We start from the raw sequence: 63,194 nt of genomic DNA on the forward strand, positions 1-63,194 counted from the left end.
TCCCTTCTCTGAGGAGCAAGAGGGAAGGGCCCACTCCTGCAAAACACCTCAGCACATTTAAAACTGCATTTGTGGGATTTGCTCCACTTGAGATCACCCCTAATCACGAAAATGTTGATGCTGAAGGGTTAATGGCCCAGTGGCCACCAAAGTGAGATGGGCACATGAGAACCAGGACAGAGAGCCAAGAAAGGTCATTTAACCACTTCTAAATGTCTTTGCTCTTTGTGGAAGTGCATTATCTTGATTCACTTCAGTTATTCTTTGTAAATTGATCAGACAACATGCACAGATCACTTGCAATCTTATGGGCTTGGATGGAGAGGGTGCAATCAGGAGGAGCTCAGGAATATTGCAAGGGAGCTTTAAAACCAATCAACAACTCTCAATGTAACATTGAAGCTGTGACTATGTCTGGGGTGGTGTTTTGTTTTGCCCTTTTTTTTCTCCCCATGTATAAAGTTTGAAGCTTTCCAGGTCATCTGGGAAGGTCTCATGGAAACAAACATTTATTTGTAAGGGGGAGAGGGAAACCAACCAACTGAACAAGCTGTAATTATTTAAAGATGTAAAAAAATATCTATTATGAAGTAGTATGGCTACCAATCCACGTAACTTCTACACCTTTAGAACTAATGGAAATAAAACAATGATAATAAAACCAGAAGGTTTCTGCTTGATTCTGTCTACCCTCATAGGCTTCTTGGAGAGGGCAGGGGGTAAATGATGAAATACTGAAAACATGAAATGCACCTGGAGAAGAAATGGTGAAGTGGGTCCTGTCCTAGAGAGCTCACAATGAAAAAATTACAGGGAATTTAAAATCAGAAAAGATGAGATCAGATTTCTCAGAGCTCTGTTCAGTCAAGTTTTGAACATACCCCAAGATGGAAACCTCACCACCTCTCTGGGTTCCTGTTCAGTGTCTGACCACCCTCATGGTGAAAATGTTTACTGAAATCATAAAATGTGAAGATGTTGGAAGGAACCTTAAAGCTCACCTAGTCCCTCCCCCTGCCATGAGCAGGGACAACTTCCACTAGACCAGTCTGTTCAAGGCCTTATTGAACCTGGCCTTTGACACTTCCAGGGATGGGGCAGCTCAACCACCTTTGGCAGCCTGTTCCAGTGTCTCAAAGTTAATAATTTCTGACCACTCTCCAAGTTAATAATTTCTTCCTAATATCTAATCTAAATTTCCCCTTCCTTCAACTTGCACCCATTACTCCTTGTCCTATATAAAAATTCCTATTTAATAAATATTAGGTTATTAACGAGAACAAAAATCTTTGGTAAATTAATTGCCTGGAAATTCCCAAGCAATGAGTCATTGCAGGAAAATCAATGTTGAGCCACACAAAGGCTATACAATTCTACAATCCTATACATAGCATTTGGGACAGCCAGCACAGGATGAAAAACTCAGGGGTGACAGACCCAGCCTGGAGTAAGTTGAAGCCAGGCTGGGCAGGGCTTGGAGCAACCTGGTCCAGTAGAAGGTGTCCCTGCCCATGGCAGAGAGGTGGAACTGCATGATCCCTAAGGTCCCTTCCAACCCAAACCAGTCTGTGACTATGATTTTAATATAAATGAGGAAAAGCCCCTGAACACAGCAGAGAGGGAAAAAACCCTTGAGGACACTTAAAAAACATCATGATTCCGATGTTTGGTCTTCTCACTGAATTTTACTCGGCAGGCCTTGTTCAGCCTGAGTGCTTCCAGCTGAACTCAGAGACAACAGCCGGGAGCGGAAATCAGGCTGTCAAGCAGGGCTGTGCTGTGAAAAACGCCAATCACTTGCTTTTAAAATGTGCTGAGCCACCTCCCACTGTGCAGGGACACAGCCCTGCTCTGAGCACCCAATCACCCTGCCAGGTACTGCCCAGCTTCCTCCCCAGTCCAACCAGTTTCCAAACCGGTACAGCTGGTGGGGTGAGTGAGATCAGCACCTGGAACCCGCCCATCGCTCCTCCAGCAGCCAACTGGGGAGCTCCCCTGCTTTTTGGGGAGTGGAGGGAAGATCTTCCTCCCTTATAAAGAAGTGGGTGGAAGGGCTTTGGCTGTGCCCAGTCGTGTTGAGGGTGGGTAGAGATAGAGGAAGGGCTGTGAGGAGTAAAGGAGAGGTAATGAAGTAGTGGGGGGAAGGCTGCCCAGCCTGCTCCCCAAATGGATGCACGCGGTGGGCATGGGGAGAGCAGTGGATGAGAGCTGGATGCAGGAATGTGGGGCTTGGGGGAAAAGCAGGGGGCGCCTGCACTGCCCTGGGGTGGTGTGGGTGAGAATGGGATGGGAAATCAATGCCTGTTTTCTGATGGTGTCGGCAAAATGATGCTTGGTTGAATGTGAGAAGATAGAGAGCTCTGTACCCCCCTGACTGCATGTGGAGGGTCAGAGCTGTGCCTTGAAGTCCCTGCAGGAGCCTTGCCCAGGGCTGTAAGGTCACAGGGAGCCTTCCTGCAATCCCTGGCTGCAGGCAGAGCTGGGTCCTTGCTCTGTTCTGCTGTGGGTGCTGGGCCTTTGTCTGGGCACAAGGACTGGGAATGAGCCCACACAGGGGGAGGGTTTGTCCTGGAGGCCTGGCTGCCTGCCCCAGAGCTGCAGAGGCACCAGCTCAGGTACCATGCTCATGGTGAGATGGGTGTCGTGCCCTGCAGAGGGCTGGGGATGGTTTTCCTCCTCTTCCTCCTTGGAGGGGGGAGTGCTGTGCATGAGACTGAAATGGATCTAGAGTAAAAATGTGAAATAAGGAGGTACATGGAGATAAGGGAATCCAGTACAAGGGATAAGGATGGTAGATGCTGGTGTTTCTGATGTGGTGGGGAGCAGGGCAGTTTTTCCTTTTGAGGAGGAGTATTCCTTTGCTGTCAGACAGGCTACAGCTGGGGCAGTGTGAGCATTAACACCTTAGAGAGGTCCCAGCACTTCCAAGGAGCTGTGGAGAGCTGACTTAGCAGCAGGCAGAGCTCTGCAGGTGATGAACTTCCCTGGGATGTGAGCTCGGGGCTCACAGGGCTGTACTGGCACTCAATCTGTGAAGCCAGTGCCTGGACAGCCAGGGCAGACTCCTTGTGCCCAGCTGTTTCCAGGGATCCACACTGCTGCTGGTGCCTTTGGCAGCAGCAGCAGCATCTCTTTAGCTGTCTCTTGATCAACGTAATATGCAGATTTTTTCAATAAAGCTGGAGCAGGCCTGTGAATAATCATCACATGCCCTTGAAGGCAGAGGACTAAAGCTCTGTCTTTTACCCTTGCTAAATCTAGTTTTGATGTAATATCTGTACCTGGATCTAAGACGTTAAATTAATGTTCCCTAACATGTTTTCCTCTTGAGGCCTTCCAAAAGGGATTTGGTTTGTGCTGCAGCACAGGAATGGCTGGCATGAGGTGGGAATGGCTCTTCTGGTGGGGGGCCCCAGGATTGCTGTTAATTTTCTCATCAAGTGGTCTCAGAGCTGTGCCAGGTGCCTCAGAGCCCTGCACTGAGTGCTGTGGAGCTTGAAGCTGAGCCTCTGATCAGTGCTGGTCTCTGGGATTAGTCTGCAGGGAAAACTGGCACTGTGGGATGAAAGCCAAGCCAAGCTGAGCTTTCCTTGTACACCCACAGCCAGCAGGAGTCCTCAGAACTGCAAGGAACTGGGGCTTCATGCCAGAAATAACTCCTCATGTATTGGTGTGACTTCCTGGAAGGAGCTGCGGGATGGTGCTGCCTCATCTCCCCCTCATCCAGAGCCTTCTGCTCCCAGAGCCTCTTAGCAGAGTGCAGGAATGCTCCCCAACTGGTTCCATGCCATTGCAGTCAGTGGGGCAAGCAGTGGGTAAAGCCAGGGGTGGGGATGTTCTAATTCCAGGGCTGATCTTTCCATGGGAGCAGCACTTCCTGTGGTGTATTGGGAAAAAGATGGGTCACTGGCCTGTGCTGGTTCCGGGTCACTAATCACAAAATTACAGAATGGAATGGGTTGAAGGGAACTTAAAGATCATCTACTTCCATTCCCAGTGATGTGGACAGGGAAACCTCCCACTGCCCCAGGAAAAAAAGGACTTTGAAAGATTCCCCAGGCCAAATTCCTACTTGCAGCGTGAAATCTGCCATTGGAGTATGTTATTCAGGGCTGTGTTAGATTAAATTATATATATCCACTAGGATGAGAACTCTTCCTCCTCCTTGGTCCCATTTATCTTCATAGATTTTACCACAGGAACTCAAGGAGGAAAATGAGGAGAATGTTTTGTGTATTTCTGAGTTGCAGCTTCCCTTCAAGTCTAGGGCAGAGTGTGACAAGGACCTGCTAATCCCCCTGCAGCTGCTGGAGATGCCAGAGGGCCCTTCAGTGAGGAAGTTCCAGCTGCTGACCTCCCCTTTTGTGGGACAAGTGGTGGCCAAGGTGGGGGGAAGCAGCAGGAAGCTCAGTGTCAATGACCTGAATGCCCTGAGGCTCCAGGATTCCCAGGTGAGTTGAATTTACAGATCCATGACAAGTCTGAGGGCAGAAATCACCATTGCCCCACACCTGGGTGACAGAAGGTGCAGAACCTGTGAATGTTTCCCTGAGGATTTCAGCTGGCTAAGTTGAGATGTCTGTGCTGTGGGTACTTGTCAGAAGTCACACTGGGTCAGTCCTGCTGGGGCTTCACTGGCCTCACACCTCCAGATGATGATTTGGACCCGACTGGCCAAACCCTGGTGCAGCCTCACCTCTGATTAAAGGTGTGGAGCAAAATTAAAACACAAAATGTGCCCAGCACAAAGTGGGAAGAGGAATCAGAAGTGATGATGACCAATTTCAAACCCCTGATGGGAATCCCTGTGAGGGATTCAGAATTGAGTGGCATCTAAACACCTTGTGCTTCAGGCAGGCAAAGAAAGGAATCTGCAAGGATGACCCAGCTCTGATGGGAATGGCTTGGATGCTGATGCATCCCATGTTCTGAGTGGGCTGATGTGCCCTCTAATAGAGGTTGTAGAAAATAAGTCACTTGTATGGAAACAGCCAGAGGTTTTATCCCTGGAAGTGTTCAAAATCAGGTTGGATGAGGGCTGAGCAACCTGGTCTAGTGGAGGTTGTCCTTGCCCATGGGTGGGGGCTTAGAATGAGATGAGCTTTAAGGTCCATTTGAACCCAGTCTTTCTAGAATGTTATGATCCTTTATGGATCATCAGCACATCCCAGCTCTTTTCTCAGGTTCATGGGAAGAACTTGTACCTGGCATTTGTGGCAGCTGAAGGTCCCGTTGGGCCAACTGCAGAAGAGACGGCGCTGCAAAGAGAGGCTGCTTGTGGGGCACACTGTCCTGCTCAGGGCCAGCAGGGACAGGCTGCTGTTCCACATCCCCATTCCCAGGATGATGAGCTGCAGGAAGCCCAGAACTCAAGATCTGAAGCCCCAGAGGCAGCAGAGGGTCGGGGCAATTGGCTGCGCATCCACTTTGGCATGTTCGGCAGCGTCCGCGCAAACGAGTTCTCGAGGGCAAGCAGAGCCAACAAAAGGGGGGACTGGAAGGATCCTGTGCCCAGGTATTTCCTCTAGTCTCCCAAAGCAAATCTGTGGGGGAATGCTCTTAGCCTTGATTTTCTCTGATAATTTTTAAGGCATGAGTGAATGTGGGGTGTGTTCAACCAGAGAATCCACAGTGGAATTGTGGGATGCAGTTGTCTGGGGATTTTAGTACCAGCTCTGCTAAGATTTTTATCTTGAAGAGAGAATTTTTAGGATGCCAGGCTGAATCATGCCCTAAAAATGCCGGTTTCTCCCAGTTAGGTGTTTTTTAAAAAGTCTTAGATAAATAACAAACATCTCATACACCTGCAATCACAGGCTGGAGTGATGCTGTAAAGGGCAGCAGTGAATTGAAACCATGGCTGTGGTTTGTGTCCTGTATCCCACTGGAATTGTACAGAGCAAGGGGGAACAGCTTCCCAGAGAAGCTGTGGCTGCTCTGGAAGTTTCCAAGGCCAGGCTTGGAGCAACCTGGGGTGGGGGAAGGTGTCCCTGCCCATGGCAGAGGGTGGCCCAAGATGATCTTTGAGTTCTCTTCCAACCCGAAACATTCTATGATTCTGTGATTTTTTTTGAAGGATGACTTTATTTCTATACAAGTATTTTTAGACACATTTTTTGTGCTACTTTTAACATCCATTTCTCTGATTTGTGGACTGTACTGCTGAAGGCTTTGTCAACCAGGGTCACAGGGCAGCAGCAGGAAAAACTTCCCACCAGCTGTGTGGGTTCACCACCAAGCTTCGTGGCTGCAGTTGTTAAAGATGCCGCCTTGCCTTGAGACAGTGGCCAGCTGCAGAGTATAACAAGTAGTTCAGAGATGTTTCTGATGAGAAAATCCAACTTCTCTGCTTCTCCCAGGCTGGTTCTGCACTTTGAGAGCGGAGGCTTCCTTGTTTTCTACAACTGCCGGATGCTCTGGTGCTCCTCTCCCAGGGCTGATCCTGCTTCTGACATCTTGTCTGTGGAATTCCACCGAGGCCGGGCGCTGCGTGCCCTCCGTGCACCCAATCCCGTCTGCTACACACTCCTAGACCAAAGATATTTTTCAGGGCTGGGTGAGTTCCAGGGAATAGGGGCAGGAGGAGAAATGGAGGAAGGTGGGTGGGATGTCCACAGATGCAGAAGTGCATGTCTAGGTGGTTTTCTCTTTAGTTTAAGAGTTTCTGGTTGATCCAGCTGAGGGCATGTGGTCATCTTCAAGGTCTGTAACAACAGTAGAGGGAAGAGAACCTCTTCCAGTTGAATCTCAGCTCTAAGTCTACTTTTTGGATGCCACTGCTGGTACAGGGAGTGGTGTTGCTGGCTGTGCTCCTTGAGGCAGAAATCACAAGTTAGAGCCAGCAGCCTGCATTACCTTGATTAGAAATATCCTTACTGTCTCCTTGTTTCTGACCCCTTCCAGGGAACATCATCAAGAACGAGATCCTGTACCTGGCCAGGATCCACCCTTTAACACCAGGCTCCCTCTTGGCTCTCTCAGATCTGGAGCATCTCCTGGACTGCGCCCTTCAGTTCAGCTCTGAGTGGCTGCACAACAAACTGCGTGGCCAAGGGCTGCACCCCCAGGTGTACCAGAAGGAGCAGTGTCCCCTGGGACATCCCCTGATGAAGGGCACTTTTGGACCCTCGGATGGCTTCAAGAGACTGACGTGGTGGTGCCCTCAGTGCCAGCCTGAGCTGCTGCCAGGGGATGGGGACCCTTCCCCAGTCACTGGGTGATCTGTCCTGCAGGGTGCTGGGTGGTCTCTGATCCATGCTCCTCGTTGTCCTAGAAGGTCTCTGTGGTTTCTTTTAGGCTGTTGAGTTTGGTCCTTAGGGAGTTGGCAGAGTTAAGTGCTCAGTGGAGGTCCCAGGTCCTCTGAGTGGCTGCAGAAAGGAAAAAGTGGCTGTCCATGGTTTTTTTTTTGTTATAGTGTAAAGAGTTTGACCAGGTCTGAGGTGCATTGGTCACCCCATTCAGGTGGGAGTGGATGGGAAGTGTAAAGGGTAGAGCAGGGGATTGCTGTGGTCTGGTGACCCTGTCCCTTGACCCTGGAGGAGTCAGCAAAACAGAGGATATCCCTCTGCCTAAGCAGCTTGATTAATTAGGAATTAAATAATCCTGTCTCTGTTTGGAGCTGAATACCTGTGTGCTGGGCTGTGAATGGGTGTGGTTAAACATGAGGAGCTGCTCCCACGTAATCTGGCAGGAACAGCTCCCTCCTCCTTCCACATCAGCTTGTACAAAATATACATCAGCAGTGCTTGGTGGAGCTCATCTCTGCACCTGCAGGTTTCAGCTTTGTGGCAAACTGCCAATTCCAGATCTTGCTGTAAAAATAAAAAAAAAAAAAATTACAGCGTGTGGCAGTGTTGCATAAAACTCAGGATCTCCAAGGAAACCTGAAAGCAGAAAGGTTTGGAAATAGAGCTGTCTCTGTACACCAGGTGGGAACTGCTGCTGTCCTCTCTCCCTGGATTTGAGTTTATTTTAATAATAAGTTGCTGACTTGAGCAAAACAATAAAAGCTGGAATTAGAATCAGTGATGTTCATCTCAAGTGTGTCCTTTCTGGCCGTTTCTTGGTTAAAAACTGGGGTGTACATGGAAATTCCAGCTGCCTGAAATTGGTTAACAGCAGCCTGTTGAGGATGGTACCAGTGATTTTCCTTAGCTGTGTAAGTGGTCTCATTAATGGGAACTGGATTTAAAGATAGATTGCAAATCAGCTGGGAATGCTGGAGGTAAACACCTCTGCCCAGCTTGGAGAAGGCTCCAGGGAGCTCTCAGAGCCCCTTTCAGTGCCTAAAGGGGCTCAGGAGGGCTGGAAAAGGACTTTGGACAAGGGGGAATGACTTCCTACTGCCAGAGCACGGGGTTAGATGGGATACGGGGAAGGAATTCCTCCCTGTGAGCAGGAGGTGGGAGCTGGGATGGAACTCCTGGAGAAGCTGTGGCTTCTCCACCCCTGGAAGTGTCCAAGGCCAGGCTGGACGGGGCTTAGAGCAACCTGGGATAGTGGAAGGTGTCCCTGCCATGACAGGGGGTTGGAACTGGAAGGTTTTTCACGCCCCCTTCCCACGCCAACCCTCCCGCACCTCCATAGCGGCTCCGCTCCCCTCACGCTCATACGAGGGGGTTCGGGGCCGCCGACTCCTTCCCGCTCCGCCTGTGCCGACACGCGCCTCAGCCAATCAGCGCCCGCCGCCGGCCGTCACACCAGTCCCGACGCTTCCCTATTGGCTGGCGCTGCCCTGGTGCGAGCGCGCCTTCGCCAATCGGCGCCGTGCCCGCCCCACCGAGCGATGTGCCGAGCGCTGTGATTGGCTGCGGGGCGGGGCTGGAGCGGCCCCGCCCGTGCCCGGTTAAGCGGCGGGTGGGGGGGGCGGCGGGAGCGCGCGGTGGCGGCGGCGGGGTCTGAGCGCGGCCCCCATGGAGCTGCTACGGAAATGGCTGGGCCACCCCGAGGACATCTACAACCTGCTCCGCTTCAAGATGGGCGGCTACCGCGCCGTCATGCCGCGGATGGACACGGTGAGCGACCAGGGATGCGCGGGCGGCGGGAAGCGCTTCGCTGTCGCCGGTGCGCGGTGCTCCCGGTGGGGAGCGGGGCGCGGGAGGAGGAGGAGGAGGTGGGAGGCACTGTCATGTCCGGGCGCGGATACGGTGTTGCCATGGGTGACCATCCCATATCCAGCTCGTATAGGACTTGGCCCGGCTTTGTGCGCCTTGTGTGCGCCTCGGTGCTTCCCGGTTGTACCGGCTCCGGGCATCCTATTGCATTGCTCCTACCGTGTGTGCATCCTACCGGTTCCGGGCATCCTGTGCATTGGTGCATCCCACCGGCTCCGAGCATCCCTGCTTTGCCCGGTGCCGGTACCCTGTGAGCTTCCTACCGGCTCCGAGCATCCCTTGCATTGCTCGGTGCCGGACATCGCAGAGCCCCGGTGCTACCGGAGCATCTCGCAGCTCCAGCAATCCCTTGCATTGCTCAGTGCCGGTATCCTGCCAGCATCCCACTGACTCCGAGCATCTCAGTCTTCCCATGCATTTCTCATTGCCCATAGCCGCATTCATCCCCCTATCTCCGATCATCCCTTGCACTGCTCGCTGCCGGTACCCTGCGCGCATCCCCGGCTCTCCGTTGATCGCACGGCCCCGGCGCTGTCCGTACATGGCAGCGTGTCCGGCCGCGGCACGGGGCGGGTTAAGGGGCGGGTTTCGGGCCTGGGGCGGAGCGGAGCGGCCGCAGCCCCCCAATGCTGCCGCCCCCATGGCGGCCGGCTCCCGGGCCGTGTCCGTGCTCCGGCGGACACTGACGCTGTCCCCGCCACGGAAACCCCCGCGGGCAGCGGGACAGCGGCGGGGACAGCAGCAGCAGCAGCGGTGCGGAGCCCCCCCGGCCCCGCCGCCCGCTGCCGCCCCCCGGTTCCAACCCGCGGCCCCCGGCCCGCTCTGCCCTCAGGACTCGCTGGGATGTGGCCTCCGAACCTGCTACCGGTACCTCAACCAGACCAGCCGCAGCTTCGCCGCCGTCATCCAGGCTCTGGATGGAGAGCTGCGGTGAGCGGGGGACACCGGGGAGGGGTGCGGTGACCGCCGGCAAGGCGGGTTTTTGGGGGGTGGTGGGTGGGGTGACATCCCAGTGCTGGGGATCTTCCCAAGGCGGGTTTTTGGGGAGGGGGTGGATGCAACTTTCCCCTCGAACCCCTTGGTGATGGTGGGGGTAAATCTCCTCCCTGGGAGGTGGTGATGGAGGTGATGGTGGGGATAAATCTCCTCCCTGAGTGGTACAATGCCACCCCAACACTGGGCATCCCAGGGAACTTAGTGGCTTCCCAGTTTCAGGTCTCTCTAGGAGCTGGTGGGTGTGATGCCCCCCAATACCAGAGCTGAGCCCATGCAGTACCTACCCCCAAATTGCATTTTTCTCTGGTGGAGATGCTGGGACACGCTCCCTCTCCCATCAGGAGCTGACTGGGCTCACTCAGCCCAGCCCCACCCCGTGCAGCAGGACGTGGGGATTTTCACGTCCCATCTGGCTGTGCCACATCCCCCCTCTGCATCACATCCCTCCCCAAACTGTGTCTCTGGGCTGAGCCTCCTGGCCAGCAGGCTGTTAAACACAGGGCCTGGCACTGTGCCCTGTGTGACACCCTGGGAATGTGTCCTGGCACTGCTGAGCTGGACAAAGGCTGGAGGGAGGAGGTGAGGAAAAACCTGGAACTGACCAAGGGTCTGGGTCTTGCCTGGGAGGTGCTTTTGGAAGCAGTTGCCTCAAAACCTGTGCATTTATCACAGGGGGTTTGTTGCACACCCGTTTTTTGCTGCGCAGATTTTGCTGCCCTGTGCAGAAAAGCTTCAGACAGGAATAGTAACAGAGGATGTAAATAAAGCTCAGCTGGCCAGGGAGCCTCATGCCATGTAATTATTTTCCATATATAATTCCCTATATTCATTTGACAATTACTGATTTCAGTTTTTAAATCCCCAGTTAATCCCAAGATGGGTTGATGATCAAATTTAGGGGTTCTGGAAGTTGTTCCAGACACATCTGGTGGCTCTGATCTGAGCAGTTGCAGGCACTACCCCAAACACTGTGTGGTCTGTGGGGTTTCTGAGCCCTGGTTTGGCATTTTGGATGGTGCCACATAACTGTGTCCAGTGTTTATGAAATGATGTTTGCAGCCTGGTAGACAGGAAAGGCAGAGAAGTTCAGTGGTTTGGCTGAAATTGCATGGAAAAGTACAAATAGGGCCAAGAATTAAGTTTTTTATTTTCCATGCTTCTTCTGTGCAGGAATTAAGAAAAAAAATTAAGAAAACACTGTGAAACCTGTTAGCAATGTGTCTGCCCTGCACTTGCCTCAAACTTTTGCAGTTTTCTTGGTGTTTATTGTCATTTAATCCTTGCCCTGCAGTCCTGTAGGAGGATCACCCTTCAGGGCACAGAATTTCTGCCTGGCATCCTAAAAATGCTCTTGCCTGATCTTTGTAACCCAGCTTGGGCAGGGATGGTGGTTGGATTACAGCTGGCTCAGTAGTGGATTAGGAGAGGTTCATTTACAAAGGATTTCCACCAGAAGATTTAGGGACAAACAAGGGAAATACAAAATAGGGAGGATAGAGAAATAGGCAGAGCCACAGCCTTACAGAAGGAAATGATTTTGCTGGATTAAAAAAGTGCTTGAATTGTTGTTGACCCCATCAGGGAATTCAGCTGGGCGCCTGTGGTTACAGACAGGCATCCCAGAAGGGCTGCTGGAAAATGGGGAACTTCTGGAGGAGTGCTTGGGGCAGTGCTTCCCTGGCCAGACAGGGTGTTGTTAGTTGAGCTGAAATGTTTGGTTCCTCTTTCCTGGCCTTTTTTTTTGGCCCCATAAACCACTTGTTTTGCTGGCCAAAGCCCTGTCCAGCTCATTGCTCCATGGTTAGGGCGTTTCTGGGAAGGTGGGAGGCTCAAAACTGCAATTTCATCCACAGCTGAGCCAACAGCATCATAACTGCTGGTGGAGGAAAAGATTCTGATCCAAGCTCATAGCTCCTCTGCTGGTTATGGAAAGGAGAAGAGGGATGCTCCTGCCTCTCTGACAGACAGAGAGGAGACCTCCTCACCTGGGCAGGAGGGAGCTGCACCCAGGACAGGGCTGAGCTTGAGCTCTGGAAGATCCAGACGTGTTCTTTCCAAGTGTCTGCTTCCATTTGTGCCATGGGTCTAAATTCAGTGTGTGATGGAAGCTAGGGAGGCAGGGTACCCTTGCCTGGCCAGACAGGGTGTTGATAGCTGAGCTGTCTGGTTCCTCCTTCCTGGCTTTTTTGGCCCCATGAACTACCTGTTTTGATGGCCAAAGCCCTGTCCAGCTCATTGCTCCATGGTTAGGGTGTTTCTGGGAAGGTGGGAGGCTCAAAACTGCAATTTCATCCACAGCTGAGCCAACAGCATCATAACTGCTGATGGTGGGAAGGAGTTCTGATCCAAGCTCATAGCTGCTCTGCTGGTGATGGAGAGGAGAGGAGGGATGCTCCTGCCTCTCTGCTGCCAGTTCCATGCTACTGCCTGGCTCTGGAACTCTTCAGGATCTGTTCTTGAGGGTCCAGCACAGGTTCTATGTCCTGGCAAGGAGAGAGGAGACCTCCTCACCTGGGCAGGAGGGAGCTTGAGCTCTGGAAAATCCAGACTTGTTCTTTGCTTCCATTTGTGCCATGGGTCTAAATTCAGTATGTGATGGAAGTTAGGGAGGCAGACAAGGTCTGGATGCAGAATTTGGGTTAAATAAGTGTTTTAACTGTGCTGGGTTCTGGAATTACTGCTGGCTCTTCGCTGGGCATGATGCCCATGTGAGAGGTGCCTCTGGGATGGCATTTCCAGGTTCTGCTCTGCCTTTCTTGGCGGCTCCTGGAAGTAGATTGGAGCCTTGGGCACTTGCATCCTGTTGGATGAACATTTACAGTCTGGCTGGAATGGAAAAACTCAGTCATGCAGAGGAACAGGAGCACGAGAGCTGCTCATGTGGTGTGACAGAGGTGTTAAATACTCTTCTAGTCAAGGAAAAAAAGCCAAATTTGACAGTATTGGCTCTAAGAGCAAGTCAGTTTTCCCTGGATGATTAATCACTGCTTGCACAGGAGTACAACACTGTCACCTGGTAATTAGCATTTAAGCAGACCAAGCGACTTTCCATTTGTTAAACAATTAATAAATGCCTCCTTTCCTTGGCATATATCCCTGTGCTCATGGAGATCTGGGGATTATTTAATATAAATCCTGTTGCCAACAGCATTTCTTGCCATCAGGACTTGGTTTTGTTTGGTTGGTTTTTTTTCTTCAGCTTTTTTTTCTTCAGCTGTAGAAATGTGGAGGCAGGGAGGGGGAAGGAAGCAGGGATAGGGAAGGCAGGAGTGGTGGGAGCAGGAGGGGAGGTGGCTCCTCAGCAGCTTCCTGCTGGGATATTGGGATACATAGGCTGCCTCCAGTGTCTTGCTCCTGGAGATATAAAATACAGGCTGATTTTGGCTCCTTCTGCCAGTCCTAATGTTCCTGTTGCACAGTGTGACCCCTTTATTCCCCCCGAACAAAGGACAGGAATATTTTACCCCAACAGGGTAAAAAGTGTGCAGAGAGGAGGGAATGATGGGGAAAACACACCTGCTTTTTTCCCCCCTTCACTATTTGACATTTGCTTTTCCAAATAAGCTGACTTTGGGCTCTGTCCTCTGGGTCCAGGTGAGCGCTGGCCTTGCTTGCAGCGTTGGATCTTCGCTGCTTAGGGAGCTCACAGGCCTGACCCTTCCCTGATGCACATCTTAGAAACCCCCAGATCATGCTGTACCTCTCTGATACACATCCTAGAAACCCCAAAATCATGCTGTAGTTCTCCTCATGAGGGAAAATCCTGGAATTCCTATGGATAACATGAGCATCCCGTTAGATGTCATGGTCCCGATGCTGCACAAGTTGCACTCCCAAATCTACCAGCCAGACTGGAAGTACACATCTAAAAACACATCTTAGAAACCCCAAAATCATGCTGTAGTTTCCTGATATACATCTTAGGAACCCCAAAATCATGCTGTAGTTCTCCTCATGAGAGAAAATCCTGGATTTCCTAACCTGGCTGGTATCTTCCAAAGGCACCTGGCAGTGCCACCGTGTGACACGCTGAGCTCAAAGTGCCTCTGCTGAAGGCTCTGTGGTTAATCCCAGCTGGTTGTCCTGCCTCCCAGGCACTCCCAAGTAAAAGTTTACTGGTTTTTCTCCCTTTCCAGCCATGCAGTGTGTATATTCTACCTGGTTCTCCGTGCCCTGGACACTGTAGAGGATGACATGAGCATCCCTTTGGATGTCAAGGTCCCGATGCTGCACGAGTTCCACTCCTATCTCTACCAGCCAGACTGGAAGTACACAGAGAGCAAGGAGAAGGACAGGCAGGTGCTGGAAGACTTCCCAACGGTAAGGCAGCCTCCTCCTTGCTCCTGGTGGCACCTCTGGGTGCCTGGTTGTCTCCATGTGGTGCCTGCAGAGCTTCCCAAGGGCTCCACCACCTGCCTGTGGGGCTGGGTGCCAAACTGGGGTGAGAAATTCCAACATTGTGCAATGATGTGGGGCAGAGGGGATCTGGCTGTGGAAAAGTTCCAGCCCTTGGAAAGTGTCTTCTTGCCTCCTCTGCTGGAAGAGCAGATGACCATTGTCTTGTGGAGAGAGATTTGGGGTCGTTACCCAGCACAGTGAATTGTATTTGTGGCGTGTTCTGGTGAAGGGAGGAATGATGAATTTGGCTTGATGTTTTTAGAAGGTTAATTTATGATTATATTATATTACATTACATTACATTATATTATATTATACTATAGAATACAGAAAGGATATTTATAGAATGCTAAAAAGATAATAATGAAAACTCGTGATTCCTTTCAGTCTCAACACAACTTAGTACTGATTGGCCAATGAGTCAAAACAACTCGCACCAGAAACCAATAAAACAATTACTTGTAAATAAACAATCTTTAAACACATTTCATATAAGCAAAACAAAAGAAAAGTTAATAAGATAATTACTTTTTTTTCTCTGAGGCTTTTCAGCTTCTCAAGAGAAAAATCTTAGACAAAGAGATTTTTCAAAAAATGTAAATGTAACACCTGTGTGCACAGTGGGAGGTGTCCCTGCCCTCAGGTAGGGCAGAGGGTGGAATGAGATGAGCTTTAAGGTCCCTTCCCACCCAAACCATTCCATAACTCTATGATACAAGACAAAAAGCACCCTCACTGTTACTAGTAACAAGATTGTGTTGATTTTTTTTTATTATTGAGCTGATTTTTAGTGTTTTTTTTCTTTGCTCTGTTTAAGAAAAAGCATGTAATAGTTCTGGTGAGGAGCATCTCATTTTCAGAGGATGTTCTGTTTTGTTCAAGGTTTTACCATTTTTAATTTATTCTGCCCTTTTCAGGCTTTCCCTAGCAGTGGGAATGGGGTGGTTCTTTGGGGAACTGAGGTGTGTTGGGAGTTCTGATGCTCAGGTTTGGAGTGTGGAGTGCTATAGGAGATGTCTGTGTTGGGATTCTTGGCAACAACAATGTGGGTAAAGTAGGTAAGTCAGTGGCTTGGCTTTAGAGGAGCTTTTGAGAAGGTGTTTGTGGCACTTTGCTGTTCTCTCTTGGTGTATGTGTTATTTATTTGAGGCAATCCATGCTTAGGTATGATTTTAAATTTTTTAACATTTTAAACAAATATTTTAATAATTATCCTAATAAATATAATTTAACTTAATATTTTGATATCTATTGGTTTAATATTTAAAATAAATTTTTAATATTTTAATAAATGTTTAAATAAATAAATAAAAATAGATAAAAAATAAATAAATAAACCAGTGCTCAGGTACTATTTTAATAATTTTAGTAATCATAAAATTGTAGAACTATGGAATTGTTGGGTGTGGTGGGACCATAAAGCTCATCCCATCCCATCCCCTGCCAAGGCAGGGATACCTTCCACTAGACCAGGCTACTCCAAGCCCTATCCCTGAATTTTTTTGGGGGGCATTCACAGCTTCTCTGGGCATGCTCTGCCAGTGCCTCACCACCCTTACAGTGAAAAACTTCTAATAATATTTCCTAGAGGTGCATTTGCAGGCTGTGCTCCTCTTGGAAGGGGACTGAAGCCACAGAGGCAGAAGCAGAGTGAATACATTTATTTTACAGACAAACCCTTATTGCACAAAACCCCTGGGCTGGCTGCAGCCCCCCAGTGATGGAGAATAAAGCTTAGCACAGTAAAACATGATGCTCCACATTTTTGGGAAAAGGAAGATGCACTTTTTAATATTTTTTTTCAGTGTGAGAGTGATGGAGACACTGCAGGTGTCCCTGCCCATAGCAGGGGCGTTGGAACTAGAAGATCTTCAAGGTCATTTCCAACTCAACCCACTCTGTAATTCCATCATCACTTAACTGGACATGCAATAGAAGGATTTCTCACTTCCCTCACTGCTTGATGCCTTTCCAGTTGTGCCAAATGGGTGAAGCTAGAGCTGGAGAGGGCTGGGGAGAGCAGAGCACCAGAAACCTCCCACGGGTCTTTTCCATGGCTGGTGTGATGGAATGCTCTCAAATTACAGAGGAAAACAGCTCTGTGTACCAAGTGCAGCCAGTTTTGTCCTGCAGCTCCCAGATGATACCAGTCCAAGGCCACAGAGCCTTCCCAGAGATTCTGCTGTGTCTGATCTCCTGCCAGAGACCATCCTGTTTAGACTGGGAACAGGCTAAGCCTGAGCTCCAAGGACCTTGAAACAGCTCAGGTTGAGGGAGTTGTCCCAGATCTCTAGCCAGGGCAGGATTAGAGCCTGGTAAACAGTATTTTTCTGGTTTGTTGAACAGTATTTTTCTGATTTGTTAATAAATGTTGAACTGTGCTGCTTGTTTTTTTTTTTTTCCTTCCTGAACACTCTCTTTCTGTTTTTACCACGCTACAGATCTCCATGGAGTTCAGAAAACTGTCCAAGGTCTACCAGGATGTGATTTCAGATATTTGTCACAAGATGGGTGTTGGGATGGCAGAGTTCTTGGAGAAAAAGGTGGATTCTCAGCATGAGTGGGACAGGGTGAGTGAGCCCAGACTGAGGAATGGACTGAGCTTGAGCAGGGTCATGAAGTTAAGGTTTGGAAAAGCCCTCTGAGATCACCAAGCCCAACCATTCCACCGGCACTGCCAAGGCCACCACAGAACTGTGTCCCCAAGTGCCACATCCACAGGTTTTTTTGAACACTTCCAGGTAGGGCCCACCTTGTCTATATGAAAGGAGTAGACAGACCATCCCTGTTGGGAAAAAGTGTTTTCATTGGAAAGCTGAGACATCCCAGGGAGACCTTGCATCAAATGAACTCTCAATTGCTTTTTGTAAAACTCACTGTGGCAAACAGGCAGCTCTTTGTAACTGCTCCTTTTATCTTGTTTTTTTTTTTTTTTTCCCTTCTTTCCCAACTTGGCACCTCCTTGGCAGTATTGTCACTACGTTGCTGGGCTGGTGGGGATTGGCCTCTCCCGTCTCTTCTCTGCATCAGAGCTGGAAGATTCCATCGTGGGGCAGGACACAGAGCTGGCAAACTCCATGGGCCTCTTCCTGCAGAAAACCAACATCATCCGTGACTACCTGGAGGACCAGATGGAGGGAAGGGAATTCTGGCCCAGAGAGGTGAGGAAAAACCTCATAAAATTGCTGCTGTTGGCTGTACATCTTCTTGGTAGTGGCAGTTCTGGCTGACATCTGTCTGCAGCTCTCTAGGTACAGATGTGGGCACAAGGTGTTGCCACCACACACTGCAAGAGCTACTTAGGCAGCTGTTTCTCCTCTCTGCTAGGTTATCTGTAGGAATGAGGGAGGATGAGACTGGCAGAGATACCCAAAAGCTCCCAAAAAGCAGGATCAGCTTTGCCTGTGCCTGACATGACATCCAAAAATTTTTCTCCCCCTTTTCCATGTGGCTCAGCTGTCTCACAGGGCATTTCTTGATGTGTGACTCACCTTTTCCTTGCCCTCCCTAGGAAAGATGTGGAGATGAGTTTCATCCTCCTCCTTTACCATCTCTTTGTGTGCACCAAGGCCACTGTCACATCCCCACAGCCTGCCCTTCCTGCTTTTCTTTACCCCAAGGCTGTTGTGTGGGGGCTTTTGGTGCTTCTTGTTGCTCTCCCAGACCTGCTGTCTCTCTGATGACATCAATGCACCCTCCAGCTCAGGAACACTTATCTTGGTGTTTAGGTTTGGAGCAGATATGCCAAGAAGCTCTCAGACCTTGCCAAGCCAGAGAACATCGACGTGGCCGTGCAGTGCCTCAATGAGCTCATCACCAACGCCCTCCACCACGTCCCCGACGTCCTCACCTACCTGTCCCGCCTCAAAAACCAAAGTGTCTTCAACTTCTGCGCTATCCCCCAGGTGAGCTGAGCTTCCAAGTGGTTCCTCACCCTCTGCAGCCCAGCTGGTGAGGAGCTGGAGGTGGAGGAGGTTCTGTGTTGTTGTTTTTTTTGCTTTTTTCTTGGCTCCTGCCGTTTCTGCTGTTGTTGAGGTTGTGCCTCCACTCCAAGGGTGTAACTCTGGACAGGGTGGCTCTTTGGCAAGTTCCTTGCAGTGCAAGTTGCTGTCTCTCCTCAGGTGATGGCCATTGCCACGCTGGCTGCCTGCTACAACAACCAGCAGGTGTTCAGGGGGGTGGTGAAGATCCGCAAGGGCCAGGCCGTCACCCTCATGATGGATGCCACCAACATCCAAGCTGTCAAAGCCATCATGTACCAGTATGTGGAAGAGGTAGGCTCAGCAGTTTGGTTTCAGTCATTTCTGGCTGTTCCTGTCCCTGTTTTTGGAGTGGAGTTGGGAGTACGTGGGAATCTGTTAATTTTATCCTTGGCTCAGTGGTGGTGGGGAGTGATGACCCTGATGTGGTTTTGGTCTGAACCAAACTGTGCTTGATGTGTTCCTTTGAATGTTCCCTGGGTCTGGGTGTCTATTGGGAAGTAGGGACTGGGGCCAGGGGCATCCTGGCCTGGACCAGCAATAGTGTGTCCAGCAGCAGGGCCAGGGCAGTGCCCATCCCCTTGAGCCAATTCTGGGGTCAGTTCTGGGCCACTCACAACACAAAGGACATTGAGGGGCTGGAGCCTGTCCAGAGAAGGGAATGGAGCTGGGGAAGGGGCTGGAGCACCAGGAGGGGCTGAAGGAGCTGCGGAAGGGCTCAGCCTGGAGAAAAGGTGTCTCAAGGGGGACCTTATGACTTCCTCCTGACTCCACAGGGTCCTGTGGAGATTAAAAGTTCACATGGAAAGTCAAGTGGTGGGTGCTTTAATGGGAAAAAAACAACTCCCTTTCCCAAAACCCAATTCCAGTGAAGGCTATTAAATAAAAACACTTCTGCAGCAGGGAGACCCCAAACCATGCGTTATTAGAGCTGCCCTTGTGTACTGGCTGATCCCATGGCAAGGGACAGTGACACTGCAGGGCTTTAACCCAGGAGAGGGTCTCTGCTTGAGCCCACCTTGCTCAGACTCCTGCAGAGGAGTATCTCAGAAAGCCATGAGAAGAAACCCCCAAATGCCACAGAATCAGGTGATGATGAGGCTGTTCCAGGCAGGAATGTTCCCACTGGTTTCAGGTGGGCCGGTCGGCCATCCTCCAGACAGCGAATGAGGATTGCAGGGTGAGAACCCCTGATCCCAGTAACACCACTGGGGCTTGAGGGATCGTGTCCAAAGCCATGTGGTCCATGTCCCATCATGGGGTGCCCTCAAGAGGCAGCTTGGCTTAGTGCACGTCCCAAGGGAAGTAGAAAAGGGATGGGCCCCTGTGATTGTGTTCGGGAGGAAGAGATGAGGATCTGACTCCATGTTTCAGAAGGCTTGATTTATTATGTTATGATATATTAAAACTGCACTAAAAGAATAGAAGAAAGGATTTCATCAGTAGGCTAGCTAAGAATAGAAAAAGAATGAATGAATAACAAAGGTTTGTGGCTCGGACAGAGAGTCCAAGCCAGCTGACTGTGATTGGCCATTAATTAGAAACAACCACATGAGACCAATCACAGATCCACTTGTTGCATTCCACAGCAGCAGATAATCAATGTTTACATTTTGTTCCTGAGGCCTCTCAGCTTCTCAGGAGGAAAAATCCTAAGGAAAGGATTTTTCATAAAGGATGTCTGTGACAGGCCCCTGGCCCCATCCAGCTGTCCCTTGCTTCGTGTCGCTCCACTGCCAACATCACTCTTGGCCCTCAAAACTTCAACCTTCTCCCATTTTCCTCCCTTAAACTCCCTGTGCCACCTTGAAATTTGATACCATGTGCTGGCAGCACAGCCCAGCCGAGAAGGAGGAAGAGGGAGTGCAGGGGGGGCACGGTGAGAAGTCATGGGAGAGCAGACTGAGATTTTAACCCTTTTCTTGAATAATGGAAACCTTACAAGTACTGATCCTCCTGGATCTGAATGAGAAGAGAGATAGAGATGAAATGGAGGAGGAAATGGGCAAATGTGATGAAAGTTCGTGCAGGTGAAAGATGTCGGAAGAGTGGAGAAGAATCTTAGGTGGGAGGAGGTGATGGAGTGGCCTTTGGCTGGACTTTTCTTGTATAGCCATGGACGGAACCATGTTTCCTGTGATACAGGGACTGCATCTAGGTGGGGAAGGAGTGGCTTGGAGCCGAGAGTGCAGTGATATTATGGGAGTGCGTGAACAGAGACAACACATGAGGAGGGTGGTGGTTGGTGCCCTGATCTTCAGTGGAGGAGAAGATCTCTGTTCTTGAGACCCCTTGGCCCCAGGGGGTGAAATTTGGGTGGGGACAGGTGTCCCAAAAGTGAGAGACTGTGCTCTTTTTTGGAACTGGGCAAAGCATCCTTAAAAGGGGAACCCTAGAAGCAGCTCTGGTCCATGCACAGTGGTGAGAGCACTGGGCATGGAAGGAAGATGTCAGGAATGCAATGATCTCTGGGCAGTGCCATGTGTGACAGGAAACACAAGAGGTCTCAACTGTGTTTGGAGGGGAAGCCTATGGCACAAGGGGGACTCCTCACTCCTTGATGAACTGAGAATTGATTATCTAAAGGGTGGTGATGGACCGAGAGTTGGTGATCTGAGGGATGGATGGATGTATTGGAAATTTGGTGGGGGGAGGAGGAGGAAATGTTTTTGGAAGGTTTTCATTCTTTCAGTGTGTTTCTTTTCACATACAGTTGTAGTTTAATTCATAAAGTTTTCTTTTCTTTATTTCTAAGTGGAGGCCTGCTTTCCTGGTCACATCTCACAGCAGACACCAGGGAGAATGTATTTTCATGGGGGGCACTGGCATTGGCGCCAGCGTCAAGCCATGACAGGGGAGGAGGAAATGTTTTTGGAAGGTTTTCATTCTTTCAGTGTGTTTCTTTCTACATATAGTTTTCTATATGTAAAGTTTTCTCTATGTATAGTTTTCTAAAGTTTTCTCTTCTTTATTTCTAAGTGGGGGCCTGCTTTGCTCTACTCCTGGTCACATCTCACAGCAGGCAGCAGGGAGAATGTATTTTCATGGGGGCACTGGCATTGGCGCCAGCATCAAACCATGACAGGGGAGGAGGAAATGTTTTTGGAAGGTTTTCATTCTTTCAGTGTGTTTCTTTTCACATACAGTTGTAGTTTAATTCATAAAGTTTTCTTTTCTTTATTTCTAAGTGGGGGCCTGCTTTCCTGGTCACATCTCACAGCAGACACCAGGGAGAATGTATTTTAATGGGGGGCACTGGTATTGGCGCCAGCGTCAAACCATGACAGGGGAGGAGGAAATGTTTTTGGAATGTTTTCATTCTTTCTTTTTTTTTTTTTTTTACATATAGTTATAGTTTAGTTCATAAAGTTTTCTCTTCTTTATTTCTAAGCGAGGGCCTGCTTTGCTTATTCCTGGTCACATCTCACAGCAGACACCAGGCAGAATGTGTATTTTCATGGGGGACACTGGCATTGGCGCCAGCGTCAAAACCACGACAGAGCCCTACACAGGGTATTTATTTACATAAATAGGAGCCCTAACTCCTCCTCCCTCCCTGCTCCTGCTGCAGATCTACCAGAAGATGCCGAGCACGGACCCCTCGTGCCGCAGGACGCAGCAGGCGATCGCCGCCGTCCGCGCCGCCAGCCTGCCCGCCGGCCCCATGGCCTCCCGCCACCACTACTCGCCCATCTACCTGTCCTGTGCCATGCTGCTGGCTGCCCTCAGCTGGCAGTACCTCAGCACCCTCTCCAAGGCCACCGAGGAGTACGTGCAGGCAGGGGACAACTGAAGGGCACCGCAGGGTGGGGGGATGATGGTGGCAGATGGGTGGCAGGAGGTCACTCGGTTGTGGGGGTGGCCCAGCACTGGGATGGTGACAAGGATGGGACACTGGGGAGCTGCAGCCCCTGGGGTGACAGTGTGGCACTGCTGGATTCCATCCTCACTGCCCTTGCTGTCTGCAAATGCTGACTGGAGTCTCAGTGTTTGGAGTTGAGTGGTTTTTTTTCCCCCATTCTTTCCTGTTTAACTGAATATTTCTGGTGATTTTATTTTTGTTTTTTATTTTTATTATTCCTTGAGATTTGAGGCATCTTTCCAGCTCACAGCTGAGCAAAACCCTGAAGGTTTTGCCTCCCTTTCTTAAGCAGCCTCTTCTCCCTCACCTCTGGTGCCTGCTCCATGCTGGAAAGATGCTGCTTCAGCCGGGAGAGGAATGTGCTTCCTTATCCAAGGAAAAAGCTCTGGCCACTTTCTGGCCCTCAGTGATTGACATAGTGCAGCCTGGAAGCAGGCAGATTGCAGCCACATTTCTGTTGTGCTGAAGGATGCTGAAATGAGCCCTTTTAATGTTAAATATATGAGAGGTGAGGTACTCAGTCCACCTGAATGTGCCCCCAGCTGAAAGGCAGCTGTGCAGCTGGGACAGATGGCCCCTGCAGTGACACAGATCTTGTTTCAGCAGTGGGGAAATGGTTAAAACGAGAAGGGAGCTGCCAGCACAGCCCTGAGCTCATAACCCCAGGCCTGGACCCACAGCAGGCTCTGGGCTCTGCACTGACCCAGCCCAGGGCATGGGTGGCAGAGCAGGGCAGGGGAGGGAGGGTTTGCACCCTGCTGTCCCTCATGGGATGCTTTTTTAGGGTGGCTTTGCTCACCCTGGAAGCCAGGAGCGATCCCTGCCAGGAGCTGGGAAGGCTGGGGCCACCAGGGGGTGACCAGGGCAGGTTTCCCTGACCCACTTGGCTCTGGCTCTGGGTCAGAGTGATGTGTGAGCTGCAGGAGGCTCCCACTGCTGTCTTCAAACAGGTCAGGCTGGCCTCACAAGAGGAAACAGCACTCTGAAGGCAAGTCCTATTCTCCTGGGCTGGATTGTTGTTTGCAAGGTCCCTACCCACCCCCTTCAAATGCTGCTTTGCTGTCCTGAAGGGAAGGAGAGCTGAAATCCTGGTCTAGGACAGAGCTGCCAGGTGCAGGGCGGTGGCTTTGCAAGGCCAAGCCCTGGTCAGGCTGTTACTCAGAAGGAGAGCCCCTACTCCACAGTTCCTGGTGTAGATTTAAGCTGTTGTTCTAAAGAAACTCGTGGTAGCTCTCTTTGTGCAGCTTCCAGTCTTGTTGAAATTAAAAGTTTTCTTTGGAAAACAAATGCTGGGTCCTCTTTTTCTTTTTTTTTTTTTCTCAGCTGTCATTTCTTTTACAGCAGCAATTTCCCCACAAGTTACAAGCCCTCAGCTGATAAAACTCCAGTGCTCCCTTGGTGACAACTGAGTATCAAAGTACAGCCCAGTGTGACAGACCTGGGGGAAGAATATTAACCAGAGGGACAGCTGAGAGTCTGTAAATTCACCTTGAAGGGAGTGGTGGCACAGCCCTGGGCTGCAGGCACGTGTTCCAGGGCCCTGGTGCATCCTCAGGGATGCTGGGGACAGGTCCTGGCTGCTCTCTGCTCAGGGTGGAAGCACCTTCCCCATCCCAAGGGCAGCTGTCACCAGCAGGGCCACAGGACAGGGCTGGCAGTGACCACACCTGCACAAGGGAGGGGATTCTGTCCCTCTCAGGTGAGACCCCACCTGCAGAGCTGCCTCCACTATCAGGAGGATGTGGAGCTGCTCAGAGAGCCCAGAGGAGGCCACAGAGATGCTCCAAGGGCTGGAGCCCCTCTGCTCTGGAGCCAGGCTGGAGGAACTGGGGGTGTTCCCCTGGAGAAGGATCCAGGGAGAGCTCAGAGCCCCTTCCAGGGCCTAAAGGGGCTCCAGGAGAGCTGGAGAGGGACTGGGGACAAGGCATGGAGGGACAGGACACAGGGAATGGCTGCCCACTGCCAGAAGGCAGGGATAAGGTGGGTTATTAGGAGGAAATCCTTCCCTTTGGGGGTGGTGAGGCCCTGGCACAGGGTGCCCACAGAAGCTGTGGCTGTCCCTGGATCCCTGCAAGTGTCCAAGTCCAGGCTGGACAGGGCTTGGATCAACCTGGGACAGTGGAAGGTGTCCCTGCCCATGGCAGGGGGTAGCACTGGATGATCTTTAAGGTCCCTCCCAACCCAAACCATTCTCTGAAGACCGAAGGGCCTCACTTGGCTTCCACCCCAACCAATCTGAGGTGGCAGATGCAACCAAGAGCCAGGAGCCAGGACACTGGAGAAATCATTTATTGGCACAGGTGTTCCAGCCAAATACAGCACAGCTCTGCCTCACTGGTGCCTGAGCAAGCAGAGGTAAGGGGCTATTTTACAGTGCATGGAGAGCCTGCTTCACACATCTCTGACCCATAGCCTCAGGTCACTAATAGATTTTGTGCTTTAAAATTAAAAAAAAAAGCTCTTTGCTATATTAGTGTATTGGCAAATCACATGATTCCTCCTGTACACAACCTATTACCTCCCCTCAGTAACAAAAATAAGGGTTTTTACCTTCCCTAATGTCAAGAAAAAAATGCTTTAGTTGTGTCAAATTTACTGAGACACCACCAAGCATCTGCTTGAGCTCCCTGCAGCAGACTTGGGAACCATCCCTCAGCTCAGCATCCAGCACCTGCAGCCCCAAAGCACCCCAAATTTGGGCACTGCACCCTTGCCCAGGCATGACCTGCACACACCAAGCTGCTCGGCCATGCAGGAGAAGGGCTTTGCTCTTTCCCAGCTCCCTCCCAGATGCTTGCAGGATATTTGATCAGAGGCTCATGGAGCTCCAGCCAGGCCCTTCCCCAGCATCAATAACCCCAGACTACGGCAGATAAAAAAGTCAGTGAACAGCTGAGGAAGAAGTGGTTTGAGAAGCCAGGAGGATGGAGCAGAGCAGGCGATGCACGAGGGACTTGGTGCAGGCAGCTCTGGCCAGAGCCACCCCCACAGCAAGTTCATCAGTAGTTTGCTCATTAATAGGTCTAAAATTAGCCAAATCAAGGCACACACTCACAGGAAATTATTCCCTGCTTGTTTTGGGTGCTAACAGTCAGATCAACCCATCTGGGGGAGCACAAATCCCCCGTGGCCATGGCTTTCCTGCAGCATCCACCTCTGCTGCCCCACCAAGTCCCTAATCCCAGCACAAAGCTGCTGCTTCCGGCCCTCCCAGTGGCAAACTGGGCTGGAAGGGGTCCAGGCTAACCAAATTCCAAGAGGAATTTGGTTCTCCAGCAGTCCTCTGAGCAGGGAATGCCCAGTGTCCTGCTGTGACCCATCAGAAGGAGGAGCTTGGCAGAAAGCAGCTCCACCTCCAGCCCCAACATACAAATTTAAAAACAAAAACCCAAAAATTTTAAAAAGAAAAAAAAAAAAAAAAAAAACAGGAACAAAAATTGGAAAGGAAAAAAAAAAAAGATAAAAAGCTTTAATAAAGTAACCTGAACTAGAGTCTCTTTTAGAAGGGAGGGTCTCTGCACCCAACCCACTATCAGTTAAAAGCATCAGGGACTCAGGATTATTTGTGGTTTGATTGGAGTTACATCCTCTTCCAGTACTGCTCCGTCCTGGGGATGCCAGCCACAACCTCGGACTCAATGCCACAGTGGTCCTCTCCTCGAAGGATCTTGAAGAAACCTGGGAGAACACACAAAAAAAAATCATCCTCTCCATCCATCCCAGGGGAATGGGGCAGGAAATGGGGTGGGAATTGCTGGTGGAGGGGAATGGGGTGGACAAATGGGGGCGGGAAGTGCTGGTGGAAGGGAATGGGGTAGGAATTGCCAGTAGAGGGGAATGGAGTGGGGAAATGGGGTGGGAATTGTGAGTGGAAGGGAATGGGGTAGGGAAATGGGGTGGGAATTGCGGGTGGAAGGGAATGGGGTAGGGAAATGGGGTGGGAATTGCGGGTGGAGGGGAATGGGGTAGGGAAATGGGGTGGGAATTGCGGGTGGAAGGGAATGGGGTAGGGAGATGGGGCAGGGAAGGTTCCCTGAGGCTCTCACCGTTCTCCCCCCAGTCGGTGTTCCAGGAATTGGCCACCAGCCAGTAGGGAGTGTCGTTCTCCACGCCCCAGCCCAGGATTCGGATGGCGTGGCCTCCCACCTGCTCCCCAGACACGTGCTGGTAGACCCCTGCAAGGGGAAAAACACCCCAAAATGTCAACAGGGCACTGCCTGTCCACACCACAGAGTGCTCACAGCCTGGTGGCACAAAGCCCAGAGTGGCTGAGATTAATAATATATACAAAATTTTTTAAAAATTTATATTATAAATAATAAAATTTATTATAAAATTATATCATTATCATAAAATTATAAACAATAACATATAATATAACATATATAATTATTATGAAATTATAAACAATAACATATAAAATATATAATTAATACAATTTATTATAAGATTATATAATTATTTAGTATTATTAATTTTGGTTAAACGTGAACCTGAAACTTAGTGCAGAGGAGGAAGGAGGAAGGAGTTCTGCATGGGGAGATAGCAACAGGACAGAAGGGAAAGGTTTTAAACTAAAAGATGGGAGATTTAGGTTGGGTGTTAAGAGGAAATTCTTCCCTGGGAGGGTGGGGAGGCCCTGGCACAGGGTGCCCAGAGAAGCTGTGGCTGCCCCTGGATCCCTGGAAGTGTTCAAGGCCAGGCTGGATGGGGCTTGGATCACCTTGGGATAGTGGAAGGTGTCCCTGCCCATGGCAGGGATTGGAATGAGAAGATTTTTTAATCATTATTTTCCCACCCAAACCATTCCATGATTCTATGACTGATGCTCAGAGCACACAGGACACCCAGAGACATTCCCCAAGGGGCTCAAAGCCAGTTCACAGCAAGAGTTTTGAGGTCCTAAAATCTGAGCTGCTGCTGCCAGCTGGAATTTGGGGTGCTTCCCATTAGGGCTGATCCAATCCCAAGAACTGATTCCTCTTGCTATGGGCACAGGAGGTGGCACCTGCCCATGTCTTTGCCACAGCAGATACTCAGGTGTATGGTTGAGATCTCCAAGACTGGAGAAGACAGACCAGGGCCACAAAAGAGGGACCCCAGGTTGAAACTCTCCCCCCACAGCCCCAGTGGTGCTGCTCACCAGATTTGTACATCAGGAAATCCTCGTAGACAATGAAGGCTCCTTCCACTGGGCCGTTCTTGTAGATCTCAGCCATGATTTCCTTCTCACTGCGAGGGACTCCGTAGGATGTGATGCCTAAAAGGAAAAGAATTCCCACCATTAGGATGGGCCACACAGGATGGCTCAGTGTGACCCTGCAGGAGGCCTCTTGCACTTAAATTCAGGTTAAATCCAAACCCAGCAGCTCCAGAGGGACTGACACAGCCAAGCATGAAAAGGGGGCTCCAGCCACCCCTCTTCTAGAAGGAATTATTTAATCTGAGTCCTATTCTGTTCCCAAAGACCTATTCCAGACAACTTTAGTGGGAAGGGACATTTTCCCCTTGTACATTCTCCTTTTCAAAACCCAAAACACTCAAGGTGAAGACAAATCTCCAAGAAACAGCCGGATTATCCTAAATGTGCAGGGCTGCCAAGGAGACTTGGAGGTGGCTTTGACACCACACTCCTCAAGCCATCCACGTGCACCTCAAGGCCTCCAACCAGTTCCACCAGTTCCCCCTTCCCAGCTGAGCCTCAGCAAACACAAATTGTGCATCTGCCACACTCAGCTTTGCTCCAGGACCACCAGGGACAGGGCACAGGAGAAAAACCCACCAGGAACTGTGGTGGTGTTCACAGGGGTCTTAGGATGAGGGAAGAGATGAGAATGTTGACTCCATGTTTCAGAAGGCTTGAGTTATTATTTTATGATATATATTAAAGCTATACTAAAAGAATAGAGGAAAGGATTTAATCAGAAGGCTGGATAAGAATAGAAAAGGAATGATAACAAGGAATGTCTCAGTTTGTGACTGAAACAGTCTGGACCGCTGGGCTGTGATTGGACATTTATTACAAACAACCACATGAGACCAATCACAGATCCACCTGTTGCATTCCACAGCAGCAGATAATCACTGTTTACATTTTGTTCCTGAGGCCTCTCAGCTTCTCAGGAGGAAAAATCCCAAGGAAAGGATTTTTCATAAAACACGTCTGTGACAAGGAACGGGTTCAATCCTGCCCACCCCTCCCAGGTACCACGAGGAGCAGCTCTGGAGCCCACCTCCCTTACCATAGTGCTTGTCCTCCTTGTATGAGGGTGAGTAGCCAGGCTCACAGTGCCTGCTGCACCTGGGGGTGCCCCCTCCTTCCCCAGTGCAGGGGGGCCGGGTGCCGTTCACGTGGTGCTCGCACGGTGGGATGGAGTAGGGCCGGCAGCCTGTGCAGGACAGAGGTGACATCAACTGGTTGTCCCCAAAGATCCCGACAGCCATGCTGGAGAAGGGACCAGAAGCCCCAGGAACCCCACAAATCACTGGGGTGCAGGTCTTCCTTCCATGAGCAACATGTTTCCCAACAAACCCGCTTCCCATCACCTCCCTCTCTAAATAGTGACGGAAAAGGTGGAAACGTGAACCAGCTGATGGTCATGACAGGGGGAGGCAGAAGGTTCCAGTCTGGAAGTCAGGACCTCATCCAAAGTGCAGTGAACTGGTTCAAACCCAGCAACAACACAAAATTCACAGCCTGATTCATTCCTGCCATGGAAACAGGAGCCTTGGGGGTGTGTTGAGGGCTGGTGTTGGGCTGGCAGCCTGTCCATGACAGAGGTGACATCAAATGGTTGTCCCCAGAGATCCTGACAGCCACGCTGGAGAAAGCAGCAGAAGCCCCAGGAAAGAGACTTTTTGCCCCAGGAAGCTCTCATATTAGTGGAGTGCAGGAAGTCTTCCGTCCATAAGCAACGTTTCCCCCCAGAGCTGCTTCCCACCACCTCCCTCTCCAAATGGTGATGGAAAAGGTGGAAACGTAAACTAGCTGATGGTCATGACAGGGGGAGGCAGAGGGTTCCAGTCTGGAAGTTATTTTTTGAAGGAGGAACACGTCAGGATCTCATCCAAAGTATAGTGAACTGGTTCAAAACCAGCAACAACACAAAACCAGCAACTGATTCATTCCTGCTATGGAAACAGGAGCCTTGGTGGGTGTGTTGAGGGATGGAGTAGGGCCAGCAGCCTGTCCAAGACAGAGGTGACATCAAATGGTTGTCCCAGAAGATCCCAAGAGCCATGCTGGAGAAGGCACCAGAAACCCAAGGAAAGAGCCTTTTTGCTCCAGGAGCCTCCAAAATTAATGGGTTGCAGGAGGTTTTCCTTCCATGAGCAACGTGTTTCCCATCAAACCTGCTTCCCACCACCTCCCTCTCCAAAATGGTGATGGAAAAGGTGGAAACATGAACCAGCTGATGGTCATGACAGGGGGTTCCAGTCTGGAAGTTATTTTTTGAAAGGGGAACACATCAGGAACACTCCTGACCTCATTCCAAGTGCAGGGATCTGGTTCAAAACCAGCAACAGCACAAAATTCACAGCCTGATTAATTCCTGCTATGGAAACAGGAGCCTTGGGGGTGTGTTGAGGGCTCCTGGCTCCCTTCCCAGATGGCCTCCTGCCTCTGGGTGCTGCTCAAGGACCTTTGTCCCAAAGGAAGGAGCCATGGGGGCAGGGGCAGCCAGCTGGGACTGCAGAGGTGTTTGAACTGAAGGAGGGAGCAGCCACAAGGATTCAGACCAGGAGAGAAGGGTCCCAAAACCCATGAACTTTAAGCAAGCAGAGCTGCTCCTCCCTGCTTCCCCAAGGGAATCAGCCAGGACTTACCCACGTGGGAATCGTAGAGACCCCCGGACACGAGGCCCCTCTCCGTCCAGTACCTCCAAGCACCAGAGGGATAACCACCATTGCACCTGGGGGGAGAGGCACCAGCTCCAGCCCCAGCCATCCCATTCTGGGAGAGGCAAGGGAATGGAGCCAGCCTGGGATGGTTCAAAGAAAGGTTGGGGCATATTAAACCTTTTTCTAGTCTGCTCTTTTCTTCCCCAGGATCTGCCTTGAGACACCAAGGCCTCAGGCAAGGAGGTAAGAGCATCCAAATCCCAAAGTGCCTCATTACCAGGTCCCTGAGCTGGTAGCAGCAGGGAGGACTTGGAGACCCAACTCCCTACCCTGTGCTCAACAACTGGGAAAGCCACAGGCAAAAGGCTTGTGCCTGAAAACCAAGGATCTGGCACTAAGAAAAGACCCTTCCTTGGGCTTTGGCAGCTGCCAGCTCTGTGCTGGAGAGCATCATTAAGTGCTTGCAGCCATCAGCACCCACTATGCTGGGGGCAGGATGTGTCCCAGCCCCCGGAATGACCTTTATGTGATTTATGTTCCCACCCAACTCCCTCATCCACAGCACAAACCTCTGGAGGAGCTCTGTGCTCCTAAAGGAGGAGGTAACAAAGGCACCTCCAGGGTCTGCCCCTGCTCCTCCCAACCACCTCCCAGGAGCACAAGGACCAGGAGCAGCTCACCCCATGCCGCACTCGAAGCCACAGCACGACAGCAGGTCCTCAGCTGAGACCTCCACGCTGACCTTGGCGTTGGTGTGGACACAGATCCGGTCTGAAATCGCTTCCACGGCGCCAAAAGCCTGAGGGCAACCACAAAACATACATTAGGGCTCAGCCAGGGGAGAGAAACCAGGAAACCTCCTGGAAATGAGAGCAGCAAGCACGGCCTGGCTGGGAGAAGGCACCCAGGAGCTCAGACATTGCAGGATCTCAGTGTACTCTCACTAAGGGCCACAAAGATGCTCCAAGGGCTGGAGCCCCTCTGCTCTGGAGCCAGGCTGGGAGAGCTGGGGGTGCTCACCTGGAGAAGAGAAGGATCCAGGGAGGCCTCAGAGCCCCTTCCAGGGCCTAAAGGGGCTCCAGGAGAGCTGGAGAGGGACTGGGGACAAGGGATGGAGGGACAGGACACAGGGAATGGCTTCCCAGTGCCAGAGGGCAGGGATGGATGGGATATTGGGAAGGAATCCTTCCCTGTGAGGGTGAGGAGGCCCTGGCAGAGGTTGCCCAGAGAAGCTGTGGCTGCCCCTGGATCCCTGGAAGTGTCAAGGCCAGGTTGGACAGGGCTTGGAGCAACCTGGGACAGTGGGAGTTGTCCCTGTCCATGGCAGGGGGTTCAGCAGCAAATACAAAGGTCTGGGTTAGTAAATTTTATGAACACAACACTAAAGTTCCCCTTTCCTCACCCAGCAGGAGCCACAGGAGCCCTGGTCTCTGATCTCACTGATGGTGGGGCAGTTGGGCCACTGCGTCCGCGAGTCGAAGTTATCGGGCAGCTCCACATCTGCAGCAAAATCCACCCTGAGAGGAGAGGGAAACCCTGTCTCAGGAACACCAGTGAACCATGACAGGGTGCACTCTCCAGCCTCCCCTGAAGGTGGCCTGGAGGATGTTTGTGTTATTTGCTCACGCAAGGAGCACAAATACTTATGCTGTCCTCAGAGCAGGTCAGCAGCTCCCCTAGAGTGTTCATTTTCAAGGAGAACAAACTGCACAACTGGCCAAGAGTCTGGCAGGACACAGGATGGATTTTCCCCTCATGTGTGCTTAATCCCATGAACAGTGTCCACCCCACCAGGAGAGTCCCTCACCCACTCCAGTTGCTCATGAAGGATGCACAGAACTTTTACTGGAGCTTCACCTTCCCCTCCCTGCACTCACCTCTCAGGGAGCTTGGGCCCACCCAGGAAGGTGCCACAGAGCTTCTTCACATAGCTCATGTCAGCATTGTGGAAGTTGTGCCCTGCCTGGGGAGAGACACACACAGAATTGGGACAGGACTCTCCAGAGCCACCAAGAGCATCTCTGCGATCACAGCTTGGTGCTCCAGAGCTCCCTGAACCCCAGCCAGAGTCTGACACTTGCTGCAAAGCCCAGGGGCCAGGAGCCAAGCACCTACAGACACAGAACACAGCTCAGGATCAGTTAATCAGGACTAGTAAGGTCCAGCTCAAGGCTCTGGACACAGCAAACTGGCCAAGGAGGGTCAGGTCACAAATAACTGGACATTCCCTGCTTGTTTCCAGCCTCCTTTTACATAATTCCATCTCCTCCTCTACTTCTCAGTGTGTCCAACAGAGGTTTGACAAAGCTGTCAAAGTAGTGTTCATGGTTCAAACAAGAAGGGGAGGAGATGTTGGAACCTTGCATGCTGAGAGTTTCTGTGCTGACAGATCTGCCTCCCAGGAGAACACTGCATTTGACCTGAGGCTGTGGAGGAAGCTTCCAAAATGGAATGATAGAACTGAGATTATGGGTGTGGAGTTTGATTATGAGTGTGAAGTTTGATTACAAGTGTGTAATATCATGTGGTGGAAAACTTGGGGGTTTAGTGTTTTAAAATATAATAACTATTATTATTATTAGTATTAGTATTAGTATTATTAGTATTATTAGTATTATATTAATATGTGAAGCAAGATAGAGGTTTTAAGGCAGAGGCTAATCCTTCTTCTTCACTTTCCTCTTCATGGGTTTGAGTAGTATTTTGTAATTAGAGAGAAAAGTCCTCATTGTGGGAAACAAGTGATTAGTTACTGAGTTAAAAATGAAAATAATTTAACTGTCATTTCTTAATTAGATAGTTTTTCCTTTAAAGACCTTAAAGAGAAAGATACAAGGCCATTTTGTAGCTTGTTGATGAAATGCTGTAGAACACACAGCTTGGGAGACTGTGACATAGAAAAGAAATAATAAACATCTGAGTCCGAACACAAAATACCATCTCGAGCACTTATCTCAACCTCAGTAAGAAATAAAAAGCAAAGAACCAGCAGCTCCTATTCCACAAATTCATCCTGCCCTGCTCCAAGGAGGAGCTCCACAGTTCCTGCCACTGCAGGAACCCCTGAGAGCATCACCTCATTGGAGGATCCAGCTGGGACTAAGGCTGGATCTCTGTCACCACCACGGTGATGCTCCCAAATCCCAGCCACTGAATCCCACAGAGAGCATGTCAGCAACGCCTCCCCCCCAAAACAACCCCAAATCAGCCCAATACTCACCTTCCAGGTGGTGTTGAGCTTGTTTATGTGGTTGACCAGGTCATCAGAGAGGGGGGGGAAGTAAGGAATGCTGCGAGCGTTGGCGAAGGCCACCAGGACACACAGGAGGGACACGGGCGGCCACATCTTGGCTGCTGAACAGGACACCCCACCTGCAGACACATTGCAGCAGTGTTGGGACATCCCCAGGGTGAGCTCAGCTGCAGCAACACATGGGAGGATAAAATGTGTGGCTGCACCAGATCCCTGCAGATCCCCATTTGCCCCAAAGATCAGGAGAGAGACACAGGAACAGAGTAAGAACCCCCCCCCACTGCAGCTCAGGAGAAATCAGACAAGGCAACCTTGTTTGTTGACCACTGCAGGATTAGCAGCAGCAGGAAAATACCTTTTGAAGCAGATCCAAGGGATTTAGAGGGTATTAAAACCTGTGTTTACTTCCACAACAACGGAGAATAAGGAGCAGGAGAAGGAACAAGCGACATCCCATCTCCACACCAAACTTCAGGCATGGGATTTGATATAAGCCCTGCTCTTCCCTTTAAAGATACTACTCCAAATTACATTTTAGAAGACTCATTTTGGCCATCCCCATGCCCTGGGGGTGTCACAGCCACTGGTGTGACCCCCCTGTCCATTTACAGGGGGGTCAGCATGCACCAGAGCTGCCATCCTCTGCTCCTCTCCCACTGGGGCTTTTCCCCAGGGAAGTGCAGGGAATGAGGAAAGCCCCATTTTGGGGGTCAGAGACACAGAGGAAAAGCAGAAAAGAAAGGAGCACAGCCTCCCATGCAGGAGCAGCAGCACCATGCAGCCCACAGACACCCCAAGGCTCTGTGATTTCCCTGCTCTCCCCTTTAACCTAATTCACATCAAATTGCCCAACTTCAAATTTACCCCCAGCGCCAGCAGCCACTTGTTCCACGTCCTCAAGCCTGACTCAGACACAACACGAGCTCCTTTATCTCTGCAAACACACCAGGGCACCCTCCTCCTCCTCCCCCAAAGCCTCCCAGCAGCCCCACATCCACCCCAAGCCTGGTGAGCACCCCAAGCCCTCAGATCCTCCCCAGCAGAGACATTCAGGCCTTAATTCCTGCTCAGCTCAGCCAGCTGAAGGTGTAATCACCTTTGCAAGCCCGGCTTTAAACCGGACACACAGCTCCTGCTGGATGAGCAGGGCATGGGGATGGAGCCACACACACTCACACCTCCCTGCTGGCTGCTTCCACCCACTCCCAGCCAAGTTTAGCCTTTCCAGAGAAGAAAACCCAGCAGGAGTGTCCTACTTTCTGCCAGCAGTGAGCCCAGGAGGCTGCAGCTTGCTGTATAAAAGGGCTTTTTCTCCTCTTTTCCCACTCCTCCTTCCACCATTTATTTATTTTGCTCCCCCTGCTTTGTGCTTTCAGCAGGACACCCATAAAAAAAGCTGAATTTCAGCAGCACTTGGGTCTTCCCACTCCTAAATATCAGCTCTTTGAAGGGGTTTTATGCATATTTTTCAGGGGTTTCATGGGTATTTTCTTGCTTAAAGGTTTCTGCAGGCAAGGGACTTGCTGGCTGCGCTCGCCTGTTTACACAGGAGGTTACACCCAGGAAAATAAATATACACTACAATACCACTGTGCTCTTTGCCCACAACAGGCCACAGAAAGCCTGCAGGTAACCAGCCTGAGCTGAAGCACCTTTTAAATGAAAAATCTCATAAAAATAATTGAAGAAAATGCACACACACAAAAACATCAAACCCCACAACCCTCTGTACTTCCTGCAGTCAACTCGGTATTTTCCCATAGCAGAGGCAGGAGGTGTTTTTGAGGCCAGAAGTCACATGATTACACATTTTTTCTTGCAGCAGGATGTTTGTAAATCTGCTGACAGGCTGAAAACCACCCTGCCAGGCACTGATGGGCTGCTCACACCCAGCTTTTGAGGGACAGGGACGGGACGACATCTCCCAGCCTCAGGTTACCAGACCAGGCTCTCCAGGCAACCCGAAACCAACGTGAAAATAGATCCCAGCAGTTTCCCCTGGAAGAGGCAGAGTTTCAGCTCTGCTGCTTTGCATCTGCACCATGGACATGGCCCAGGGCCAGCAAACCCAGCAAAGCAACTAGCTGGGAGCCAGATGGCTCTTGAGGCAAAAAAAAAAAAAAAAAAAACCACTCAAAAAAACTCCTCTTGTGGGCATGGAGCCTCCCTGTGGGTCATGAGAGAGCTGGGGGTGTTCAGCCTGGAGAGGAGAAGGCTCCAGAGAGACCTCAGAGCCCTTTCCAGGGCCTAAAGGGGCTCCAGGAGAGCTGGAGAGGGACTGGGCATAAGGGATGGAGGGACAGGACACAGGGAATGGCTCCCACTGCCAGAGGGCAGGGATGGATGGGATATTGGGAAGGAATCCTTCCCTGTGAGGGAACAAGTTGCCCCAAGAGATGGGGGATGCCCCATCCCAAAAAACATTCAGTGTCAGGTTGGACAGGGCTCTGAGCAACCTGATATACAGTTAAAATACATAGTTAAAGATGTCCCTGCCCATGGCAGAGAGGTTGGAATTAAATTTTTTAAACATCCCTTCCACCCCAAACCTTTCTATTATTCTACGAGGTCTCCAATGGGAAGTTTAGAGTGGTGGGAGCTGACAGCCAAGATCAGGTGTCTGGAAAAGGGAAATCTTCACCCACGTGGGATTTCTTCCTCCCTAACCCCCCCTTCTCCCTGGCTTTATCCTGTGTACAGCAGGGCTATAAATAGGGCACAGGCACGGGACTGGCAGGACGGATTCCCACCGGCCATGGGTCACATGCAGCACAACCACAACAACCCCACAGACCCTACAGTGACAAAAAGCTGCTGCTTTCCTCCCTCAGCCCCTCTGCCCCAGCTGATCTGAGCAGCAAAACTTCCCCGGCAGCGTTATCACACTGTGCTTCCCCCAGCACCGCTATCTCCTCCTCACACTCAAACCTCAGGGCCGTTCAAACCCCACAGCAGCAGCCCCAAAAAACCAAAATTGCATCACAGCTGCTGCAGCCCAACATCTGCCCCCTAATTCATGCACAGCAAACAGGGCAGAGGAGCTTCCCCAGGAACGCCAGCAGATCCTTTCCCTTTGCACCCCACAACACCTCCAGAGGTGCCTCAGCTTCAGGATAACCCTGGCTGAGGTTGATCCTCACACAGCTCCCATCCCAGCAGCCTGGAAACAGAAATAAGGGGTCAGCTTCACCCTGCAGGATTCCCCAGGTGGCAGCAGGATGTTTGGGGCCCGTAAAGAGCCCCTCATGTCCCCCCATCTTCCCTTGGACTGAGAGCAGGGAATACTTTGAGCTCCAAAGCATCTGCTCGTGCCACTTCTTGAAGGATGAGCAAGCAATAAACAAGAAATAAACACCCACCACCACACCTGCCCCTGGGTGGGACAGGACACTCAGGATTCAGCCAGCTGGTCGCTCAGAAAGAGGAAATTTGGGGCAGCTGAGTGTCCCAGCGAGGAGGAGGCAGCGAGGCCGAAGGCTCTGCAGAGAGGAGCTGCTCAGAGCAGCTGCAGCCTGCGAGGGAGGAGGAGAGCAGCCCCAGGGCTGTGGCTGTGCTGGTGCTGCAGCATCCACCCACAGCCCTCTGTGCTGCCGCAGAGGAGGAGGAGACACCAGCCCAGAGCCATCCCCATCCCTCCTGAGCAGATCGGGCAGCCAGGGCAGCTCCCCTAAACTGATACATCATCGTCATCATCATCATCATCATTAAAAATGTTAACAATTCCAATTGCAATAAACAGAAGTTCTTTAGCCTTTCTGGTTTTGTAATGAAAGGATGAAGTTGTCATTATCTGCTATTATTATTATTATTATTATTATTATTATTATTATTATTATTATTATTATTAAAAATGTTAACAATTCCAATTGCAATAAACAGAAGTTTTTTAACCTTTTTGGTTTTGTAATGAAAGGGTGAAGTTGTCATTATCTGCTATGATTATTATCATCATCATCATATATGTTTTTAAATTCCTTTATTTTTTTTTTACAGTATCAACTGTTCTCTCCTGGACAGAGCTCTTTGATAATCAAATCCTGTCAGAAACCCAGGATATCTCTCTGGCTGTCTTGGATGGCTCGAGCCCTGCCCAGGGGGCTCAGAGACCCTGGCACAGACACCTGTGCCTTTGATTTTGACCCATGGAGCAAATTATCACCTTTCTATGAAGAATTACAAGTCAAGAGAGTTTAAGTAGAATAATAGTTAGTTTGTCACGAGGTGAAAAATAGATTTTTGGTGTTTTAGAATGGGGGCTCCGGGTCCCAAGATGGAGCAATTTGGGCGTACCCTGTCCTTCTTCTTCTCAGCCTCCATGTTCTGGGTGATGCTGGCACTTTTGGATTGGTTTAAGGTAGAAACTCCCTGTCTAACATAGGTGTTAGGTATTGGGAAGTTATGGTAAATAATGTATGTGTAGTTTTTAGTATAAAAGAAACACAAGGGCAGGCCGTGTGTCTCAACCTGACCTGCCAGACAGACCTCAGCAGGCCAGAGAAAGAATGTTATAAATAAGAAACAATAAACAACCTTGAGAATGAGAACAGAAGAATCCTGACTCCTTCAACACTGGGAAAAAGAGACTTGTACCTATCTCAAGAGTCACTCTGACCAGCAGAGATCCTGATATCCCAGCCCTCAGCAGGATCCCACATCACCCTCCAGCAGCCAAGGCTGACACACATTCAGCGCCCACAGCAGCAAATCCCTTCACCTTTGCACCACAAAGCTCTCCTACCCCAAAACAAAGCCCACAAGTCCCACTTAACTTTATTCAAGGAAAAAAAGCACCAACCCAACCCCCAAACCGGCTGTTCAGAGCCCAGCTCACATGACTCAGCCCAGGCAGGTCCGACCACAGATAAGTCACAGCCCCGAAGCATCTCCCAGCTCCTGCTGCAGTGTCTGGGCCAACCCCCTGCAGGCACAGACTGAGGCATCCACACCTTCTCCAAGGAGGCACCCACACCTTCCCTCTCCAAGGATCCATCCACACCTCCTTTCTCCAAGGAGCCATCCACACCTTCACCTTCTCCAAGGAGCCATCCACACCTTCCTTCTCCTTGGAGGCACCCACACCTTCTTTCTCCAAGGGGACACCCACACCTTCTTTCTCCAAGGAGCCATCCACACCTTCCCTCTCCAAGGATCCATCCACACCTCCTTTCTCCAAGGAGCCATCCACACCTTCCTTCTCCAAGGAGCCATCCACACCTTCCTTCTCCAAGGAAGCACCCACACCTTCCTTCTCCAAGGAGCCATCCACACCTTCACCTTCTCCAAGGAGCCATCCACACCTTCTTTCTCCAAGGAGCCATCCACACCTTCCTTCTCCTTGGAGGCACCCACACCTTCTCCAAGGAGCCATCCACACCTTCACCTTCTCCAAGGAGCCATCCACACCTTCCTTCTCCTTGGAGGCACCTACACCTTCCTTCTCCAAGGGGACACCCACATCTTCTCCAAGGAGCAATCCACACATTCCTTCTCCAAGGGGGCATCCACACCTTCCTTCTCCAAGGAGCCATTCACACCTTCTCCAAGGCTCTGGGAAGGTAAAAGCTGTCCCACCCTCCCTTCCACAACACCCCCCAGCCCTCCAGCGATGCTCAGCACAGCCCAAATCATGTGTCCTGCTCAGCACCAGCCCTTAGCCCGGGCCCAGCTCTGTCCTTTGTTCTCTTTGCCAGGGCTTGTGACTCCCAGCCACAACAAAGCCAGCCCAGAAAGGCTCAGCTGCAGCTCCAGATCCAGCTCAGCCTGCTGCGTCACCAGGTGAGCTCGGCAGCACCAAACCTGCATTCATTACAGCTCTCTCTGCATTACCAGAGCTGGAATTGTATTTTCATCGAGAAATAAAAAACAACATGACGTGCTCCTCCCTGTGTTTATTCCCTTTTAGCAAAGCCAGATCGCTAACACAGGTCAGGTAACAGAATCCTAGGGAGGTTTGGGTTGGAAGAGATCCTAAAGGTCATCTAATTTCAACCCTACTAGACCGGGCTGTTCTGTATCTGACAAAATAATTCCCTCCTGAGACAAGCTGCAGCACTCACCTCTGCAGCTTACATGCACAGAAAGCACAAGATTCCTCCCAAATGAAGCTGCACTGATTTTTCTTTTTTTTTTCTTCCTGTTATTCTTACAAACCAATCCCTAAACCAGAGTCTTGCACAAGCCCCAGACACCCCGTGCTCAGGCAAGACAGGAGATTTCGAGGGAAATGCCGAAGGAAGCGATCTTTGCTACATCACCGTGCCCTCACAGCATCCCTGGGAGTGGGATACGGGGATGAGGGATTTATTCCAGGCCGGAGGAGCCCATGGCAGCTTTTCCATCGCCATTCCCAAGCCATGGTCCTGTCCAAACCCAGGCTGGGTTTGCATCACGGGATGCTCCCGGCGTGCCAAACCGAGCTCGGCGTCAGCTGACGAGCAGGGCTGCGCTGTTTTTCCTGTCTCTACCATGAAAACAAGGCTTCCTCTCTCCTCCCGTGACCTTCCTTGAAGGTTTTGATGCCTTCCGAGCGCTCATTTTCCCTGCCACAACCTCCGCCGCAGCGCAACCCCCTCGCTCACCCCGCATTGCGCATCCCGGACAAAAATCCCCCAAAAACGCCGCTGGAAAAAGCGGGGGACGCTGCTGCTGCTGCTGTCCCTGCGGGTGTTCCGCGGCCCTCACGGAGCCCTGTAAGGATGTGCCCCATTTTCCGTGCCCCCTGTCCCTGAGCATCCCCTCCCTTACCGCTCCTGCCGCCCCTTGTGCGCGTCCCCGGCTCTCAGCGGCGCTCACGGCCCCGCTCGGTGATCGCGGCCGGGGCAGCTCCCGGAGGCTGAGTCATCCCCGCCGGCCCGCCCCCGGTGTGACAGCATCCTGCCCGCCCCGAGAGCCCGCCTCCCTCCTGCTTCCATCCATCCCGGCTTCCATCCATCCCTGCCTGCTTCCATCCATCCCTGCCTGCTTCCATCCCTCCCTCCCTGCTTCCATCCATCCATCCATCCATCCATCCATCCATCCATCCATCCATCCATCCATCCATCCATCCATCCATCCATCCATCCATCCCTGCTTCCATCCATTCATCCCTGCTTCCTCCATCCCTGCTTCCAGCCATCCCTGCCTGCTTCCATCCCTCCCTCCCTGCTTCCAGCCATCCCTCCCTGCTTCCATCCTTCCATCCCTGCTTCCATCCATCCCTCCTTCCAGCCATCCCTCAGTGCTTCCCTCCATCCCTCCCCGCTTCCAGCCATCCATCCTTGCTTCCATCCATTCCTCCATCTAGCCCTGATCCCGGCTCCATCGCTGCTCCTCTCTTTCCTCCCTTCTTTCCTCCCCTCCTTCATCCTGCCTGCTTCCCCTCTTCCCTTCTTCTTCCCCTCCTTCCTCCTCTCCTTCCTCCCCTCCTTCCTCCTGCCTGCTCCCCTTCTGCCTCCATCCCTGCCCCTCTTCCTGCAGTTTCCACCATCCTGCCTGCGTCCCTGCTCTGCCTCCATCCCTCCTCCTTCACCCCACCTGGTTTTCATACCTCCACCCTGCCTGCATCCTTCCTCAATTCCACCTCCAGCCCACCTGTATTCCTCCCCCAGCCTTCCTCGATCACACAGGTGTTCCTCCCTCTGCCATCCCATCCTTCATCCTTCCTCCTGCCTTTCTCCCTTCCTGCCATGCTCCATCCCATTTTGTTTTCATCTTTTAATCTGCCAGCATTCCTCCTCAATTCCACCTTTATCCCTGCTTAATGCCATCCACATCCTTCCTGTTTCCTTCCTCCATCCTCTCTCTGTCTCATCTAGTTTTCCTCCAGCAACCTGTCTGGATTTTTCCTGAATCCCACCTTTGTTATCCCATCTCCATCCTGCCTCTATACCTTTTCCTTTCCCTTTCTCTCCTCCAGCTGGCCTCTCTCCTACCTGGTTTTCCTCCTCCAACCTGCCTGTATCCTTCCTAAACCCTCCTGCATCCCACACCCATCCCTTTTCCACTCCATCTGCATCACACAGGCTGCCCAGAGAAGCTGTGGCTGTCCCTGGATCCCTGGAAGTGTCCAAGGCCAGGCTGGATGGGGCTTGGAACAACCTGGGATAGTGGAAGGTGTCCCTGCCCATGGCAGGGAGTGGAATGAGATGACCTTTAAGGTCCCTTCCAACCCAAACCATTCTGGGGTTCTGTGATCCTCCTGCTTCCCTCCTCCAGCCTGCCTCCATCCCATCTAATTTTCCTACTCCATCCTCCTTGCACCCCAACACTATCCTGTCTCCATTCCATCTCTGTGCTGCCAGCATCCCTTGAAGTTTTCATCTGGAAATGCAAAAATATTTCCCCATGTTGCTGTGCTGACTGACTCTTTTCCCCTCATTTTGGCCAATTTTCAGGAATATGAACAACAGAAAAATCATCTCAGGAACCAGTTTCAAGCCCTGTTCTAAACCACAGTGACACTAAAACTTATCTATAATGATAAAAACCATTTTTTAAAATTATTATTTTCTCACCCTTCTCTGTGAGGAGGAGGTAAAAGCTATACTCCCCACCATTCTCAGAAATGAAAAGACTATGTGGCCTGGAACAACAAATAATCAGTAATCAAAAACCAGTGAGCATATTCCTTTTTTCCCCATTTCCTTTGATATCAATCAATCTTTGGTCATACTCACATTTTAAAGATTGATTTTGGTTTGAGAAGATTTCCTAGTGAAGTGATGAGAAAAATCAGAATAACATTTAATACACTTGACTGCACAACTCAGTATTTGGGCAGTAAAATTGGAGATGTTTTTGATGTGTTTAAATGTTTTTATTCTTCAGTGCTCTGTGTGCAATGGCCCTTGGACCACTGCATGCCTTTGCATGTAATATTTAACCACCCCTTCACTATGTTTTTATTTGTGCTTTAACAATTAAAATATTTTTTTAAAAAATCACTTGCAATTTGCCTAACTTCCCTCTGACTCCACAGGATTTCTTCGCTCTCCTTGTGAAGGTTGATTTCAGTTTTCCACGTTGTCTGTGAGGTTTTATTGGCATAAAACCTCATAAACAAGAGAAATAACCTGGATTTTGTCCTGCCCTTTGCACAATCCAGCTCCAAAAGCCTCAGTGCCTCCAGTCAGTCAGGACATCACTTAACACTGATTTATTCCAGTAACTCAGTCAGCTCCCTCTGAACTCCTCTCACCTCTTTATTTCCAGCTAGGTTTTCACCCAGAAGTCACAAAACAATGATTTTAAACCAGTGGAGTCCCATAAACACCTTTTATTTTGCCTTGCTCTGTGCCACCAGGGGTCCCATCCTTCAGGCCCTGCTGGTGTCCTCTGTGGGTTGCTCAGGAGGGAGCAGCCACCTGTTTCTCCTGCAAATATTTGGTGTCTTTTTCAAGAAACGAAAGCATGAACTAAAACTTTGCACAGGCTGCTGACTTTCTGCCCTCTTTGGGGAAGTGTCAGAGTTGCTGCCCCTATTGCAGCTGGTTTGGACTGAGAACATGTCAGTTTTTGAGATAAGCTGATCGTTTTTGAGATAAGATGCTCCAAGGGCTGGAGCCCCTCTGCTCTGGAGCCAGGCTGGGAGAGCTGGGGGTGCTCACCTGGAGAGGAGAAGGATCCAGGGAGAGCTCAGAGCCCCTTCCAGGGCCTAAAGGGGCTCCAGGAGAGCTGGGGAGAAACTTGGGACAAGGGATGGAGGGACAGGACAAGGGGGAATGGCTATGATGGGATATTGGGAAGGAATTGTTCCCTGTGAGGGTGGGGATGCTCTGGCACAGGATGCCCAGAGGAGTTGTTGTGTCCCTGGAAGTGTCCAAGGCCAGGTTGGATGAAACCTGGGATGGTGGAAGGTGCCCCTGCCCATGGAAGAGGGTGGAATGGGATGAACTTTTAAGGTCATTCCAACCCAAATCATTCTGTGGTTCAATGCTAAGTTGTTTTTATATATCTGATGCTGAGTGCAGCCAGGAAAGTTTCCCCATTTGAGACTTCACAGAGCATTCAAAAATCCCTTGTGTGCCCAAACCAGGCATGAAACAAGCCCCCTTTTTTCTCATTGTATTTTTTTAGCATATCAGAAAAAAATGAATGGTGTTTGCTGAGGCTTTGGCCTTTGGAGCAAAATCCAACACTACAGGAACAAGATAAGGAAATGGGTCAGGAGGCCTTGGACAAACCTCTCTTATCACTGATTAAATCAGTGCTGATTGAATCATGGTGTGCCTGATTCAGCACTAACAGCAAACAGCTCTTAGGGAGGCTGCTGCAGGGCAACACCTATGAGTTTTAGAAGAAAAAAACAAGTTTTATGTAAGTTCATCTCCTACTGTAATTTTTTTATGGTCCTAATTTAGCAGGTGTGGCTTTTTTCATCTTCAGGGTTTAAAATCATCATTGCTTACAAAAAGTGTATGAAATGCATGTTTATTTAATAATCAACTAGATCTGATTTGCTTGGGGTAGTAGTGAATTGTGCTCCTCCCTGAACCCAAAGCCTGTTCAGCTGAGCTGCCAGATCTCCTTTGGGGAGTATCCACCCTGATTTTTCCTGATTCATCCCTTTCAGACGCTTTTAAACACTATAATTTCACTGCTGAAGCAACATCACAATATTTGCCTCTGAACTTCCTTTATTCCTGGCTTTATGTCCCTCTTTGAGCAGGCTTGGAGCAGCGTGGAATAATGGAAGGAATCCCTGCCCATGGCATGAAATGAAATGAGATTTAAAGTTCCTTCCAATCCAAGTATTTCTATGATTTTAAGATTTCTCTGACATGATTTTGCAGCTGACTCGTTCTCCTTGGCAGCAGTAGAGCATCTGTGAGGCCTTGATGACAATAATGATGGTTATTAATGTCTGCATCAGCTGCCAAGGTAAAATACTCACCCAGGGCAACTAAAACAGGATTTTGTAAAGCCTGAGAAATCCTTGCTGGAAGGGTTGGGCCCTGATGAAATCCTCAGCTCTCCATGGGAGCTGGGACATCCTGAGCCCCAATTCTCACCCCCCAAGCATTCAGTGTTGGCCAGTCACTGCATCCTTTCTCAATTCCGCCTCCAGCCCACCTGTATCCCTCCTCCAGCCTGCCTCTGGCCTTCCTCCATCCCACAGATGCTAAAGACTTATAAATTATCTGTAAAGCATGAAGAATTCACCAGCTGAAGAGCAGCCTCCCAGATTTACACTGGAATTACCCCGAAGGGGGGATGTGAGACCATCTCCAGGACCTGGAGCATGTGGCTTTAGAAACCTCACTGGAACATGGAGCTGTTGGCTAATTCTGAGGGATTTAGGCTTGTCTGGTGGAAGTTTGTTGAACAGATTTTTTCTGTACAGACAGAAATGAGCCTTGCTGCCTCCTTGAGCAAGAGAGGCTGTCCTGGCTGGTGGGGGCTGTGTGCTCCTGATGTGGATGGGAGATAATTTGGGGCATCAGGGGTGTCCTACAGCCCCTGAACACCCATCAGCATCACCTTTAGCCTTGTGCTGCTGATGCTGCTGAAGAGGCTGAAGGTTTCTGCTAAGTCTGGAGGATCCTGCATAATCCTCCCCCCTGCTTTCAGCAAACAGGGAGCTCTGATTCCCCGAAAATTCAGCGCAAACAGGGAACTCCGGTTACACAACGCCTCGGGCGCGGTGGCTCAGCCGGGCTGGCTCATGAGGAACCCTGTGACCACAGGGAACAGATGACATCGGCAAAAAGCTTCTTCCCACCCTGGCTGGGGCACATCGAGACCTCCAGGGCTGAGCTTGCTGGCCCTGGGTGGATGTGGGGAGCCAGGGACAGGGATATTGTTCATTCCTGCAAAGTTTGTGTCCCTTTTAATTGATCTTCACCACCAGCATAAGGCAGAGTCCTTGTCTAGATTAAACATTAATAGTTTGATGTATTTTTATTGAGAATCTCTCCTTGGTTCTCATGCTCCATCCTGTCTTCCTGGGGTGTTTCCCCTCCTAATTCTTTAAGCAAACATCACCAGCTGTGCCCAAGGACATGCTCAGCTGCTCCCATCCTAAGGTAGAAAAGCTTTTCTTCATATGTGGCACATCAGAGAGGCAGAGAACAAACTTGTCCTGTGTCTTGCTTGAGACAGAGCTTTGTAGACCTGTGTGAATGTCCCTGCCCAGCATGGCCAGACCTCTCTCCCCATTCTCCCAGCAATTTTTGGCTGCAGCTCTCCTGGAGTCAAAGGTGGAACTTTATCAGATCTGAATTTTACTCCATGAATCTGACACGGGAACATTTTGAATCTATGGGAACTTGTTCAGTATTCTCTCTCTGCCCTGGCAAGGGATTTTGTTTTTCAGCTTTTGGGGCTGGGGCAGGTCCCCAGAGCTGTGTCCCCATCAATGTGGGGCTGGCTGGGGCAGCTGCTCCAGCCCCAGATAGTCCAGGATGCTCCTTTTGGAATCACCTTAACTCTGGGACACTTCTGCCATGTGCTTTCCATACAAGTTGCCATAGAATAATTTAGTTTGGAAAAGCTCTCTGAGATCATTGAATTCAACCATCCCCTGGCACTGCCAAGGCCACCACTGACCCATGTCTCCAAGTGCCACATCCTCATGGCTTTTCAATCCATCCAGGTGTGGGGACTCCATCACTGCCCCAGACAGTTGTGCCAGGGTCGGAGAACACTTCTGATTGAAATTATTCCTAATATCCAATCTAAACCTCTCCAGGTACAACTTGATGTCATTTTCTGTTGTCTCGTCCCTGTTCCCTGGAAGCACAACCTGACACCCCTGGCTGTCCCCTCCTGTCAGGAGTTGTGCAGAGCCACAAGGTCCCCCCTGAGCCTCCTTTTCTCCAGGCTGAGCCCCTTTCCAGCTCCCTCAGCCCCTCCTGGTGCTCCAGACCCTTCCCCAGCTCTGTTCCCTTCTCTGGACAGCTCCAGCCCCTCAATGTCCCTCTTGTGAGGATCCCAGATCTGTCCCCAGCACTGCCCCAGCAGTGCCAGCACAGGGGACAGCACTGCCCTGGTCCTGCTGTGACAGCCCAGGTGCCTTTGTCCTTTTGGACACTCCTGGCTCGTGTCCAGCTGGGTCAGGGGTGCTCAGACACTTTGGAGCAGCCACTGTGGTCTCTGTTCCCTTTATGGCTCACGCCTGACTTTGCTCTTGCTCCTGCCATGCCCCAACCAACCTCCAGGGAATTCAGGAGTTCTGGGAAGTGCTCAGGACTCAGCTGCTCTGCCTGGTCACCTGATCCTGACCTCATCCTTCCAGTTCTTGCTGAGGTTGTGCTTTTGAGCCACTCAGCTGCAATCTGCGTCCATCCATCCTGGCTTGTGACAGAAAGTGGGACCTGACTTCCCCTCTGTGCCCCTCTGGGTCACCCATTGCCCAGATGACAGATGTAAGATGGGAACATCTAAGGATGAGGACCTTATGCTTCAAAAAGAAACTCCCAGCTGGCTCCAGAGGAGAAAATCCACTGAAAAGAAGAAGTGAGAGAGAAGTGGGGACAGTGACATGTGAGAATTTGCATCCAAAGTATTTTTCTGTGAGTGTTGTACAGAGGGAAAGCAAAACCCCTGTTCTGTGACCTTTGCTTTTTCTGCATGTGTGTCAGTCCTTTCCAACCACAGCAACTTTGCCATCCTAACTTTACTGGGAGAGCTCTGGGCACAGCTTTTTGAGGAAGTGTTTCACAATTTGGCTTTTCTTTGCAGGCTCAGAGATTTGCCATGGCCCAGATCAGAGCCTGAACAAGGCGATCACATGAGCTCTTGGCTCCTCCTACACTCACCTGAGTCTTCCTTCCAACACAGAGCTGGGAAGGTGTTTTCCCTCCGTTTCTGGCCAAGGAATGGGGCTGTGTTTGCCCTTGTCTGTTCCAGGAGACCCCCATGTTCTCATTTGTGTCTGTGACTTCATCTCCTGATGTCTCCTGCTCACAGCATGAAACACCCATGGGGTGGGAAGGAGGGTTCCTTAGGCCCAAGCATTTGTTCTGTGTTGTTTTTGGCTTGGAAAGGTGATACAGGGATAGAGGCTGTGTCTGATACAGGCAAAATCTGGCTTTGGGGAGAGACAATTTTCTCTGCAGCACGATTTTTGATTTCCTCTTGGCAGAAGGGAAACTGAGGCAGGAAGGCTCCATCCCATGGTGAGTCCAGCCGGAGAAAGCCACAGTGGAGGCCCATGGAGAGCCTTGCTGCAATGATTTCAATTTCATTGTGCTGCTGTAGAGCCAGAGGAGCTGCTGGCTCCCAGCAGGAAGGGAAACCTCCCAGGATTCTTCAGAAAAGGGCGTTTTTGGTGCTCCAGTGAAAGGTTATCTCTGCAGGCTCCGTGCCAGGCTCTGGTGACGTGGGAGGGTCTGTCACATGCCACCAGCAACCAGGGACCCATTTTCTCCTGGCAACCCTGTTTTTCCCTGCTCTCTGCTTTGTTTATACACGAGCCTCAGGGGGGAAATGGAAGTAGGAGGAGAACTGGTGGGACTGGAAATCGGGGTCATTCCTAAGGAGTTGGGGCAGGAAGGGCAGAGTGCCAGGGGGGTTTTCTGATGTCAGCAGCAAGGGATCCGTGAGATGGGTGCCTGGACCTGTTTGTGTTGTGGAAGAAACTGGAAGTACATTGGATGTAATTTTAATTTTAAATTTAATTTTAATTTTAATTTTAATTTTAATTTTAATTTATTTTAATTTTTATTTTACTTTTAATTAAATTATAATTAAAATTTAACTAATTTTAATTTTAATATCGGTTTAATATCGATTTAATTTTAATTTTATTTTTAATTTTAATTTCAATTTCAATTTTAATTTTAATTTCAATTCTAATTTAAATTCTAATTTTAATTTCATTTATTTAGGAAAAAAAATGTGCATGGCAAAGGAGCCAACAGGGAGTTTCCTGGGCCAGAAGTGACATTCCTGTAAGAAGAGACACGCTGTGCCATTCACCCCAGCAGGATGAACCTTAGAAAGTCTGGGTTTGCTGGAGGAGGCCAGACCAGAGGGAAAACCTGTCTGCTTCAGGCTGCTCTGGTTTTTGATGCCATCTCGTGGTCCGGGAAGGTTTTACAGAGGGATGTGCGGAGCATCTTCCTTGGCTGAGCAGAAAACTGTGGACTTGGGCAGCTCCTGCTGTCACTTCCCTGGCAGAATCGTGAAATCTGCCCCGGCCCTGTCACTTTGAACAGGTCTCATTCTTGTAGGATGTTTTCCATCACCATATCCCATGTCTGTTTGGGAATTGCCGTCCTGAATACCTCAAGGGAGCTGGGCTGTCTCACCCTATCTCATTTTAAGCTCTGAGGGCTGGAGCCCCTCTGCTCTGGAGCCAGGCTGGGAGAGCTGGGGGTGCTCACCTGGAGAGGAGAAGGATCCAGGGAGAGCTCAGAGCCCCTTCCAGGGCCTAAAGGGGCTCCAGGAGAGCTGGAGAAGGACTTGGGACAGGGGATGGAGGGACAGGACACAGGGAATGGCTGCCCACTGCCAGAGGGCAGGGATGGATGCAATATTGGGAAGGAATTCCTGGCTGTGAGGGAGGTGAGTACCCTGGTACAGGGTGCCCAGAGAGGGATCCCAGCACAGAAAGGCAAAACACATTCAGAGCCCGAAATTCCAGGGGTGAGTGCTCCAGGAGTGAAGAGGAAGCTGAGCACCATAAAACCTCCACATCCAAGAGGTTTGGTGCTGTGTTGCTGCAATCCTGGTTGATTGCCCAAGAGCAGCCCACGTGCTGTGGTGAGCAGCAGGAATCTCTGCACTGCTTGCTCAACATCTGCAGCTGCAGGGATTTGAAGCAGTGCCTCCAGGCTGGCACAGGCAAAGCTTCCAGCTAGGAACAGATCTTCCCAGGCATGCATAAAAGTGAGGAGCAAACGCTGTCCTGTCTGACTCGGGAGGTTTGGGAGAGGTTCTGTGTGTTGTTCTCCTCTGCTCTCACTGCTGCAGGAGATTGTGGGGGTGAAAAAGCTCTTTTAGGTACTCAAATGAGCCAATCTCACTGATATCTGTAAGAATTCCCTGTCTAGGGTGACAATTCCTGTGGGCTCAGAAAGACAGGGTGACGAAAAAATTGAACATCTCCTGGATAGAAAAAAGAGTGGCAGCATCTCTCCCTGGAGATCTCCCTTTTGGAGATGAGGATTGTGAAGGTTCCAGAGGGGAGCAAGACCCCAGCACAAGGGCAAGCACAAAGGTGCTAAAGACTTATAAATTATCTGTAAAATATGAAGAATTCACCGACTGAAGAGCAGCCTCCCAGACTTACACTGGAATTACCCCGAGGGGGGATGTGAGACCATCTGAAAGCAGCCACATGGGGCTGGAGCCGGCTCCAGGTTTTCTCCCATGGCTGATCTCCAAGGTGGCTCCACCCCTGCTGCCTCCCCAGGCGCTTTCCAACCAGCCAAATCCTTCTGATAAATATAGCAGGAGGAAGGCAGCAGGTTTGGCCTGGGACAGGCAGTGGGAACTGGCTCTGGGACAGCTTTGTGGTCATTGCAACAGAGTCACGTGTATGTGCTTAAACCAAGACCTAAGCCTGAAGTTATGCTGTCCTGGGACTTTGGAGAGGCCTTGGGGTTTGGAGGGGAAGTTGGCAGCTGGGTGTTTTTCTCAGCTGATGGGGTAACAAGTCAGCTGGGTTGGAATGGGCTTTTTTTAGTTTTGAGGTGACTTTTCTCTCCGGGGGACAGGGTGGCAGATGTCCCAACACACGGCCATGGTCATGGCACAGTCACGGAACCATGAATCATTTAAATGAATTTAAGGGAATGGAATGGAATGGAATGGAATGGAATGGAATAGAATAGAATAGAATAGAATAGAATAGAATAGAATAGAATAGAATAGAATAGAATAGAATAGAATAGAATAGAATGACACTATCTCCAGAAATGCCTGTGCTGAAGGAGTAGCTGCGATCTTCATTTCCCTCCTACTCCCCATTATTCCTCAGTATTCTTCTTCCAGGGTCTTTTATTTATCTGCCAAGGCATCACTTGGCTGCAGGAAGTTCCTGGCATGGGGATAGAGGTTGTGACTCCTGACTGCAGCCTCCACTGTGCCAAGTCCCCAGGTCACCTGCCTTGGGATGGACCTCAGGGTCTGAGGGCTGAGTAAACACCATGGGGTCTTCCAAGAGGGGCATTGCTGCATTTTCCAAGTATCTGCAGCCCCTCCAAGGACTTGTACCTGGCAAAATCTATTTGCTGGTCCCTGCAAGGGCCACGAGCTCCTGGGACTGCCCCACTAAGGGTGGACATCACCCATGGAAGTCCTCATACAGCAGCAGCTGTCCCAGGGGATGGGCTGTGACACCAAGTGCCTCTTGTCCCATCTCAGGGGTAAGGGATAGCCCTGAGTGTGTCCAACATCAAGCACAGCGAGGTCCTAACCCTGAACTGGCGCCCACCCAAGGCAACAAACACCACAAAAAGAGGGGATCCTCTCCTGGGAATTGCTGTGGCTCTCCCAGCATTGCCTCCCCGTGGCCTTGAGCATCTCCCTGGCGGCCGTGGTGCTGAGCTGCACGTTCCAAGGTGAGCGAGGCTGGACGAACAATTGCCCCCCAAAACACTGGCGCCTGCTGGGGAAGCCCAGACTGCTGTTTGTGCCAGAAGACACACAAACATCTCAGAAAACAGCCCTGACCTCCTCCTCCTTCCCCCTTTTTCTGCTTATCTCTGCATCCCTGGGGTAACCCAGAGCAGAGATATTCTGGGAGCCCAGCGCTGCCGTTTCCTCCTGGCGCCGTTTCCTTCGGGGTCAGCGCCACCACCCTCTCCTGACAGGACCCCACGGGATGCCCACGGTCCCCTGGGATGCTCAGGGCTATCTCTGGGAGGACATCAGCCAGGGGAGGAGGAAACCCTTCGACAGGAGCTGATGGTCCAGGAGCCGGGCAGGCTGGAGGGTGCTGAGCGAGGAAGAAAAACAGGAAAGTGGCTGCAGATAAGGAAAAGGACCTGGAAGAGGAATATTGAGGAATAATGGAGGGTAGAGAGGGGAATGAGGATCACAGCAGACGTCGTGCCGCGAGAGGAAGCTGCTGAAAGGAAAGCAGCCCAGAAATATCCTTCTCATTGTAATGGGGAAAGGATCTGAGCCTCACAGCACAGGGGTGCTCAGCAGGTCTGTGTGCAGGGGTTGTCACACACCCAGAGGTCATACCTGAATGGGAAACTCCAAAAAACTGTGAGAAAATGGTAATTAGCCTGTTGTGAAGACTGCTAATTAATCTGTTAGTGGCCTGTTTCCCATTGTTCTCAAGCTACATCAGGGAAGGTATAGGCTGGATATTAGGAAGAAATTTTTCACTGAAAGAATAATAAAGTACTGGAATGCTCTTCCCAGGGAGGTGGTAGAATCACCACCTCTGGATTTGTTTAGAAAAAGACTGGACATGGCACTTGGTGCTATGCTCTAGTTGAGGTGTTAGGGCATAGGTTGGACTCAATCTTAGAGGTCTCTTCCAACCTCATCATTCTATGATTCTGTGATTCTGTTGTGAGACTGAACTTTGTGCATGCTGTCCCTAAAGAAAGACAGTCCTGGGGACAGGGACAGTTCTGGATGGGGCTCTGAGCAGCCTGGTCTAGTGGAAGGTGTCCCTGCCCATGGCAGGGGTTTGGAACCAGGTCACCTTTAAGGTCCCTCCCAACCCAACCCATTCCATGACTGTCTGATTCTATGATTCCTTGTTTCTGTGATTGGGTGTGAACCAGTCCCTTGGATCCTGCTGGGCTGGAACAAACCTGAGAGAGGCGCTTGTGCCCATATCCCAGGTGTGTCCTGCCTCAGGTTCCCTGTGCAGGTGCCCTGCTGTTTAATCTCAATGTGGCAGAACACAACAACTGCATTTCCTGGCTGATTTCTGCAGTCACCACCACTTTCTGCTGATCACTTCCACGTTATCACCTTGGAGCAGGTCACACTTGTGGCACATGGAAATCTCATCATTACTCCAAGACACTGCCTTTCTTCTCCATTTACATGGATAAAACCTCAACCCACATCCATCCTGATCAGCCATAACCCATGGAGGAACCCTCCCCAAAACACAGATGCGTGCAAAGGAGGCACACCCAACCTGGTGTTCCTTCAGGATAATTTCTTTGGGACCTCCTCCCTACAGGAGCCTGCTGGGAATGTCCTGATGGCCAAACTGTACCAAGGGCTTGTTTAGCTCTGTGCTCACTGGTCAGTGTTAAAAGCAACGAGTGGCTAATTTAAAAGTGCAGACAAATTTAATTCCCTCCTGGATGGGAAGGATTATCCCTGTCTTGCCAAGGTAACTTGGCAGCAGCGAGGGGCTCATAGATGATAACCCCAGAAAGGAAGAGGTCAATCCTCCAGACACAGCAGAGGTTGAGGAGACCTCCATGGTGCCAGCATCTCCTGGGATGAGATGGGATGCAAAACACCAACTCTGCTGCCAGACAAGAGGTGTGAGCAGAGGAGCCTGAGCAGAATCATCCCAGTGACCTGATCCAGGAGCCACCACTGACGGCGCTGGGGATGGAAACTGAAATTCCAGCCTCAGAGTCACAAGCACACAGGGAACTTGACCAGGATGTGGTTGGTGACACATCCTGGATATGAGAAAGTGGTGTCTGGGACAAGTGTGATACAAAACTGCCACTAATTAGGGAAAAAAAGAAGGGCTCAGTGAGTTATTTGTGCATGGGATGCAGAGAGAAGCAGCCCCTTTTCCCCTCTCCAACATAAAAAGAGTGAAGTGAGAGATATATGTTAAATCCATGTGCTCTCTGGAGTCATCAGCACCAAAGAGACATGGACCTGTTGGAGTGAGCCCAGAGGAGTCCACAAAGATGCTCCAAGGGCTGGGGCCCCTCTGCTCTGGAGCCAGGCTGGGAGAGCTGGGGGTGCTCACCTGGAGAAGAGAAGGATCCAGGGAGAGCTCAGAGCCCCTTCCAGGGCCTAAAGGGGCTCCAGGAGAACTGGAGAGGGACTGGGGACAAGGGATGGAGGGACAGGACACAGGGAATGGCTTCCCACTGCCAGAGGGCAGGGATGGATGGGATATTGGGAAGGAATTGTTCCCTGTGAGGGAGGTGAGGCCCTGGCACAGGGTGCCCAGAGAAGCTGTGGCTGCTCCTGGATCCCTGGAAGTGTCCAAGGCCAGGTTGGATGGGGCTTGGAGCAGCCTGGGATAGTGGAAGTTGTCCCTGCCCATGGCAGGGCTGTGGTACTGGATGAGCTTTTAGGTCCCTTCCAGCCCAAACCATTCAGCCCTGAAAAATCGGATTTGAACAGAACCTGACTTTGAACACTCCCAGAGACGGGGCAGCCACAGCAACTTGTTCCAGGGCCTCACCACCTGCATTGCAAAAACTTTTTCTCATATCTAATCTTAATTGACTCCCCTTTAGTTTAAAACCACCACCCCTTGTCCTGTCACAGCAGGCTCTGCTAAAAAGCTTCTCCCCATCTTTTATTCCACCACCTTCATCCACAAACCTCATTTCTTGGTCTAAGGCTGATGAGAGAGTCACTGCTGCAGATCATCCATGAGAAACGCACTCATCTCTGCCCCATGCCCAAGTTACAGAAGGTCCCTGCACATATTTTGGGATCCACTTTTACCTCAGGATTGTCCGGCTGGTGACTGACGATGGCTGGTGGGATGACTTCCCATTGTCTCTGAAGGCATTTTTGCAGTGTTCCACCATGTGACTCTGATGAGTGACAGGGCTGTTGTGGGGGCTGATAACTGGATTAGCTCGAGCCAGGATTGCTTCTGCCTACAGTCAGCAGTGTCAGAACTCAGTGCATCCCTCTGGGTGTCCAGAGTTGCCAAGGACCCCGCTGGGGGGCTCAGAGACCCTGGCATGCTGCCCAGAACACCTGGGGATTTGATTTGGACCCTTGGAGCAAGTTGCCAACTTTGTATGAGGACGTGAAAGTCACACAGGTTTGAATAGTGTAATAATAAAATGATCACAGGGTGAAAATATAGATTTTAGGATTTTTGGTATGGGGGTTATGGGGACAAGATGGAGGAACTTGGGCGTGTCCAGCCTTTCTTCTTCTTCTTCTTCTTCTTCTTCTTCTTCTTCTTCTTCTTCTTGCTCTCCATTTTCTGCAGTGATGTTGGCACTTTGGGTTTGTTTTGGAGTAGAAGTGCACTGTCTAATATAGGTGATAGGTATTGAGAATTAAGTGTAAATATGTTACACATAGTTTGTAGTATAAAAGGACAACACCACCCCGGGGGTGGTCAGAATGCCTGTGGCTGCCTTGCTGAGCAGATCTCGGCTGGGTAGAAAGAAAATTTTATAGATAAGAATTAATAAACAACCTCAAGACCAAAAAGTGAAGAATCCAGACTCGTCCTTCAGCCACACAGGCTGAAGCAGAGACATCCTGCACATCTTGGGGCAGCAATTATCAACAGCAACCTGAGAAGCAGGGGCTCGGATCATCCCCCACCGTGTCAGCTCACAAAACCCAAAAATCCCTTCTGCAGCCTGTGCTGAGCCCACCGCAGTGTGTCACCCCCCATGGGACCCTGCTAACGAGCTGTGCTTGAGGAGCAGCCTCTCCCAGCAGATAGCAGCTCCCAGAGCAGCATCTCCCAGCAGATAGCAGGGAATAGGCAGCCTGGGAGCCACCATGCTGATGGTGAAACCTCCCATTAATCACAGGAGCACGGCCACCACCTCCCCATCCCAGCCACCAGAAGCAGTCACAGCCCCAGGCAGACAAAACATCCACGTTTTCCCCACTCCCATGTGTTTCCCCTCCATGTGCTCTGCGTCAGGAGTTGTCTGGTGCTGAGATAGGGCTGCCCCTGGGTTGTGGATCATAAATTGAAGGATTGTGTTGTCATCCAGCCTCATCCTTGGAAACATCAGCCTGGAGGTTCCGTAATGCAAATCCTTAACTGTTCCATTGTGCAGGTCCTAACAGGCAAATCCATAACTGTCCTCCTTGGGGAGATAAAGCTGTTCCCATGCCAGCAAGGGGGACCTCAGCTTCCCTTTTGCTTCCAGAGCTGGTTCCTTTGGGCCATCACCTCCCCATGGTCTCAAGACAGCACTGCCAGACTCCTCACCTTGAAATAAAACCAGGACAGCATCTTCTTGGGCTTTCCTTGAAAGCAGCAGCCTGGAGGGAGGGATTATTTAATTTCTGTGGTTTTCACCCCAACACAAATGAAATGTGTTTCATTTGAAGTGGCTGCCATGGGCCAAGAAGACACCCAGACCTTTGGGAGAAAAGGGGCAAATGCCAAACTCGAGATAGGCATGAACTTGGAATAAACGTAGTGATTTCCCGAGCAAATTGAAATGAGGAAGAGCCTTTGAAATGAGGAAGAAATTCTCTATTATAGGGGTGATGAGGTTGCCCAGGGGAGTTGTGGATTCCCTGTCCCTGGAAGTGTTCCAGGCCAGGCTGGATGGAGCTTGGAGCAACCTGGGATAGTGGGAGGTGTCCCTGCCCATGGAAGGGACTGGAATGGGATGGTCTTTCAGGTCCCTTCCAACCTAAAACAATCTATGATTCTGTGAAATCACATCTGTATTTTTAGCTTGTCCTGCAGACCTCACTGGGACGTGTTGACCTGGCAAGTGCTGCCAGCTCCACATCTCTATCCCCAAGTTTTGTAGCTCCCTAAAATCTTCCCATCACCCAGCTGCAGGTTTGGTTTTGCCCCCACAGCTCCTGCAGCAAAAACTTTGCCGTTTTTTTGGTGCCTCAGGACCACGGCATCAGGTCCTCCAGGCTGGGGATGAACTTCCAGTCTTAAAAAAACTCATCCCCTAATTCTGCTTCCTCCACATGAAGACAGGGATAGGCAGGCTTCAGGTTCTACCCTAAAAACCTGGATTGTAGGCCCATAGCTTGAGAAAAGTGGCATCAGCAGAAACCCAGAGAGATGCAGCACACAGTTTACAGCCACAGATGCAGTAGCTCTGTTGTGGTCTGATACAGCTGAGATATTTTCCACATTAATGTCTTCCCTGCTGGCTGGAGCTTCCCCCTGCCCTGGGAAGGATCTGCCTGACACCAAGGAGGGGTCAGACCCCTTGGGGTCCTGCTAGCCCAGCCAACATCCTTGCAGAGGCTCTCCTCATGTGTACATACACCCATATGAATTAAGAGATTCTTTTGCAGGAAGGGTGTTTTTAGATCTTACCCAAGGAATTTAGGACTGGATCTAAAGGGTCAGGAGGCCTTGGGCCTGGCACAACTGTTCTGACAACACAAAATTCTCTTTTTCCTCTCCTTCTTCCATAGATGTGGGATCATGGGCTGGGTGGAGGATGGGCTGGGTGGGCATTCATGCCCATGCACCTCCCCTCCCTCCTTCTCCTCCTCCTCCTCCCCATCACCCTCCCCACCCCCTTCCACTCTTCTCAGCCATGATAAGCCCGCTGATGGAAAAAATGTTGTCACACATATCTCACTTCCAGTGTGTGGGAGTCGCTGATAATGGTGCAGAGATCTGGACAATAAAGACTCCTGACAGCTTTTGTGTCCATCCCAGGCACGGGGGGATAGTCCTGGATGAAGACCTGAATGACTGTGGGATTTGGGGAAGGGTCCTGCAAGCTGTGATCCTGGGGAGGAGGCTGGAGAGGGGAAAGGGCTCATCCACCCTCCCCATTTGGGGTGCAAAGCCATTCCCTTGTACATTCCCCAAATTCCACCCTGCTCTGGGGCATCTCCAAACTGAGAGCCACGAGATTTTGGCTTCAGGTGGCTTTGCTGTTGTGCTGGGGAGCAGCCCAGCAGCTGCTCAGCACCGTGTTTGTTTTGGAGCATCCCCATCAGCAGCGCTCCCTCGGTGGGGAGAGGGGGCTGTGCTGCTCCATCGCTGCCCTTCTTCCACGTGGAGCTGATGAAAGAGCCCAGAGCAGCTCGCCAGGAGGGTGAAGTCATTTATTTATGCCTAGAAAAAAACGTGTACTTTATTGCACAGCCCCTGAGATGGGCCACTGAGCCACTGCCAGGTTTTTGTGCTGATGTGGAGAGCCGAGGTCAGCAGGGGCAGTGCCAGGGGCTGAATTTATTCCCAGAAGAAGAAGGGATGTATGAACAGGACATCAATTTATTCCTGGAAAAAAGTGTCAGGTTTTGGTGGCAGAGGTTCATTTGACACAGAATCACACAAGCATTTAGGCTGGAAAGGCCATTGAGACCATGGAGTCCAACCTGTGACCAATCCCTACTTTGTCACCAGCCCAGAGCACTGAGTGCCACATCCAGGCATTTCTTAGACATCTCCAGGCATGGAAACTCCAAACCTCCCTTCCAAAGGAGGTTTGGAAGCCCCTTCCAAAGCCTGACCACCCCTTCCGTGGAGAAATTCCTCCTGATGTCCAACTTGAACCTCCCCTGGCACAGCTTGAGGCCGTTCCCTCTGATTTTATAGCACTCCTAGTTTTTCGGTATCTATTTTCTCACTCTGGTTACAACAACTGAGAATTACTTTTGCAGAAAACTTTATTTATTCCAAGCAAAAGAAAATCAGCTTTATACATTTTCTAGCTGGAAGGAGACACACCAGTTTTTTAGATTTCTGTCCCAATCCTCAGGGGCTGTAGATGTTCTCCCCAAAATTTCCCTTTCTCTCCAGAGCACTGGTCTCCAAAGTGAGCATGATGATCCATCAGAACAGGGGGTAAAATATTCTTTCTAACATAAAAAAATAATACAAAATTGAATTTATTTGAAGACCATTGCTGTGGGGAACTGTCTCTCTCCTTGGGCTCCCACGTCCCACAAGGCTTTTCCCTTCTGAAGGCTGTGTTGTAGAATATAGAAAGCCCAGTTTTCCCTGGATTTAGCCAAAAATATTTCACACTTTTCTGATCAAGCTATCTTTCTGGGGGAGACAAGAAAAGAGGGAGCGGTGTTAGCATTTTAAAAAGAATGAAGGTTTTGCATTCCACCTTGGAGAAAGGTGCCAAAACAAGAGAAGGACACAAAAGTCCACCCCTATACCATTTCCATGGTAAATTTGTACCCAGCTCTGCTTGAGAGCACTCCAGACCCCGAGCTTTGGGTATGGGACACATTAATTTATCTCCCTCCATCTGCCCTGATCTTCTCCTTTGATGGGAAGGGGACCTTTTCTAGATGGATTTTCCAGGTTGTCTGCCTGGGATATGAGAGGTTAAACCCCCCCAGTGTCATAATTCAGGACATCCCTCTGGCTGTCCTGGATTGCCCGGACCCCTGCCAGGGGGCTCAGAGACTCTGGCACAGAGCCCAAGGCATCTGTGACTTTGACAATGACCCATGGAAAAAGTTACCAACTTTATATGAAGATCTGCAAGCCATGAAAGTCTAAGTAGAATAATAACTAGTTTGTCACGGGGTGAAAAATAGATTTTTTGGGGTTTTTAGAATGGGGGTTCAGGGGGCAAGATAGATGAATCTGGGCATGTCCAGCTTTTCTTCTTCTTCTTGGCCTCCATCTTCTGCTGTGATGTTGGCACTTTTGGATTGGTTTAGAGTAGAAGCTCACTGTCTAACATAGGTGATAGGTATTGGGAAGTAATTGTAAATAATACACATGTAATTTTTGGTATAAAAAGATAACCCAAGGTGGTCAGTGTGCCATGAACTGACATGCTGGACAAATCTCAGCGGGTCAGAAAGAAAATGTATTAGATAAGAGCAAATAAACAACCTTGAGATTGAGAACTGAGGACTTCTGACTCCTTCTTCAACTGCTGGGCTGGGAAAAGAGACTTTCTGATGCATCTCAAGGTCATTCTAACCAGCTAAATCCCCGAGACCCCAGGAGCAAATCTGGGTGACAGCATCACCCTTGACTAGGCCGGGCTTTGGCACAGAGATGCTTTCCCCCTCTCCTGCAGCTGATAGCCAGCTCCATCCTGCAGGGAGTGATTTCCCTGCTGCCAGCGAGCTCAGACACACACACAGACACATCCCTGTGCACACAGCCTCTCACAGGGCTCATTCAGGGGCTCCCCACCTCCTTTCCTTCTCAGGTCCGGCATCCCAGCCCTGGGATGTCACCCTGCCCCTGATAAGGCGCAGGGGCGGCTGCCAGAGGAAGGCTCCCAGTTGCTCCCGGCGCCAGGCTGGGTAGAGGCAGACGTGTCTAACCCTCTGAAGGGCCAAAAACAGATGACATCACCCCCTGGTTGTGTCCATCCTCCCCCCAGAATCCCTATCACGCTTGGAGGAGTGAGGAGGAAGAGGGAAGGCGAAGGGGGAGGAGGCCGGGGAAAAGGAGGGAAGGCAAAGGCTGGAGCTGGAAGTTGGTTACTTTGGCAAAAAGACAAAGTTCTGCAAAACTTCACCGTCCAGACTTCAAAAAGGTGGAAAAAGTGGAGGCTCAGTTCTGGCAGGTCCTGTTATCAAGGGGAGCCTTATCTCTCGATGGGGCTGATGGCTCCCGCGAGCCGCAGTGGCTGCTAACCTCTGGCTGAGCTTCCCGAGGCCCCTGAGGAGCCAGAGTGTCACTCAGCAATGGAGAGGACAAGCATCCAGGAGAGGGGACTGCCTGAAAGCATTGCCACCCTGTTTGCAGCCTGCAGAGCCACAGGAGCAAGGATGGGGTGTCCCAGCACGGAGCCCAGCAGGCCCTCACTGCCTCAGTTCGTGGTGGGGAGGAGTGAGGGGATCTTTCCCTGCTCACAGTCCAGCCAGAGATGGGGCAGGTCTCCAGTGGGGTCACTGATTTTACTGGTTTCCTCCAGGGAAAGACTGGTGCCTCTGGGATGGAAAGCAGAGTGGGTTTAGGTTGAGGCCAGGTGTGTAGCTGGGGGTGGGAATTTTGCCCACCTCATTTTTTCCATGTCCTGAGTACCACACTGGGTGTTTTCCAGAGATAAATTTTCCAGTTTTTTTCTTGAGGAGATTTTCATACTCTTTCAAGCCAACTCTCTACTTACACCTCCTTCATCTCTATTTCTGCTCTCCTACACCAACTCCTTTCCACCTCACCACCTCCAAGGTGAGGAATTGTTTGGGGGTCCTGCTCCAGAGCACACCAGAGTGGGCAATTCACAAATTCCTTCAGTAAACAACAGTCCACAGCCAACAACTCTCATTCCCTGGTGAGGAACTGCTGGAAGTGAACTTGGCCTTGGCTCATTCCGACTCTTAATTCTACTCAGTAAATCAGCTTATGCAGGACAAGAGGCAGTGATACCCCTCGGGTGATATTGGGGTAGAGTATGGAATCACTTGCACTATTAAAGTAAGATTTCACCTGGGAATGGCTCCATGCAGGGCAGATGCAGAGCCCACCACACTCCCTGTGAGACCAAGTGAATTGTTTGAATTGTTCTCCCCACGGGGATTTCTCAGCCTTAACCACCTTTACCTCCTCACAGAGGTGGATCACAGAATCATGGAATGGTTTGGGTTGGAAGGAAGCTTTAAGGGTCATTTATTCCAGCACTCCTGGAATGAGCAGGGACATCTTCCAAGGAGATCAGGTTGGATAACCTGAGTCACACACCCAGGTTCACCTTCTTGCTGTAGGAGAGGAAGAGTGGAAGAGGTTCTCCAGTGACTTCTGAGAGAAGTTTGATAAGAGAATCCATGTTTACCCCTGAAAGAATTTTCTACCAAAGTCGTTGACATAGAAACCAAGAAAGAAAGAAGGATAAATAAGAGAAACCTGCAACTGCCTGTTCCAATGAGCACTTTCTTTGTCTTTCATGAGCAATGATTAAAGTGAAAACTTATGAGTTTTGTAAGAATGCATAAAAAGCATGCATGCTATAATAAAATCAGTTTGAAGCCTTCTGAAAATGGAGTGTGTTGCTTTGTATTGTTTTCACCTCAACTACAATAAGGAAGAGTAACTTCTGGAGGGAAAACCATACCTCTGTCTTGGATCCATCCCCTTGAAGAGGATGAATCCTGCCATGGCCTCTTCTGAGCAGAGCTAGAAATTGAGGTTGTTAAAGGCAATGACTGAGACAGAGGTGGAAGAATGGGTCCAAAGAGAGAATTCATAACTGCTTGGACCAGCCCAGCAGATCCCTCTCTTGCTGTCACTCTGGAAGGACACTCCTTGTCCCTACACCACTGTCGCAGACATCTTTTATGAAAAATCCTTTCCTTAGGATTTTTTCCTCCTGAGAAGCTGAGAGGCCTCAGGAACAAAATGTAAACAATGGTTATCTGCTGCTGTGGAATGCAACAGGTGGATCTGTGATTGGTCTCATAGAGTTATTTCTAATTAATGGCCAATCACAGTCAGCTGGCTCGGACAGAGAGTCCAAGACAGACCCTTTGTTATCATTCCTTCTTTTTCTATTCTTAGCCAGCCTTCTGATGAAATCCTTTCTTCTATTCTTTTAGTATAGTTTTAATATAATATATATCATAAAATAATAAATCAAGCCTTCTGAAACATGGAGTCAGATCCTCGTCTCTTCCCTCATCCTAAGACCCCTGTGAACACAGTCACACACCACATCTGCCACCTTTGTGCAGACAATCTGGATCCCCCAGTGTACCTCCAGCACCATCAACCCCTGAGTGCCAGGCAGGGAGCTCCATCTGAGGGGGAAACACGGATCCAGCAGGACACAGCAAACCCAGAGGTTTATTGGTGGCGGACAAACCGAGCTGCACGTGGAGGTGCCTGAGGGCAGGCTCTGTGTACAGTTCTGGCTGCAGGATCGCTGTGCTGGCTCTCCTGGGGCTGTCACAGCCCCCTGGGGTGGCCGCTGTCACCGGCAGCAGCGCAGGCGGCCGCTGCTGCAGCTCCCTTCCCAGCGCTCCATGTGGAAGCACAGCCTCCGGCAGTGGCCACGGCTGTTCCTGCACTGCTGCGTGTCTGAAAGGCCTCTGGCTGCTGGGGAAAGAGGAGAGGACACCTGGTGAGGAGAGCTGGAACCTACTCAGAGCTCTAAAACCTACTGGGAACTCCTCTGGTGCTGGTGGCTGAGCAATGGGATGCTCTCAGCTGGCAGCAGGGAAATTCAGGTGGTTCCATGGTGAGGATCAGATGTGCTTGGGAGGAGCTTCTCCATCCAGCAAGCACTGGGAGTCTCCTAAAGACTGGCCTGGGAGAGACAGCCAGGTTTGGGTTGGCTGTGTCAAGTTGGGCGTGTTAGGTGAGGCTGGACAGCATCAAAAGACAGAGGAGGGCCTTTTGGAACAGTTGTTTTACCTGTTGTTTCCTTTTGAGGTTTTTTGGCTTGGTGTTTGGGGGTTTTTGTTTACTTGGGTTTTTCAAATCTTTTGCTTTTGTTTTGATTAAAAGGCATGTGCTGCTTCTCTTTAGACACAGCAGAAACACCAAATTTGGGGGTTCTGGAGGGTCCACCACCACCAGTGGGGTGGGCAAACCCTTCTCTCTCCCTTCGTTGTCCTCAGGACTTGGGTTAAATAAATGACAAGATAAGCAGGCTAAGCAAGTAATTCTCCTCTTCTTTGTTATCAGGTTTGCCTTCTGCAAAAGTGATATCACCAAAGTCCTGCTAAGATCAGAGTGACCTTACACCTGAACGAAACCCAAATCTCTGACGTGTATACAAACAGACAGCAAAAATGCCAAGTCATGGAATAAATTTCTATCAAACCAGATTCCCAGAAGAAAACAAACAAACAAACAAACGAAAATTATCTGCCTTTCCCTCTTCTTTTCCCCCTGAAAGATAGTTTTGATTTTATAGAATCAAAGATACACAGAATGATTTGTGTTGGAATGGACATTAAAGACCATCAACTTCCAACCTCCTGCCATGGGCAGGGACACCTCCCACTATCCCAGGCTGATCCAAGCCCCATTCAACCTTGCTCTGAATATTTCCAGGGATGGAGAGTCCACACCC

The 63,194-nt window shown here is 50.4% G+C and overlaps 3 protein-coding genes across 4 annotated transcripts; 2 read left to right on the forward strand and 1 right to left on the reverse strand.

Annotated features, from left to right (window-relative positions):
• The first annotated feature begins 4,313 nt into the window (after positions 1-4,313).
• On the forward strand, positions 4,314-8,901 carry NEIL2 (nei like DNA glycosylase 2). Its single transcript, XM_058021823.1, has 5 exons — positions 4,314-4,451; positions 5,184-5,515; positions 6,360-6,556; positions 6,904-7,208; positions 8,587-8,901. Exons 1-5 carry the CDS (start codon positions 4,314-4,316, stop codon positions 8,899-8,901), a joined length of 1,287 nt encoding a protein of 428 aa, XP_057877806.1.
• On the forward strand, positions 8,874-23,630 carry FDFT1 (farnesyl-diphosphate farnesyltransferase 1). The gene is made up of 8 exons (XM_058021385.1): positions 8,874-9,014; positions 9,946-10,043; positions 14,246-14,429; positions 16,949-17,077; positions 17,477-17,668; positions 18,236-18,412; positions 18,629-18,781; positions 22,059-23,630. The coding sequence occupies exons 1-8, from the start codon at positions 8,913-8,915 to the stop codon at positions 22,278-22,280; spliced, it is 1,257 nt and encodes a 418-aa protein (XP_057877368.1). The 5' UTR covers positions 8,874-8,912; the 3' UTR covers positions 22,281-23,630.
• A 991-nt stretch (positions 23,631-24,621) lies between these two features.
• Positions 24,622-40,288, reverse strand: CTSB (cathepsin B). 2 transcript variants are annotated; one of them, XM_058020758.1, is made up of 10 exons: positions 40,189-40,288; positions 33,412-33,563; positions 32,069-32,154; positions 31,594-31,708; positions 30,872-30,990; positions 30,177-30,262; positions 28,592-28,738; positions 27,493-27,609; positions 26,396-26,524; positions 24,622-26,027 (listed from the first exon to the last, which is right to left on the reverse strand). In XM_058020758.1, the coding sequence occupies exons 2-10, from the start codon at positions 33,535-33,537 to the stop codon at positions 25,930-25,932; spliced, it is 1,023 nt and encodes a 340-aa protein (XP_057876741.1). In that variant the 5' UTR covers positions 33,538-33,563; positions 40,189-40,288; the 3' UTR covers positions 24,622-25,929. The 2 variants fall into 2 exon arrangements, with proteins under 2 accessions (XP_057876741.1, XP_057876742.1); XM_058020759.1 differs by lacking the exon at positions 40,189-40,288 and adding an exon at positions 36,804-36,980.
• Between the last annotated feature and the right edge of the window lie 22,906 nt (positions 40,289-63,194).

The sequence above is a fragment of the Melospiza georgiana genome, chromosome 3 (assembly GCF_028018845.1).
Source record: "Melospiza georgiana isolate bMelGeo1 chromosome 3, bMelGeo1.pri, whole genome shotgun sequence".
Lineage (NCBI taxonomy): Eukaryota > Metazoa > Chordata > Aves > Passeriformes > Passerellidae > Melospiza > Melospiza georgiana.

Excerpts from the sequence above, each read along its gene's own strand:
- NEIL2 (XM_058021823.1), top strand. The coding sequence starts at position 4,314 with ATGCCAGAGGGCCCTTCAGTGAGGAAGTTCCAGCTGCTGACCTCCCCT. Across the intron at positions 4,452-5,183 it reads TGAGGCTCCAGGATTCCCAG|GTTCATGGGAAGAACTTGTA; the intron begins GTGAGTTGAATT and ends CTCTTTTCTCAG. Across the intron at positions 6,557-6,903 it reads AAGATATTTTTCAGGGCTGG|GGAACATCATCAAGAACGAG; the intron begins GTGAGTTCCAGG and ends GACCCCTTCCAG.
- FDFT1 (XM_058021385.1), top strand. The coding sequence starts at position 8,913 with ATGGAGCTGCTACGGAAATGGCTGGGCCACCCCGAGGACATCTACAAC. Across the intron at positions 14,430-16,948 it reads TGCTGGAAGACTTCCCAACG|ATCTCCATGGAGTTCAGAAA; the intron begins GTAAGGCAGCCT and ends ACCACGCTACAG. Across the intron at positions 18,413-18,628 it reads ACTTCTGCGCTATCCCCCAG|GTGATGGCCATTGCCACGCT; the intron begins GTGAGCTGAGCT and ends GTCTCTCCTCAG.
- CTSB (XM_058020758.1), bottom strand. The coding sequence starts at position 33,537 with ATGTGGCCGCCCGTGTCCCTCCTGTGTGTCCTGGTGGCCTTCGCCAAC. Across the intron at positions 31,709-32,068 it reads GGGCCCAAGCTCCCTGAGAG|GGTGGATTTTGCTGCAGATG; the intron begins GTGAGTGCAGGG and ends CTCTCCTCTCAG. Across the intron at positions 28,739-30,176 it reads TCTCTACGATTCCCACGTGG|GCTGCCGGCCCTACTCCATC; the intron begins GTAAGTCCTGGC and ends TGTCCTGCACAG.